The following is a 54,350-nucleotide window of genomic DNA, read 5'->3' as shown; positions in this document are numbered from 1 at the left end:
GGAGCGACTGAGGAGGAGGAAGAGGAGCAGGACACGCATCTCTGATGGATGAGGAGGAAGAGGAGGATACGGGTGAGGAAGGATCGGGCGTCGTTTGAAAGACGACAAGCGGAGTCTGGACAGGAGAAGATGAATAGGGGGTTGGATGGCAGCGAAGGAAATGGGAAGTCCTCCATGGAGAGATGATTCATTTTTAAAAAGGCAGGGAGACGAGGAAGAGAGTTGATGGGAAGGTTTGTCACTGAGTCACCGTGGAGGTTAGACACTGAGGTATATAACTGTACTGTCCTGTACGTCATGGAAAGACCAGGAACTCGCCAATCTCTTGAGATGTTGACCATTTGAAATGTTTTTTAAAAAACCCGACCTGTGTTTAGTTTCGTGTGCCTTCTGCTTTTAGTTCTGAGCCATGTGGACGCATGAGACCAAACTAGCGACAGATCACGAGCGTAAAGATCCAGTTTCCTCCCTTAACGCTCCAATGTAAAGAAGCGAAGTTTGGTTCTGATGCAGTGTCACGTGAAGCCGGATCCTTGGACAAAATGGTCCCGAATGCACGGAGGAATCCCAAAAAAATCGGACACATTTTAAACAATAATATTCGGGCTGTAACTAGCGATTATTTTCATTATTGATCAATCTGACGATTATTTTCTCAATTAATCGATTAGTTGTTTGGTTCATAAAATGTCACAAAATGGTGAAAGATGTCGATCGTGTTTCCCAAAATCTAAGATGATGTTTAGTTTTGTCCACATACCAAAGATATTCAGTTTACTGTCACAGAGGAGCAAAGAAACCAGAATATATTCACATGTAAGAAGCTGAAATCATAGAATTTTGACTTTTTCTTTTCATAAAAACGACTTGAACCGATTAAACGGTTATCAAAATAGTTGGTGATTAATTTGTTAGTCATTTACTAGTCGATTAACTGTTGCAGCTCAAATACAGCAGTGGACAGTGACGTAGTACTCAAGTACTGTACTTTTATGGATACTTTTCATTAGTATATATATATTTTCAGCTGCTTTATACTTCTACTGGAAAACATTTTTAAGGAGAAAATATCAGAATTCCTTGCTCTGACACGTTGTTCGGTAACGGGTTACAAATATGTATAAAATCATATTGTTGACACAAAACCAATGACAAGCCTTAAAAAATGCCCTATTTTTAATGAAACTACCCAACAGTTATATAATTCAAATCAGGCATAACCTATAAAATAATATATGACGGAGTATTGGCGCCATATTGTAAAAAAAAAAAAGGAGCAAAGTCGAAATTTTATGAGATTGAAGTCAAAATATTTGGAGAATAAAGTTGTAAAATTATGACTTTATTCTCAAAGTCTCACTTTTATTTTTTTTCCCTCACTGTGGCCCTTAAACTCCGTCGTAAATAATATACAATGAGCAGATTTTGTCTTTTCAGTTTTGAGAGTTTTAAGTCGATTCAACACTAAAATCCCTCGAGTATTACTTATTTTGAATGTAAGACTTGTAATGTAAAGGTGTTATCGTTATACTGTAACTCCCAACGCTCGTTTGCAAGAAAAAACCCACAGACGAGTTTTACCGACGTGTCATGAAGAACGTCCCGACGGCGATGGTCAGTGGTTTTTAACCCTCGACGTCTAATCTCCGGCGACGGCCGCGACTCCTTGTGGCTCCTCCTCCTTGTGGCTCCTCCTCCTCGTGGCTCCTCCTCCTCGAGTCCCCTAAAGGGGAAGTTGTAGCCTGTAGCGACTTTGAAAGTTTGGTTTCTGGCACTTTATTGATTCCTCTTGGAAAAAAAGAGAGTTGACTGTCATCGTGGAAAATGCTGCATCATGTTAAATGTGTTACATGAAGTGATTTTGAATATCTCTATTTTTGCTTATAGGAATGGTTGTAACCTGCCGAGGATGTTCACCCCTGTACAACAAGTCGTGTTCAATATACCTGCGTGCTGTTGCGAGCATAACTTTTATTTTATTCAACAAAAATAAGTGTTTGATTGGTTGCTCTGCGCTGCCGGCTCAATCTTGAGGCGATGACATACTGTATGTGGGCAAAGTTCAGAGGCCAAAAGGTGTCGCCCGTGGTTTAGCTGATCTCTTTCTCGTCGTTAACAATACTGTACATGGCTTCGCTATTAAACCAGCGCTGATGCAAATGAATTTCGACCGCTAAAGCAAGATTTATAGAGCATTCAGGAGCGAGCGGGGACTGAGGATCATCCATCCTGAATACTGTACCTTCAATGACTTCGCCTCACAGTGTATATGATCTGTTTCCGAGAGCACAAGAGAGACAGGCCGGACGCCGTCCCCTCGTCCTGTACACCTCGAGGCAGAACTTACAGTAAACGAGCATGAAGCTTTTACGACACTGCAGCGAGCGTCAATGTGACGAAAAACAGGCAGCTTGCAGTTTCTTTCCTTTTTTTAAAGTCGCCGAAAAATGCCAGAAGAGCAGCGTTCTGCAAGATGTGTGAGATGTTGTCGCTCTTTGTTGCTTATAAAATCAACTAAACACTGAGCAGCTCCTTAAAAGGAATCAGTTTAAAACCGATGTTCTTCTGTTCAGAGTCGGAGGGAATGAAGTCAACGGACATTCAGCTGTGAGTTTGTATGAAGAAAATCATTTTAATTTTCTTATAGTGAGATTTGCAACCATGCTTTCGTCCAACATTTTGTCACAATTTTTTTTAGATATTAACTCATCCAGTTTATTTTATTTCTGTTAATTTATTCTACAGATATTTTTTTTTCTTACGTTCATTGATATGCATTTTGATCACACGTTGTCTCACTCTTAGGGTCGTCAGTGTAATAAGTTAAATGTGATAAAAATAAAGTTTGGAGAAAATGTGATTTGTTGTCCTCTCTTTCCCCCTGCAACCCCCGACATGAATAATTGGGTCAAAATACATTTGATTAATTATTTTGTATCATTAGTTTGTTCTTTAAATTAAACGACTTTGAATGGTTTGTCCTAATGTATTCAGTTCTACTATAATTCATTATGTTGAATGTTGCAAACCACAACCAACTGAGCGACCGACAGGGGAAACTTTATGGCGGCGCACCACCGATTCCATTTCCGGTTTCCGGGCAGCGTCTGAAAATTCAACGTGAACCCGACGTATTCAGGAGCGTTTAGTTCAACAACCGTATTCAACGCGACGTAGAAACATGGAGACTCACACGGAGGTCGGGTCCAACTCATGGAACTATATCTAACTCATATGCCAACATAGTTATGGACAATGTATTCAATTTCTGTGAATAAGTTCTTATTGATATTACAGACTGAATCTTAAGAAACATTAGACATCTTAAACTTTTAAGATTAACATTCGTACAGTTCCAACCAACCTCTTCCCTTTTTCAAACGCAGGTGTGTGCAGCTCACAGCTGCAGTTTGCATCATCATTCTGTTGGACATTTGATTACTTTATAACATTTGATATAGATGGAAATCTGAAATCAATAGATCTGCAGTGTCTACTGTACAAAATGAGCAAAGACTGAGTATAGAAACGTAATGTAAATGTACGTATTTACAAATTCCCAGCATAAGTTCTATAAATGCATATCCAGCATCATTTAATGGACTATATTAATAGTAGAATATAGTCATAAACTATATAAATACACGCACATCCCCATATGCTATATACAAATATATACATACACGTATAAGTAATAATAATAAATACATTTGCAAAAAATAGATCAATAAATAAATAAAATAAAATAACATTTGTGATCAGGCTCACAAACCTGATCACAAACGTAACAGGGGTGCAAATGTTATTTATTTTCATTTTTGATTAATTGAAGGATTATTTTCTTGATTAAATGTACAAAAAAGAAGAAAAAAGACAATTCATCACAATTTTTATTGCTTGTTTCATTCAATCAACTGTACAAAACCCACACATACTGAAACTTTATGTTGGAGAAGTCTCGGAAAACAAGCAAATATTCAGATTTTGCAAAGCTGAGATAAGAGGAATATGACATTTTCCTCAAGTACCAAAACAATTGACTTGAATTTTCTGATGATCAAATTGATAAATTTGACTTATTATTTAAATTCTAAAAAGAAACGTATACCCTTCCTGTGTGGAAACAAAACTACATGCGGTATAGCTTATTCAGAATCAGAATTTCTAATGATGGTAAATACAGTGTCAGAGCTGCATATGCAAACATTCACTTCTTTCTTTGTTTCTTAATTTTTCTATGTATTCAATTGAAATTTGTATATACAAAACAAATATTGCGTAAATATCCATTCGTTTCCAAAAAACAAAATGTAAAACATTTGCCAGAGGGAACAGCGTAAGAGGTAATTGAGTTAGAAAAATTTTAATTTTAAAAATACATCAAAACATAAAACCAGATCAACAAAGAAAGATGGAAATCATAAATAAACAGAGAAATACACTGTCATTTGTACGAAATATGAGCATGATTACATTCAGGCGGATCGCGGCCCTCCGTAACCTCTTTGCACCAGGGGTCCTTCGGGGCTAACGCTTAACGCCTGTTAGCTAGCAGCTGGTCGGTAGTTAGCAGCTACGCAGTCACTTGTGGTAGAATGAGCCCGACAGACGTCAGGTTAGTGCACTTTTTATTTTAATTCACAGTCAAACGCAGACTCTTGCTTGTTTAACTGACACGTGTTGCTTGTTTAACTGAACTGCGTTTTTACCCCGGTTCGTGAAACACATTCACGTGAAAGCTTTTGTTGTGTTTTAAGCTAAGCTAAGCTAGCTAGCTAGCTAGCTCCCCGGTACGTGTTCTTTAGTCTTTACTAATAACAAAGCCTTGTCACAATCTGGTGGATTATTATAACTATTATTATTTTGTTGTTGCCTCGTGGAGTTTTGTTAAAACGTGACGTTTAAGTGAACGTTAAGACATTTAGGTCACAAAGCAACAATGACTCTGCTCCGAAATAATGTTCCACTTTTAGAACAAGCTCACCTCGCCGCGGCTGACGTCACCGCCCATTGCGATGAATCCAGACAGTTGGAAATTATTATTCATTTTTAAAAGTCTTATTTTTCTTTTATATATATATATATATATATATATATATATATATATATATATATATATATATATATATATATATATATATATATATTTGCTGTTTACCTAAGTACCGACTGGCTTCCTTTTGCTCCAAACTAATGTTTGTGTGTGTGTGTTTAAACGATGCTTCCGCTTCCAAACATGGAAACATTAAATCGGTTATATTTATATATTTTTTAACGGTTTATGAAATGTGGTTCCGCGTTTCACATCGCGGAAGTTCGAGGTCGACCAGTCACCGCAGCGTCGAGTTAACTTCTGCAACCAAACTGCGTATTTAACTCGATTTTTGAGAAAGTTAGCTTAGTTTGCATTAAGCTAGCTTGCAACCGAGCGTCGGTGCTAACTAGCTGCTATTAGCTAGCGTCCCGGGTGATAGCCTCAAAGCTAGTTAGTGACATCAACTTTATTAACAACAAAGTGAGGCGGTGATGTGTTGGACGTTAGCACGAGGGGAGGGGAGGGGGCTAAGAGCTCGCAGCTGTTCCCGACAGTTCCCGGTGCTGTTGTCCTTCAGCCACCCGGGACAGTTTGTCCGGTTGCAACCAGCCGCACACACGTCGACACCGGCTGGACGTCGGTTGCTCATTCGGTCGAAATCGGTGCAATTTTCCTGTTTTACCACCACAGGCTACATCCGTGCTCGGTGAGCAAGCTAGTTAGCGTTAGCTTAGCGGCTAACCTGTCCAGTGTCAGGCCCCCATACAAAGGAAGTTAGCACAACATGACAAAATAGTTGGTTAAGTGTTAACAATGGGGGCGGGGCACTGATTAGTCACAGCTGTGAATATGGGAGATGATGTTGTCAATTGTAGCTGCCACTCAACATTAAAGGGATAGTTCAGTGATTTTTGAAGTGGTGGTTGTAAGAGTTACTTATGCATAGTTCGTATGGGACCTTATGGAGATGTGATCAGCGATGTCAATTAACGGAGTTTGGAGGAGAAGTGGAAGTAGGGTAAGTCTGAGTCCCACTGTTGCAGAGGGGACCACAGGAAAACCTAGTTTTCGCCACATTTTTAAACGCTACCTTCAAAATATATATATATCGGTTCAATTGTACGTTGAGGGACGTATTTCTGCCGGTGCAGTATCACGCCGCAAATCAGCTGTTTGACTCAAAGCTACCACGGCGAGTTGGCGCAGTGATAACATTACCGAAGTATGCTTGAAAAAAGAAAGTGCAAACTTAAACGTCTGTCTGGCGGCAAACTGAAGCAGTGAAAAGGATACGTCCTTCAGCGTACAATGGAACGGATATATTCTTTATTAAGGTAAGCATTTAAAAATGTGGCGAAAGAGATGTTTTCCAGTGGTCCCCTCTGCAACGGTGGGACTCAGACTTACGCTACTTCCACTTCTCCTCCAAACTCCGTTAATTGACATCGCTGATCACCATCTCCATGAGGTCACATGTTAACTATACATAAGTAACTCATACAACCCCACTTCAAAATCACTGAACTATCCCTTTAATGTCTGTTAATTTACCAGTTTAGGGTTTAGCTGTGTCGTTCAAAGCTAATTCTAGAGGGATGTTTGGCTGAGAGTGAGTATAGTTCATATAACAGTAAAACGATTGTTTTGTCTTGTGTAGAGCTGAGGGAAGTGTTTCTTTAACAAGTGTGAGGGAAATGGAGCTGCAGCTTATTTAGTTTTATGGCATTATTGCTCAATTTGGAGATTATTTCCCTCCTCACAGAGATGGAAAAATTGATGCAGTGGTATCGGGAGGAATGACACCGTAGATGTCTTCAGCAGAAGTATTTATTACAGGAGGACCTCAAGATTGAGGGTTCGTACAAAGATCAAAAAGGTGTCAGTGCACGATGTCCCAGAAACCCTCCCGTTCCCGGTCAGCGTGGTGTAATTTAACTCTCAGAATCATGTCGTCATCAAACAGATGGAATGTCTCCTTAGAATCATGATGTTTAGACTATGATCTATAAGACCTTGACGTGCAGAGACAGTGACCTGACCTGCCAGAGATAAGACGACCTCGCTCAGTGTCTCTCACAGGAGACGAGAACATTCTATGACACTTGCTTCCCTTAAAAAATCAAACGAAAACGCACGTCACATTTTTCCCAAAGCCCGAGTTCAATTTCACAATTCTTGTTTTGCACATACAAATGAAAATGAGAAAATATTCACAATTACCTAACTGAAAGTAGAGAACGTTTTGGCAATTTTTATTTGAATCGATCATGATTCATGTTCCAAATATATTTATCCTTTTTTTTGCAGCAGTAGAATTAGACAATTTCACCGTCGACTATAGACTTGCCAAATTTAAAATGTAGCTTCGTCCACCTTCAGTATCTGGAGTTCAAAAAAAAATCTTAGATATTGTATATGATCTAATCATCACTTTATTTATGCATTAATACAGACTTTAATCCAGAGCTCACTAAGTAATTAGACAGTCAATGCATTTGAACAACATTTAATTTTTCTCGCCCCTTTTGAGCAAACTATTGATGCTGATAAAAAAAATATATATTTCCAGTCGTGATTTGAGACATTATTTGTCGTATTTCTCCTCTGCTGTCTCCAGGGACGACCTGACGACAGCGCCCTCTGACGTCTTCTTCCTGTTCCTGCGTCGTCCCAGCTCCGTCGGATAGGACGACTCTCCCGCATCTCACCATCTGCTGAGGGCTGCTGTGTCCCCGCCCCCCTCCTAAGCCCCTCACCCCCCACACAACCTGCGAGTGAACCCGTGTCAGAGCCTTTGCCGACGCCTCTTCACCAAACCAGACACCATGTATTGCCTCCAGTGGCTGCTGCCGGTGCTGCTCATACCTAAGCCGCTCAACCCGGCGCTGTGGTTCAACCACTCCATGTTCATGGGCTTCTACCTGCTCAGCTTCCTGCTGGAGAGGAAGCCCTGCACCATCTGCGCCTTGGTCTTCCTCGCTGCCCTATTCCTCATCTGCTACAGCTGCTGGGGCAACTGCTTCCTGTACCACTGCCAGGATGCCGCGCTACCGGACGCCGCCCACGACCCGGGGATTGTCGGGACCTAGGAAGGTGGCGAGACCGGCGGGGAGATCGGGGGGGGGGGGTAATGGAAATTACTGTAGAATGATACGGCCACACTTCTGGGGGTGGGAGCGCGTCGACAAGGTGGTGCTGAAAGACTGCTGGAGTGTTTAACTCACACAGGAGGCGGAGGAGAGCGAGCGCTGGAGGTCGGTTTGCCAACGCTGTAAAGAAAAACTGCATTAGATTTGAGGAGAGGAGCAGGAAGTGACATCACAGGGGACATTCTGAGAACTTTCATGTAAGAGGAAGGTAGGGATGGGGCGGCTTGAAACTCGACATGAGAGAAGAATTTTATTTTCTGCAACTTTCATTCCAGCATTTGAATGAAAAGTGGGCAATATGAATAATAGATAAATATATATATATAAATAAATAAATACAGTGACCTAAAGAGGCCGCTGTGTTTCAGGTCTCAGTATTCTGGTTCCTGTGTAGCCCCGCCCACCTCTTCTTCGTTCGCCACAATCCTGTCGGTTAGTTGTTATTTTTAAGAATGAAAATCCTCCCAGAATGCCTCACTTCACCCGACCCCCCACCCCAACTGAAATCTGCAGACAGGAGCTCGAGGGTCAAGTTGCATCCCTTGATGCCAAGTTGGTGGCATCAACCTGCCCGTTGGAGTCCGACCGCTCCCTAGGTCGTCATCGAGATCACACCACACACACTGGACAATCAGTAACTCTATTGTGAATAACTCCCTCTCTGCCCCATTGACACACACACACACACACACACACACACACACACACACACACACACTCACACTGTAATAATGCTGAGAAATGATCCCCTTGTTATTACCCACAATGCTCTGCAGCTGCTCCTCTCCTCATCTTCCTCCTCCTGACTGCGAGACGTTTACGTTTTTGATCGTATGTTTTCTTTTTGCCGTTTCTTTTTATCACGCATGGGTTGACTTTGTTATTATTAATTTTGTTTTCATGCATTAAGTTCGCACACACGTTTAAGTGAATTTAAACAAAATGCTGAAAGTTTTTCCAAAGGGTTTAGAAATCTGGATGTGTGTGTGTCGGGTGAATGAAAGGTGTGTGTGTGTGTGTGTGTGTGTGTGAGAGAGAGAGAGACGGGCGATGGAAGTGTTTTTTTTAGGGATTGTTGTGATGACAGGCGAGAGAACGAGCGGCGGTCAGGTCAGTATTTACTGCGACAATTAGCAATACAGAGCAACGCTGGAGGTACCGACTTGTGTCACGTTTGTGTGTGTGCGCACGCGTCACTCCTGTGAGTGTTATGTTAAGCTGTCAGACACAGGCTAAGGTGTTTATACTGTGTGTGTGTGTGTGTGTGTGTGTGTGTGTGTGTGTGTGTGTGTGTGTGTGTGTGTGTGTGTGTGTGTGTGTGTGTGTGTGTGTGTGTGTGTGTGTGTGTGTGTGTGTGTGTGTGTGTGTGTGTGTGCAGCGGTGCAGATCACGCTCACTGCTACATGATCGCTATGGTTTTAATTTAAATAAAGTTTTTTTTTTTCCTCAACGTGTTAAACTGTCAAATTCAGTTTCATATAAGGCATAACATTTATTTAAATGGTTCTTTGGGTGACTCTGATTTTACATCTGTAAATTATTATTTCAAATCCAGATGTAGTTTCAAGTCCTCTGCAGAATCAGCAGTTATGACACAAAGGCTAAATCTTAGTTTTTGTCCTACTTGCGTTCACGTCTCGCAGTTCCTTTTTAATTCAACGGTGCAGGATTCTCAAGTTAAACAAAGAAGATAAACTCTTGTTACAACCTGCATGGAAAATGTTACTGAATTATTTTTCTCCATTAATCTTGATTGATTGATTTGTAAAATGTCACCAAACAAATCGATGCCGTTGCAGAAGAAACAGAAGCGACACCTTGAAAACACTGGTTTCCTCCCAATCAACAATCTTTTGAGACAAAATAAATCGTCTTCGTAATCGTCAAAAAATTGGATTAATCTGTTATTTAAAGTCGTCATTCAATCAACCAACTAATCGTTTACACTAGTGTAGATCAATCAACAGGACATCATATTTCATAAGCTCCGCATAAGTTTTGTTTGCAAAATCTTTAGTAACCAGAAACGTAAGCTGTCAAATAAATGAAATTGAGTAAAGAAGTGAAAAAAAGTAGGTACTTTCCACCGTGTGATTAAATTTAAAACAATCTTGGCTTCCAATTTTTCCCCTCCAGTTGAAAAGTATGAAAAAAAACATAAAATGCAATTCCAAAGGCCTTAATATTAGTAAAAAGATATTTTTTTCTGCCGCAGCAGCTTTATTATCTCATAGCGTAAATGTTTACAAAAGCATTAATGTATAAAGTAGTAATGTTTTATTGATTTTTCCATTTTGTGCTGCATTTTTTCATTAAAAAAAAACTTGAGAAGCAGTGGAAATGAATTAAGTTATAGATAATTCAGGCCGTATATTCACTGTGATTGACGAACACGTATTAAAATATTTAAAAAAAAAAGTCTTATACCTGAACTTCATGGAGAAAGTGTGATGTCACGTTGCAGCAGCAACGTTAACACGATGGAAGACGAAGTGAAACGATACAAAACCATAAACTGGATTTCAGGTGATGATGCAACAGAAGAGCGAGCGGATGAAACACAAGCTGCTGCCGTTTCCCTGCAGACGTCGAAGTCCTCGTTCACCTGCTGATGTTTTCATCCTGCTGCTCTAGATTTCACCATCTCTTCTCTGAGCCGAGGTAACGTTTGTGCATCATCGTGAAATCAAATTCCTGATCATAATTTACAGTGTTTTTACTTTTTGGTGTAAAATATATTTTTGCTTCTAATACTGTTGTACTTCTACTCCGTGTTCCCTCTCTGTTGTATTTGTACTTTTACAGTCAGGAAGTATCCAGACGCCGTCACTGTTTTTTACTTTAGAAACAAGACAAGGTATAAAAAAACCCATTCATTTAAAATTTAAAAGCGGAACTATTTGGGTTTGACGGTGCACATTGGAGGTCAGCTGTTTCCTGTTTGCTCTAACTTAACCTCAACTCTTTTCCCACAATTCACACTTGTCTGTCCGGACACAAAAACAACAACACCCTGCGTTGACCTCTGTGATGAAATTGTGTTGTGAGGCGTGGAGCAGGGCAAGAGAATGAAGCTTTATTTAAAAAAATATGTTCCCAGTGCTCAGAGCATCAGTGATTGTGAAATGGAAGAAGTTTGGAGCCACAAGAAGAATCCTTCCAAGAGTTGGCAGAGATGGGAGAACCTGCCGGGAAGGACGACCACCATCATCATCATCAGCATCATCACACCGGGAGATGGTCAAATGGTCCAATGAAAACAGAACTCCAAAAGATGGAAAACACCAGGCTACGACCATCACTCTCATCATCTCTCATCAGCAGCAGCATCAGGAGACATCTTGTCTCTGATTGGCCGAGCAAAAGTCCAGGGATCGTCTGTGGAGACACCGGCAGGTGACAGACAGGTGACGCTTCCCATCTGATCTGACGGAGCTGGCGATCAGCTGACTAATCCAGGTATGTAAACATGTCGTGGCTTTCGCCTCTGAACTGATCTGAACGAGCGGTTCATTATATAAAAACATCTTTTCACTTTGACCACTATGTTTTTTTTGAGTTAAGACTGCGTTAATACCAAAAGTGTCAATTCTCGTTACGCAGTGAAGGTGCTACTCCTTTTTTTTTTAGTCACTTGTTGTGTTGCTGCTGTGGAGCTCAATCTATTGAAATGCGTCAGACGTCGTTCACCACATTTTTGATTTAATGTCAGATAAATGTAGTCGAGCACAAATAACTAATTTTTGTTCCGAAACGTTGACACTTGTGACGTGTTCTGACCAGGAGCAAAACAATCATACAAAAGAAAAATAATCACGTGTGCTCAGTCAATCTAGAAGTGGAATCTATTCCAGAAAAAAATATGTATAATCTGAATTATTTGTTCCTTGAAACCAATGTGAGAGAATCTTCAAACACAGTTAAGACCCAGCTCCTATTAATAAACACAGAAGCCCGTCGTGACAGTTCCATGTGGCTCAATTGATTTTCCATCTTCGGTAACGTTGAACATTTTGACCCCGGCGTCATTTTTCTACGACGAAAACCTTGACCTTTCGTCAAAAACACTTTCTTCCCACGACATTGTGTCGACCTCCCGCACAGTCTTTAAGTATCCCAGTGGAGGAGGAGGTCCCAGGTCAGTGTAACCACACAGCCTCAGTGAAAACGTCCTCAGGTCAGGACCTGATGAAAACCTCGTGCTAGACCCGAGCCGACAGCAGGGGGCAGCACCTGCCTCCATCTCAGCCATGGGACCAAGCTGAGCCCCTGACAGCAGCATGGGAAACGTGGAATAATATGTCGGCGGAAACTCAGTGACTCATAATTTAAATGTATTGATTTGTGAAAAATATTGTTATCTAGGTTTTTACCTGGACTAATTTTTTTTCTTTTCGGTTTTGTTTTTTGACCCCAAAACGTTGCTTTTACAAGGTGACGAGGGCAACATCGTCCATTTCGACGCGTGATGGGGAAAAGTCCCCCGGTATATATTGTCACATATGTACGGACGCGCTGAACTGCCAAAGTGGAATTGGACATATCTCAGGTGTTTCTCGACACGTTCTTCCAGTAGATTTTTGACCTCTCAAGGACGTGCGCACACAGTCCGTCCACCTGTCTCTCCATCCTCAGCCTCCCAGCTGAGACACAAACAGTGTGTCACAGATCTCGTTTTAACTAGAAAATGTATTACGTCTGAATGAGAAAATGATCTCTTTTTGACAAGAACGTCATCACGTTATAGCGAGAAAAATATGTCGTAATAATGAGAAACACCTGAGATATTCTTAATTCCACTGTGGCAGTTCAGAGCTTCCGTACATATGTATGTCTTTAACATGACAGCACATTAAAGTCAGGTCCAGCAGCTGCTCCCAGAAAACCACAGGTTTAGAAAAAGAGGCGTAAATACTGTTTGGCTCAAACGTTTCAGCTCCATTCGGAGGCCGTTTCAGCAGCCATTTTGTTTTTCACAGGTAGATTATCGCGCTTTGCAGATTGATTTGGTCCCTCAGGGTTTTTAACTTCCACATGACAGTATGGACTTTTTTTCTACATTATTTTCTCTTCACTACACACACACACACACACACACACACACACACACACACACCTGACATTATGTGAAATAATATTCATCCATTCATTTTTTTATAAAACAAACACATTGGCCGTTGAAAATATGTCCCAAAAAAACCCCAACTGGTTAAATATCTAAATGATACTGAAATAAAGAAAAAGAACCAAACTCCTCTTTTTTTTTTTCTTTCTTTCTTTCAAACAAAACGTATACATATTTGACCAGAAAAATAAATTCAAGCGCCATAATTCTCTGGTCACAGGCTCCAGGAAAAAAATTGAAGCTTTTGAGCAAAAAAAAAAAAAGATCGTAACGATTGAGAAAAAACCTGAAGTCGTCATCGTTGGATCTTCCTCAGGGTTTTCAAAAAGTAAGATGCTTCGTCCTGTCCTCGTTCCTCTTCAGTGCAGGCTCGTGAACTTTCGAGAGTTTTCACGTCGGGTCGTTTACAATTAAAACGTTTTAGTCCCACGCGTGTTTCCTATAGAATGGTGATCTCCGTCTCCTGGTTCTGATACGCCTCCTCCTGCATCTCGGTGTACAGCTGGTCCATCCTCTGGAAGGCCAGGAAACCCTTCTTACCTGCAGGGGGTACAATAAGAGAGTGATATAATGATAATAATATAAAATGATCTTAAAATAAAGTAGTTTTAAGTTCATGTTCGCACCAAAGGAGAGGACGGTCTCTCTGGCGGCGCTGCGAAGATCTTCGTCCGTCGATCTCCACAAATCTGCGATGTGGTCCACGCTCTCCGTCGCCTGGCACACACGCACACGCACACACACACACACACACACACACGGGATGATAAACGACGTCGGTGTCTGCGGACGGTGTTTGTGTGATGACGTGTGCGTCGCTCACCCTGAGGCGTTTCAGAGCCAGACAGGAGCCATGTTGGATCTGAACATCGCTGCTCTTTAAACTCTCGGTGTAGTAAACCACGGCCTGCGGAGGAAACACACACACACACACACACGATGGTTCTGATGAGAAGAGGAAGTGAAACCCAAGACAGAAGATATTCATACTTTTCTTCTACTTCGTCTTCTACTGAATCGTTGACGTTCGTGTGTTGGAGTGTGGGACATCCATATCTCCTTTCCTTTCACATAGGAAGCTCCAGTGTACCCTCTGCTAAAGGACATAGGAAAGGGAGCATTTAGAGAATCTGAACAGCTCTTATAATGGCTGCTGATGAAATACTTCCGGGTCAATTTGACAATTCGACCTCAACCCAGATTCTTTAAATGTTTAGGAAAGGCGATTCGATGCTTCCTTTGGAGATGTAGACGCCCCACAATTCATTGCGGCAGCAATATTTAACGTGACGCGCCGTGTGCGAACGTCAACCATTAAAGTTCAGGATTTTGAAAATGTCGCCCCCTGTATTCGTCGCCCGACGTCCAGGAAGTGGCCGGACGTACCCGGCTCCTGAAGGTCTTGCAGCCGGCGGCTCGGCACAGACAGTTGGCCGCGGCTCTGCAGACTTTGTGGTTGGGGTCGATCTGCAGGGCGGCCAGGGTCCGCAGCGTGCGGCCCAGTGGGAGGAGCTCTGCGACGCCCCGCCCCCTCAGCTTGTTCAAAGCTCGCCTCCGTTTGGGGCCCCCCAGGGCCGACAGGATGTGCTCTGAAACACAAGAGTGACCAGGAGGAAACTGATTCATATGGGGACGTTGACCCCTGGATGGAGGGTTTAGGATCTGGAAATTTGGGATGCAATTCATACACAACATATTCAAACAGTACAGTTTTAAAATGTGCAATGGCAGCTATCACATCTCAGTTTGATCTCATTTCCCCTGGCGCTCTTTGGGCTGCAAGCTCCGCCCCCCGCCCGGTGTCCGACGTGCTTTTAAAACGAATGCCAAACATTTATTTCAGACTCGATTCGTCTGCTGACTGAATTTTGGAGCAGAAACTAGTTGTTTTAGCAGTTTTTAATAAGGCCAACGTAGTTCATCAGTTTAATAAATCGCAGACTGGAGACACGTAGGGGGGAAGTGGAGGGAGGGAAGGAATAAAGGGAGGATGGAAGTGTTTCTGTGTCTTCATATCTAAACATGTTTTGGTAATAAGATGAATCATGTGGCTGTTGAAAAGATCCTTTAAGGAAAACTGTGACCCCCCTCGACACACACACGCACACACACACACACACACACACACACACACACACACACACACACACACACACACACACACACACACACACACACACACACACACACACACACACACACACACTGTTTGTTTGGCGTGGCCGTTCTTGGCAGCGACGTTGACAGATGGTCCGGATTCCTTTTAATATGCTGGAATTTCTGGAACGTTCTCAGATTCTGAAGCTCTCGAGGAGAAACCGCAGCGGCGACATAACATTCCTCAAGTATACAACTGATACCAGCACGCACAAGCGGACACACACACACACACACACACACACACAAGAATATACAAACACTTGCACATATCTCCATACACAAACTGTTTGCACCTGTCAAATTTAGTTTTCAAAAATATGTTCCCTCACCCCTTTACAAATGAATGTAAAAATGAATGTAACATCTGCATGGTGGGATTCCAACTCATGAACAAGCAAAAGATGATGTATTAACACGTTCTCTTCGAGTACAGACTATGGCTCGTCGTCGGAAGTCTTAGTACCTTCTCTGGAGAGGCGCAAGATGTGCTCTCCCAGCTCCCGGAGGCTCCAGCGCTTCAGATACGCCGACAGCTGGAAGACGGTGACTCTGTCCGGGCTGCAGACGGGCCGCGGGCCGGGCGCCGCCCGACAGGTCGTCTGCACCTGCTGCAGGAGCTGAGCAAACACTGGAGGAGACACAGAGGTTTGTTCAGCTGCTGGTGCGTCGCTGCAGAGTTCGACCGATCAGGACGAGGTTTCTGTTCTTTATCTGTACCTTTCTCTGATTGGCCGGGCTGCTTGGCCTTCAGCTTGTGCGTGTAGCGTCTCCTCAGCGTCCTGGTGAAGCTGTTGGCGTCGCAACAGAAGAGGGAGCCGCCGTCGCTCGCGCACTCCTCCCAGAACAACAGGACGTCCCTGGTCCTCTGGGCCTTGGGGAGGACTGGACAAGGGAGACCAGGGTTCATCAAAGATTCAGCGGGTCTCTTACGACCGCGTTCTCTGATAAGAAGCAGATCCTCAACTGACCGTCACGAGCGGAGACGTCGTCGCTCTTCTCGAGCAGCAGGGAGCTGATTCTGTCCAGGACGTCGGCTTGAAGGGACGTCTCCTCCAGCAGGTCCGTCCTCGACGGGCCGAAGTCGGTCGCTCTGGTCATCTAGAGGAGACGTGAGTGTGAGAGACGATGGGAATGAATGAGCTTCCCAGCAGCCTCCTTATCACTTCCTGTGTTGTTGAAAGATTAAAATAACACTTCCAGGCCCCTAAACCACTAAACATCTCTCGCACGACCAAAGTTCTGTCAACGCATTGGTCCACCTCGACCTCCTTTCCCTCTCTCCGCGGACTTTGCGGTTCTACAACTCGATCGCCCGGACTTCCTCCTCTGCTCCTGATGTTTGTACATCGACAGTTACCGAGCTGCTCCAGGGCTTTGTATTGTTTCCTGGCGTTCGCCGAGACGACTCATTCTCTTGTTTTTTTTCTTTCTCACCTCGTCTCCTCCAAGTTTAAGCACTAAAACTCTTTACAGCCGCTGCTGAGTGCACATCGGGATACGTGGCTGCTTAACGATTTTTCTTTGGAAACCAATAACTTGGGCTCAGTAAATTCCTTTTTCACTTCAACGGGCAGCTTCTCCTCTCACGTTCTGAGGCAGCAGCTCTGACAGAGAAGATGTAAAGAGTCCACAGGAAGTAGAAGCGCGTTGGAGACGATCTGGAGATTTACTGACGGAACAAAAGGTCTAATGTGTCAAACGATAATCCAAAAACTGCCCTCTAACGTGGACACGGCTCTTCGGAAATACGTTACCGATCCTCAGGGGGGAACTTGAACATCTCCTACCTGAAGCAGGATGAAGCAAATGTCCAGGTGAGTCTCCAGAGCTTGGTCAAGGCCCCAGTTCCCAGAAGTCAGCGGGGCGATGATCAACTCTTCCTCGGAGGCCGATTGGCTGTCGTGCGAGAGGAGGCCGAGGCTCCTCGTGGTGCTCTGCTGGAACGAGCTGATGCTGTCGGACGGGAAAAAACCCCCACAAAGCAGAGACGAAGTTGTTTGACGGGGAATCGGGAGCCGACTGATTTTCGTTCTGTCTGCGTGGAAACTCACCCGCTGTCCTTCAGTCGCACGCTGCCCAAACAGGAAGTGTCGTCGTCCGCGTTGAAGTCGTGCGACAGGAAGTCAAAGCTGCCCAGCACTTCCTCTACGGCCAGCGTCTCCTCCGAGGACGAGCTCCTGAACAGCGAGAGGTCGTTCTGAAGGGAGAAGACGAGGATGAAGACAAGAGATAAACAATGACTCAGACGTGTCTGCGATATGATTAAGACACGCCGGTACCTTCAGGATGGTCGCCAGGTGCAGGACCTGGTGGTCCAGGGCTCTCAGCTCCTTCTCGGACAGACTCTGGTCCCGCAGCGTCTTCTCCAGCTCGGCCATCAGGGCCCCGAGCCTGAGGGCCTGGGCCCCGCGCTGGGCGCCGCTCACGCCCGACCTCCCCGGCGTCGGAGCGGCCGAGGTCGGGGCTGCGGCCGGGGGCCGGGCAGCAGGAGGTGTGGGCGAGGTGGGGAAAGAGTACGAGCGACGGTGGAGGTCGGCGGAGTCCTGGAGGAAAACGTGGGGGGGGGGGACGAGGTCATAATGAGAGGAGATGAAACCAGGGGACACCCGATGAGACGAGAGAAGACGACGACAACGAGACGTCGGAGGAAAAGATGAGATTGAAGAAATTAGAACCTCTTTTAAAAGCAAACCACTACGGCAGGTTATTAAGTACAGATTGAAGAGAAAAAAAATCGGTGATCTGCACAATCTGTGTCGTTCTTTCTTTGGAATAAACAGTCTCTCCAATCTTTTCAAAGTCCTGATACTTATGATCATGTGATGCTGATGTGCCAACAGTTTATTATTACTTTCTTATGAAGTTATTCATGAAACTGTGAACTATACCATACTAAAGTATAACTTTAGTTTATCTCCTGATACCGCTCCGCCCTCTAAAATGACACAAATCTCAAAATTACGACTTCACACTCATAATACGACGACTTTATTCTCCGATTTTTTTCTTTCTTTCTAAAATAAATACACCTGTTTTTACCTTCCCTCTAATCAGTGACACTTTATTAATGGGACACATAATCGTTCAGACATCGGGGCCTCAACCACCTGAACCTGTGGTGGAAGGACCAGGTCTCTAGACACTTGGGACAAAGTTCACCCCCCAGCCCCCCGGCTGACCTGCGTCTCAGCATCCGGTTCTCCAGCTGGGTTCTTCCTGAGGATGTCCGGAGTGCTGGACCTGTGTCGGGAACAAGTTCGTCAGCGGAAGTCCAAGTGTTTGACCACTTTGCTGCCTCGCACGGAGTTGTTTTTTGGATTTCATATCGGGTAAATACCAGAACTTTATGGAGGAAAACTGATCGGTCAGTTAAATGAAAACATCCAGACCAACATGCCGGAGGAGCAGAGGTCACAGCGTCAGACTAATCGACGTGTAGCACAAACCATCAAACCACAACTTATTTTAAATTTAAATTTAAAATGCAAAACAAGTGGTTGGGGAGTTCTTCCTCACCTCTGCAGGACCAGCAGGGATCCTGTCTTACTCTCCGCTGGTGTAGAGGGAGTGGTGTCACACACTCCTCCCCACTCCTCCTCCTCCTCCTCCTCCTCGTCCATCCTCATCCCCCTCTCCCCCTCCTCCAGGGATCCCTCCTCCCCGAGGGACAGGCGAGTCTGGCTTCCCCCCAGACTGGGGCCCTGACTGGGGCTGGAGGGGAAGCTGTGCGCCCGCGTGAGGCTGCGCAGGAATCGATTTCCACGTGAGGAATACAAACATATATTTTATATTTTGTTTACTTTTTTGTTTTTAACTGTACCGACTGTACCTACTGTACCTACCTGGGGGTGTAGGGGCCCCTGGCGCTGTGGACGGGGTTGGACAGGTAGCTGAGCAGAGACATGTCTCCCCGGTTGGGGTGACTTTTGGACACGAGCGACGGGAGGGAACCGTCCCGATCCTGCAGCTCGCGCACCATCGACTGCAGAGGAGGAGGAGGGAGACGATGGACGTACAGTAAAATATCATAGTGTCAAGTCAGTGTGACGGACAGCCGAGACTAGATTCAACTGATTCAGGGAGGTTTGAGGAAATTTGGCTGTTTTTAACGTATCAATTTCAATAAAATTCGAGGATGCAGCTCACGAACACTTCTTGTTTATAGTCGTGACAGAAAACTATATTGAGAATATATAGAATATTATCATATTCGAAAGAAATATGGGAAATATTTTTACATGATAATTATATTGATGCAAAGTTTTCTAGTGTTTTTTCTATTAAAAAAAACATGGTCAATTCCAAATTCAAAACACATCACTTGTATTTTGTTCCTTGATTATTAGACATTTCACTAACTCTGAGTAATTATACTATATAGTTTTTAATTATATATGAACATTTATTCATTTGTGTGTGCATGTGTGTGTGTGTGTGTGTCCTCACTATGAAGTATTTCTCGGTGAAGGACGGAGTGCTCGGCGCCGTCCAGCTGTACACGGAACTCTTCCTGCTGGAGACCGACTGTCTGCTGACGGACAGCGGACGCATCTTCTCGGCGCTGTCGAATGGACTGTCAGTGCAAACACACACACACACACACACACACACACACACACAGAGACATAGATAGTGTGTGTGAGGCAGAGAACAAACAGAAAAACAACAGATTTTCTGGAGATTCAATACGAATGTGAATCTAAAATAATCCCACACATCATTTCCTCGTTGTTTGTTTCTTTTCTAGTTTGACCATGTGGTGAAGTCACGAGTGGAACGCTTCAGAAGAGAATGGAATCATATAAGGATGATTGGCGGAGACAAGAAAAACAGTTTTGTCCCGTGTTCTCAGCCTCCTCAGTTTTAAATCACTCCCTCTGTCGCCGCCTGTCACTCGGATCTTGTGTGGAACAGCTGCTCGTGTCGGTCATCGTCGTGCACCACTCGATATGATGAATCTGCTCAGGCCGAGGGGACAAGACAGAACGAGGTGCCGCACTTCTGAGGTCAGGAAGACAAAACGCTCCCGTGTTTAGTCCCACATCTTGTTTCCTGACAGAGCTGCTCACACGCCTCCCCCGTCACGTCATTCAATCACTGCCCCTCTCTCCTCACGAAGGCCTTTGACCCCACGACCTCGCCGGCCACGTTCGCATCGTAACACGCGTTCAGAGGAACGTTCACGTCTTTTGTGTGTGTGTGTGTGTGTGCGTGTGTGTGCGTGCGTGCGCGCGTCCGTACTTCCAGGTGACCTCCAGCTGCAGCTTGATGGTCCCCAGCTCCGTGACGTCCACCAGCATCAGCTGCGACCTCGCCACGAAGAAGTCGGCGCTCGCACACGTCACCATGCCGACCAGCAGCCAACCCAAACCCTTCGCCTCCGTCACCTGACGACCAAGCATTCGGTTGGGTGAGAGCGAAAAACCCGCAGCGACAACATTTCAAACACAAATGAAATCAGTCACTAATACTGTAAAATTACTTCTTTTTTAAAACCCAAGAGAAATGTTTTTACATATATCAACAATGCCGTTCACAAAAGTAATAGTAGACGTATTTAAATACTTTATGTAAGTAAGGAAGTTGTTGTTGAAATACTTCAAAATAAAACATACTCAAAATTCAATCTTCTCAGAATCTTATCCTATCGTATTGATGATATTATTGTGATGTATGTATTTTATTCTTTTATCATTTTTCAAATGAAAAAACACTTATGACTATACTCACAAACAGTAAATACACAAACATTTATACCCAGTGACAAAGTGTTTTATTGCTGTCATTAGCCAGATTAGAGTTATATATACTCTTGTATAAATAATTTATGAATCAAATCATATTTTTGAGCGGATCATATGTTTTTGATATCAAAATCTTAATTTATGAAGTAACTAGTAAAGACAGTATGTAGCATGAAGTAGTGCTGCGACAGATTCACCATTTATAAAAAAATGTCAGATTTAACTTCCACAGCTGAAGGTGATACATACATAAGGATATGTATTTTGAGAAAAAAATTATGATTATGAATTTTTGTGTGTGTGTGTGCGTCAGCGTGTCGTCTGCACCTTGATCTCGAAGTTGTGGTGTATGTGCGGGAGGAAGACCATCTCCTCCTCGTCCCAGGACTGCGTGTCGTCCGACTCGATCCGGCCTCGGATCCTCCAGCGCTGGCGTCCCAGCCGCACGACCACCTGGTCACGTGACACGATCGAGACAATGACATCATCACCGAGCAGGTCGCACGTCAGCAGGTACGTTACAGTTCTTCAGTGCGTTCAGGGTTAGTTGATATTTATGGTTTGTGCAGATGATGTAAACATTTGTTTGCAGAATTTTTTTTAACAATTTAGTCTTTAATGTCGCCCTCCACTCAAAAAAGTGTTCTTCTTCTGTCTCTGTCCTCTCACATGTCTGACATTAACTACAGCAACTTGTATCTGGTGTTTTCACATTCCTCTCCTGGAGGAGGAGATTTCTGTTTCACTTCTCTGCAATTTGAAATTCAAACGGATCCTGTTCAAGCTAGATTTGGTTCGTCACAAATTCAGAAAACCAATCGTTGTCGAATATGCAAATGTGAGGCAAAGAAACTGGAAACGTCCAGAGCAGGAGAGGCAGCGAATCATGGGAGGACGACAGGTGTGTCAGCAGACAGTTAGCGTTAGCATTAGCAGGTAGCCTCCACGAGAGGACGGCAGGTGTGTCAGCAGACAGTTAGCGTTAGCATTAGCAGTTAGCATCCACGATGAACGGCAGGTGTGTCAGCAGACAGTTAGCGTTTGCATTAGCAGTTAGCATCCACGATGAACGGCAGGTGTGTCAGCAGACAGTTAGCGTCGGCATTAGCAGTTAGCATCCACGAGAGGATGCCAGGTGTGTCAGCAGACAGTTAGCGTCAGCATTAGCAGGTAGCCTCCACGAGAGGACGGCAGGTGTGTCAGCAGACAGTTAGCATTAGCATTAGCAGTTAGCATCCACGATGAACGGCAGGTGTGTCAGCAGACAACCTAGCTCGTGCAGCTGTGGTGGGCGGGGCCTGTGTTATTTGCATAACATGAATATTCATAGTCTCAGAATTCCTCAGTGAGGGAGAGAGTGGATAGTTTCCAGACACATTTCAGAGGTTTTTTTAAAACTTTTTTTGGAGTAGTCAAAAACAAAATATTAGGTATAGTAGATATACTTTAAAATGTGACTGGAGGGGTTCTTTAAATAAAACATCGATAGCACGCTAGATGTTTTTCGTCATGTTACATAAACGCGGGTAAATGTGTTTCTGGTGAATCTGCATGTTTCTTTGTTGTAATTCTCCGTCACGGTGACAAAGTGTCGGTGAAACAAACAGCTCACCTCGTACTGGTCTCCGGGGCAGAGGCGAGCGAAGCCGATCAGACCTGCGAGTGAAAACACATCTCGTCAGATATCAACGAGTTACAGATTACTGCTGTGGGAGCGTGTGTGTGTGTGCGTGCGTGCGTGTGCGTACCTTTCATTTTGATGTGCAGCTCTCCGAGGAGGATTTCCAACTCTCCCTCCATCACTGACATGTCCTGCGGAGAAGACAGACACTTTTTAGACAGACTAGATCAACCTTCGCCGGGGTCAAAGGTCAGGATCCTCCGTGGAACACTGACGCTGGAGATTTTGGGGGAATTTCACTGGGACGTGTTTTTTTTAGAACATGTAGCAAAAGAAAACAGGTTTGGTTTTTTTTACTTTCACATTTGGGGGAATTGCTCATTAAAAGCGGTTCAGTCTTTAGGGGAGGAATGGATTTACATGTACGACATCACCCCATATTTTGATGTTGACGTATAAACCACAGATTGTATATTTATATATATTTATATATATAGTCCATTTATTTATAGATGCTGTATATAAATAATTTATAAATGGAGCTTGAAGTTCTCCCTATATCCATCACACACACACACACACACACACACACACACACACACACACACACACACACAAGCAGGCCAACAAGCCGAGTGACGTGAGATCATTTTCCTGCTGGAAATATGGACGTTATGTCGCCCTGCCGAGTTACGTTGTGTGAGGACTTTTGTCTAAATGACGATCGGTGATTCTAATCTCCTCAGGCACCTGGTGAACGTCTGAGAAACTCTTTTCATTTTAATTTCACTCCGTCGGGACAGTTGTGCCGACTCGGTGCTCGATTTGAAATCCCGTCGAGGATCAGGTCAGTTGTGTTTCATTGCTCCAATATGTGACAGTTGTCTCGTCCCAGTGAAATAATACAGCTCTGTTTTCTTTAATGAGACATTGAAAAGTCTCCTTTCCTTGTAACTAATTTCCTTCATCATGTAGTAACTGGTCCAGACCTACAGACGTCTGTGCCGGGTCAGTACCTGCAGGCTGTGTCTGTGGTTGCGGCCGAGTTCCAGCAGACTCTCCCTGGACGCCCTGGTGGACGGCGACAGGGCGAAGGCTCTCTTCATGTTCACCGCCCCCTCACACAACCGCCACTGGACGCAGTACGTCTCGTACAGCTCCTCCACCTGCAGCGACCAGACAAACACACAGACAAAACCACTGGTCCACCAATCCACTCGCTCTCCTCCACTTCACCACCTGGGGATGTTTGTGGATTTTTATTTCTGGGTTATTACTTGAAGAGGTTCCCCTCGCTCTAATGTTCAGTGAACACATCAGTTTTCCTGCAGCTCTGAAACACTTCCTGTCTCTTTAAGGCCCCTCCCCTCCCCATTTTCCCATAAAACATTCAGAGGGAAAGTCGTGTCCACTCGTCGTCGTCTTCTTCATCATCTGAACACAGAACTCAGATCTACACCGACAGGACGAAAGTCTAAAGAAGCAACAGTCTCTGTACCTTGCTGATTTGAAATTCTAATCGTCGTATGTATCTCTCCAGCGCTCGGAGCTCCTGTGAAAGGAAAAAAAAATATGATTGGTTTATTATGTAAATAAATAAAAACATAAAATAGGATTTCTTTTTTAAAATGGCTCTGGGGGAAAGATTTACCTTTTCCAGATCATAGAGGAAGGCCTGGAAACAGAGAAAGGGTGTCATCATCATCATCATCATCATCATCATCGTCATGTAATTGACTGTATGTCGTGAAGACTTTGACGGAATTTGATAAAAGATATCAAGGGATATTCTACGTGTCTCCTGTATCGGAGAGATCCTCAACATCTGACCGAAATGTTAAAATATCTCCACGATCTCCTCCGTTTCGTTTCAGAGCGATGACGTCGAATTTGTCGGAACATTGCGTCGTCACAGTGAAGTTGACCTTTGACTTGTGGGTATAAAAATGTCATCGCTTCAAGATTTTTTTTTATCCAGTTCGACATTTGTGTGAAAATGTATGATAATTATGCAGCGTTACATTAAACATCGGAACAATAAACCCGAGTTCTGAGGTTTGATGGAACGCAGCGCCTGAAATTCAGGGGGTCACAGTGATCTTGACCTTTGACCCTCTCACCACATGAGTCAAATCCGTTCAATCCTTGAATCCAAGCGAACGTCGATCCCAAATCTGAAGAGATTCCCCGATTTCCCTTTCCTGAGAAACTAACAAACATCTTCATAGAAACATAAACACATATTTTGAACACGCTCCTTCCCCCCCTCTCCTCACCAGTCGGGAGTTCCTCTTGGTCTCCCTCTGCTGCGACGACAGGAAGTCCATCTCCGCCTGGTGACCGTCCAGAAACTCCCTGTGACAACAGACACATCGCCGACAACGTGTCAGATTCACGTTTCACGAGAGAGATGTTTCTGTACCTTTGAGTCCGCTTCGTTTACTCGACAGCTCCAGTTCCTGATGAGATCCTAGTCAATATAACACATGTAACCGACTCTATAAAGATTAAAGACTAAATCAGTGGTTCCCAACACTCTTAAGTTGTCAAACTAATATCTTGCCAAAAAAAAACCACTCCCAGCAAAGATCAGAAAAGAAGCAAAAATATGAATATAAAATCCAGTGAAGCTGAACTTGGTAATAATGATCCCTCAGATTAATCTTGTGATCCTACGGACAAAACTCTACAGTAACTGTACACGAGACGGTTGCAACCAGTGAAATGCTGCTCACAGGTTGAAGCTTTCACGTCATATTCATGCGTCACATTCATGCGTCATATTCAAAACAGTCCTCTTGATATTCTCACTGAAGTAGGCTATAAAGGGCAGGTTTGTACTGGTGCTCGTGTGGCCCTGGTATTTAACTGAGGGATCTTCTTCCACCTCTTTGTGGTAAACTGTCATGTGACTTGTTTGGATTATGTTTATGAAGTGAAATTTGAGCGTTGAGTTGGTGACAGACGAAGCAGGAGTTGCAGAAGTACGTGGTGATGATGATGATGATGATGATGATGGCGGCGAAGGTTTACGTACTTGAGTCCTTTGCGTAGCGCCTGGAAGACGGAGTCCACCTGCTCCGGCTGCAGGGAGCAGACGGCCCCGCCCCCTCTGCTGGGGGACAGGTGCGTCCTGGACTTCCCCCCCGACGAGGCTTTGGAGCGAAGAGAGTTCCGCCCGGACGACGGCCTGAAAAGCAGAGATCCAGTTACGTCAAGAGGATTCTCTGGATTTGTAACTTCACAACCTCCACAACCACACACTGCAGGAGAACTGTGTCTGTTACAAAACAGTGTTGGCGGGAAAAAGAAATGAGTTTCATGGTGTGACGTCACTGTGGTCGAGGTTTGGTTTGGTTTCAGGTGAAGGTGACTTCTTTGTCGGGGTCGGGGATCCATCGTTGATTCCTGCGCCCTGGACGTCGACGCTTGTGGCGGCTGGGGAAGCGGCACCTTTTTCGGCCATTTTGTTTTTTCCCTCAAAAATGCTGAACTGGAGCGAGGCCTTTTTTCAAAGCGGCAGCTCACCGTACGTTTGCATCGGCGTCAATGTTAACGTGTATTCAACCTGCAGGTCACTCACCGCCGTCGGCCGCTCAGAGAGCTGAACCCCGTGAAGGAGCGGCTCCTGTGGAGCAAACCTCCGTCTGACGGGGAGTCGAATCGCAGCTTCACCGACATCCTGCGGAGAGTCAGAGAGATGGTTAGTCACCGTGTGAGCGGTGCCACCGCTTAAACTCTCCCCAATTCCCATGTCCTCATCATTTCGTCAGAGCTTGTGCCATCGACTTTGTTGCCAATCTTCACCTTTTGTTGTTGACGTTCTACTCAACACACACACACACACACTCAGACACACACACACACACACACACACACACACAGACACAGGCACACACACAGACACACACACACACACACACACACACACACACACACACACAGACACACACACACACTCAGACACACAGACACACACACACACAAACTCAGACACACAGACACACAGACACAAACACACACACACACAGACACACACACACACACACACACAAACTCAGACACACAGACACACACACACACACACACACACCACACACACCACACACACACACACACACACACACTTCCGTTCCTCTCTGGGACACATTAACCAGAGGAGCATCCTCAAACATCAGACACACAAACGTGGACGTGTTGGTACAGTGCACAGACGGAGGGCACGCAGATGTTTACAGTTTCATTTTGGAGCAAGACAGTTTGAATCGGAAGGTTTTTCGAGGAGCAGGACAGCAGCTGGTTTTCATATTTGTCCCAACAATCTCAAGCGGAAGAATCCACGAGGAGAAAATATGACGCGTCCACTGTAAAACTACGACAACGTATCTGCTCTATTCGGTCTCGTCCACGTCTGAGACCAGGCCGCGTCCTCTCTGACCTCAGCCGCTGCTCTGTTCGCCTTCGACATCCAGTCAAACCGCAGCTGATGATGTGATCGTAATGTTGAAGAACTGTTATGATGAAACTTTGTCAGAATAACTGCATTCGTTCTGGAGTTCCGGCGGAATATTTGAGGTCGCAGTGACCTTGACCTTAGAACTGTAATCACCAAAATCATATCAGTTCATCCTTCAGTGGAAAAAATAAGAAATAATGAACAGCAGGACAGGACGTTTCGACAAATCCCCAAAAATGTCCAACGTTTTTTATTTCAGTTTTTGTTTTCAACAACTTCACTATTGTTTTCTTACATCCTCATCAGCTGTTCTCTTTTTGATCTAATAGAAAAGAAAAATACCGATGATTCGACGTCATGAACGTGCAGCTTTTTTTGTGTGAACTTCCTTGTGTGCGTTTCCTTTCATTCAGAATTCTTTTGTTCTTTTTTCCCGCCGATCTTCACGTGGAAACGTTGGATTCGTCGTCTCGCCGCATCAAAGAATCAACCCTCACTCAGGTTCTGTCGATCCAGCCCCGGCGACTGGGGCTTTGAACCGACGCCGTGGTCCCGACAAGCTGCCAGACGTGAAGCGGTTCAGAGTCCCGACCCAGAATGTAAAAACACACCGTGGTCCTGATGCCAAGACCAACACTGTTGCCGAGCAACCACGCATAACACACGGAGGGGGGATGGAGAAACCAGGTCTGATGAACCGGAACGAGCCAAGTGAGCACTTCTACACACACACACACACACACACACACACACACACACACACACACACACACACACACACACACACACACACACTTATAACAACAACCTACAACCGTTCAAGTTGAAAAGTTAAGTTTTTTCTCGACGGTGTGCTTTGGACGAGGAGATGTGACCAGAGTCCGGTGGAGTGATGCGTCCGTCCGTCTGTCAGTCTCTGTCAGTCTCTGTCAGTCTCTCTCAGTCTCTGTCAGTCTCTGTCAGTCTCTCAGTCTCTCAGTCTCTCTCAGTCTCTGTCAGTCTCTCAGTCTCTGTCAGTCTCTGTCAGTCTCTCAGTCTCTCTCAGTCTCTGTCAGTCTCTGTCAGTCTCTGTCAGTCTCTGTCAGTCTCTGTCAGTCTCTGTCAGTCTCTCTCAGTCTCTGTCAGTCTCTGTCAGTCTCTCAGTCTCTCTCAGTCTCTGTCAGTCTCTGTCAGTCTCTCAGTCTCTCAGTCTGTCAGTCTCTGTCAGTCTCTCTCAGTCTCTGTCAGTCTCTGTCAGTCTCTGTCAGTCTCTGTCAGTCTCTCTCAGTCTCTCTCAGTCTCTCTCAGTCTCTGTCAGTCTCTGTCAGTCTCTCTCAGTCTCTGTCAGTCTCTGTCAGTCTCTCAGTCTCTGTCAGTCTCTGTCAGTCTCTGTCAGTCTCTGTCAGTCTCTCAGTCTCTGTCAGTCTCTGTCAGTCTCTGTCAGTCTCTGTCAGTCTCTCAGTCTCTGTCAGTCTCTCTCAGTCTCTGTCAGTCTCTCTCAGTCTCTGTCAGTCTCTGTCAGTCTCTCAGTCTCTCTCAGTCTCTGTCAGTCTCTGTCAGTCTCTGTCAGTCTCTGTCAGTCTCTGTCAGTCTCTGTCAGTCTCTGTCAGTCTCTGTCAGTCTCTCAGTCTCTGTCAGTCTCTGTCAGTCTCTCTCAGTCTCTCTCAGTCTCTCTCAGTCTCTCTCAGTCTCTGTCAGTCTCTGTCAGTCTCTCAGTCTCTCAGTCTCTGTCAGTCTCTCTCAGTCTCTGTCAGTCTCTGTCAGTCTCTGTCAGTCTCTGTCAGTCTCTCAGTCTCTGTCAGTCTCTGTCAGTCTCTGTCAGTCTCTGTCAGTCTCTCTCAGTCTCTCTCAGTCTCTGTCAGTCTCTGTCAGTCTCTGTCAGTCTCTCAGTCTCTGTCAGTCTCTCTCAGTCTGTCAGTCTCTGTCAGTCTCTCTCAGTCTCTGTCAGTCTCTGTCAGTCTCTCTCAGTCTCTGTCAGTCTCTCTCAGTCTCTGTCAGTCTCTCTCAGTCTCTATCAGTCTCTGTCAGTCTCTGTCAGTCTCTCTCCGTCTCTGTCAGTCTCTGTCAGTCTCTCTCAGTCTCTGTCAGTCTCTGTCAGTCTCTCTCAGTCTCTGTCAGTCTCTGTCAGTCTCTCTCAGTCTCTGTCAGTCTCTCTCAGTCTCTCTCAGTCTCTGTCAGTCTCTCTCCGTCTCTGTCAGTCTCTGTCAGTCTCTCTCAGTCTCTGTCAGTCTCTCTCAGTCTCTCTCAGTCTCTGTCAGTCTCTGTCAGTCTCTCTCAGTCTCTGTCAGTCTCTGTCAGTCTCTCTCAGTCTCTCTCAGTCTCTGTCAGTCTCTGTCAGTCTCTCTCAGTCTCTGTCAGTCTCTCTCAGTCTCTCTCAGTCTCTCTCAGTCTCTGTCAGTCTCTGTCAGTCTCTCTCAGTCTCTGTCAGTCTCTCTCAGTCTCTCTCAGTCTCTCTCAGTCTCTGTCAGTCTCTGTCAGTCTCTCTCAGTCTCTGTCAGTCTCTCTCAGTCTCTCTCAGTCTCTCTCAGTCTCTGTCAGTCTCTCTCAGTCTCTCTCAGTCTCTGTCAGTCTCTCTCAGTCTCTCTCAGTCTCTCTCCGTCTCTGTCAGTCTCTGTCAGTCTCTGTCAGTCTCTCTCAGTCTCTGTCAGTCTCTCTCAGTCTCTCTCAGTCTCTGTCAGTCTCTGTCAGTCTCTGTCAGTCTCTCTCAGTCTCTCTCAGTCTCTGTCAGTCTCTCTCAGTCTCTCTCAGTCTCTGTCAGTCTCTCTCAGTCTCTGTCAGTCTCTCTCAGTCTCTCTCAGTCTCTGTCAGTCTCTGTCAGTCTCTCTCAGTCTCTGTCAGTCTCTCTCAGTCTCTGTCAGTCTCTCTCAGTCTCTCTCAGTCTCTGTCAGTCTCTCAGTCTCTGTCAGTCTCTCTCAGTCTCTCTCAGTCTCTCTCAGTCTCTCTCAGTCTCTCTCAGTCTCTCTCAGTCTCTCTCAGTCTCTCTCAGTCTCTGTCAGTCTCTCTCAGTCTCTGTCAGTCTCTCTCAGTCTCTCAGTCTCTCTCAGTCTCTGTCAGTCTCTCTCAGTCTCTGTCAGTCTCTCAGTCTCTCTCAGTCTCTGTCAGTCTCTCTCAGTCTCTGTCAGTCTCTGTCAGTCTCTGTCAGTCTCTCAGTCTCTGTCAGTCTCTCTCAGTCTCTGTCAGTCTCTGTCAGTCTCTGTCAGTCTCTCTCAGTCTCTCTCAGTCTCTGTCAGTCTCTGTCAGTCTCTCAGTCTCTCTCAGTCTCTCTCAGTCTCTGTCAGTCTCTCTCAGTCTCTCTCAGTCTCTCTCAGTCTCTCTCAGTCTCTGTCAGTCTCTCTCAGTCTCTGTCAGTCTCTGTCAGTCTCTCTCAGTCTCTCAGTCTCTCTCAGTCTCTGTCAGTCTCTCTCAGTCTCTGTCAGTCTCTGTCAGTCTCTCTCAGTCTCTCAGTCTCTCTCAGTCTCTCTCAGTCTCTCTCAGTCTCTCTCAGTCTCTCTCAGTCTCTCTCAGTCTCTGTCAGTCTCTGTCAGTCTCTCTCAGTCTCTCTCAGTCTCTCTCAGTCTCTGTCAGTCTCTCAGTCTCTCAGTCTCTCTCAGTCTCTGTCAGTCTCTCTCAGTCTCTGTCAGTCTCTGTCAGTCTCTCTCAGTCTCTCAGTCTCTCTCAGTCTCTCTCAGTCTCTCTCAGTCTCTCTCAGTCTCTCTCAGTCTCTCTCAGTCTCTGTCAGTCTCTGTCAGTCTCTCTCAGTCTCTCTCAGTCTCTCTCAGTCTCTGTCAGTCTCTGTCAGTCTCTGTCAGTCTCTCAGTCTCTCTCAGTCTCTGTCAGTCTCTCAGTCTCTCTCAGTCTCTGTCAGTCTCTCAGTCTCTCTCAGTCTCTCTCAGTCTCTCTCAGTCTCTCTCAGTCTCTGTCAGTCTCTGTCAGTCTCTGTCAGTCTCTCTCAGTCTCTGTCAGTCTCTGTCAGTCTCTCTCAGTCTCTCTCAGTCTCTCTCAGTCTCTCTCAGTCTCTGTCAGTCTCTGTCAGTCTCTCTCAGTCTCTCTCAGTCTCTGTCAGTCTCTGTCAGTCTCTCTCAGTCTCTCTCAGTCTCTCTCAGTCTCTCTCAGTCTCTCAGTCTCTCTCAGTCTCTCTCAGTCTCTGTCAGTCTCTCTCAGTCTCTGTCAGTCTCTCTCAGTCTCTGTCAGTCTCTGTCAGTCTCTCTCAGTCTCTGTCAGTCTCTCTCAGTCTCTCTCAGTCTCTGTCAGTCTCTGTCAGTCTCTGTCAGTCTCTGTCAGTCTCTCTCAGTCTCTGTCAGTCTCTCTCAGTCTCTGTCAGTCTCTCTCAGTCTCTCTCAGTCTCTGTCAGTCTCTCAGTCTCTGTCAGTCTCTCTCAGTCTCTCTCAGTCTCTCTCAGTCTCTCTCAGTCTCTCTCAGTCTCTCTCAGTCTCTCTCAGTCTCTCTCAGTCTCTGTCAGTCTCTCTCAGTCTCTGTCAGTCTCTCTCAGTCTCTCAGTCTCTCTCAGTCTCTGTCAGTCTCTCTCAGTCTCTGTCAGTCTCTCAGTCTCTCTCAGTCTCTGTCAGTCTCTCTCAGTCTCTGTCAGTCTCTGTCAGTCTCTGTCAGTCTCTCAGTCTCTGTCAGTCTCTCTCAGTCTCTGTCAGTCTCTGTCAGTCTCTGTCAGTCTCTCTCAGTCTCTCTCAGTCTCTGTCAGTCTCTGTCAGTCTCTCAGTCTCTCTCAGTCTCTCTCAGTCTCTGTCAGTCTCTCTCAGTCTCTCTCAGTCTCTCTCAGTCTCTCTCAGTCTCTGTCAGTCTCTCTCAGTCTCTGTCAGTCTCTGTCAGTCTCTCTCAGTCTCTCAGTCTCTCTCAGTCTCTGTCAGTCTCTCTCAGTCTCTGTCAGTCTCTGTCAGTCTCTCTCAGTCTCTCAGTCTCTCTCAGTCTCTCTCAGTCTCTCTCAGTCTCTCTCAGTCTCTCTCAGTCTCTGTCAGTCTCTGTCAGTCTCTCTCAGTCTCTCTCAGTCTCTCTCAGTCTCTGTCAGTCTCTCAGTCTCTCAGTCTCTCTCAGTCTCTGTCAGTCTCTCTCAGTCTCTGTCAGTCTCTGTCAGTCTCTCTCAGTCTCTCAGTCTCTCTCAGTCTCTCTCAGTCTCTCTCAGTCTCTCTCAGTCTCTCTCAGTCTCTCTCAGTCTCTCTCAGTCTCTGTCAGTCTCTGTCAGTCTCTCTCAGTCTCTCTCAGTCTCTCTCAGTCTCTGTCAGTCTCTGTCAGTCTCTGTCAGTCTCTCAGTCTCTCTCAGTCTCTGTCAGTCTCTCAGTCTCTCTCAGTCTCTGTCAGTCTCTCAGTCTCTCTCAGTCTCTCTCAGTCTCTCTCAGTCTCTCTCAGTCTCTGTCAGTCTCTGTCAGTCTCTCTCAGTCTCTGTCAGTCTCTGTCAGTCTCTCTCAGTCTCTCTCAGTCTCTCTCAGTCTCTCTCAGTCTCTGTCAGTCTCTGTCAGTCTCTCTCAGTCTCTGTCAGTCTCTGTCAGTCTCTCTCAGTCTCTCTCAGTCTCTCTCAGTCTCTCTCAGTCTCTGTCAGTCTCTGTCAGTCTCTCTCAGTCTCTCTCAGTCTCTGTCAGTCTCTGTCAGTCTCTCTCAGTCTCTCTCAGTCTCTCTCAGTCTCTCTCAGTCTCTCAGTCTCTCTCAGTCTCTCTCAGTCTCTGTCAGTCTCTCTCAGTCTCTGTCAGTCTCTCTCAGTCTCTGTCAGTCTCTGTCAGTCTCTCTCAGTCTCTGTCAGTCTCTGTCAGTCTCTCTCAGTCTCTGTCAGTCTCTGTCAGTCTCTGTCAGTCTCTCTCAGTCTCTGTCAGTCTCTGTCAGTCTCTCTCAGTCTCTCTCAGTCTCTCTCAGTCTCTGTCAGTCTCTGTCAGTCTCTCTCAGTCTCTCTCAGTCTCTCTCAGTCTCTGTCAGTCTCTCTCAGTCTCTCTCAGTCTCTGTCAGTCTCTCTCAGTCTCTCAGTCTCTCTCTGTCAGTCTCTGTCAGTCTCTGTCAGTCTCTCTCAGTCTCTGTCAGTCTCTCAGTCTCTCAGTCTCTCAGTCTCTGTCAGTCTCTCTCAGTCTCTGTCAGTCTCTGTCAGTCTCTGTCAGTCTCTCTCAGTCTCTCTCAGTCTCTGTCAGTCTCTCTCAGTCTCTCTCAGTCTCTGTCAGTCTCTGTCAGTCTCTCAGTCTCTCTCAGTCTCTCTCAGTCTCTGTCAGTCTCTCTCAGTCTCTGTCAGTCTCTGTCAGTCTCGTTCAGTCTTTGACTACAGTGCTAAAGTAAAGCATCTCAAATATATCATATGTTTATTTCCCCACAGACCGGTTGTCTGTTAGAATCTCATCGTTTCATTTTCCTCTTCAAATGTCAAACTGTTGAGTTACAACACTTGTTTGTTCTTTTTAATCTACCTTTTAATTTGATTTTCCGTCTGCGCTGAAGATGCACGTGTTGTTGTTGTTGTTGTTGTTGTTGTTGTTGTGTCTGTTCTGATGCGTGCCACAACAGGAAGTTCTTTTGCCCAGAGAGTTGCCTTCATGTGGCTTCGGTGGAAACTGATGGAAGGAGTCGGACGCAGCGTCTCTGAAGTGAGTTATGTTTTCTTTCTTTTTTTTAATTGTATTGTTTGATTATGTGAACTGTCGTCCGAATGTAAACACATGGCAGCTGTGCAGCTCGCTCAGCAAACGCTGGCTGGGAAAAGAAGCCAAATGCCAAACACATGAGGGTGACCAGCTGAGAGGCTCGGTGCTGGATGGATGGAGCGATGTGGAGACGGGTCTGTCTCTGATCTGGCAGATGACACCCGCCTGCTGATTAATGAAGTAAGAACACAAGGAAATTACAAGAAGAGGCATCAGTATTTCAATTTCAAACAAAGGCCCCGGATGGATCCTGAACCTCTGCGAGAGGAGGAGGGAAAAGAATCAGAGCAACGTTCACAGGGAAATGTCCCAGATCCATTTCAACAATGTTTAATATCCTGACACACCCTGCGCTCCTGTATACGAGCCGGTTACACACACACACACACACACACACACACACACACACACAGTTTACACTAAGACGGAGACAGTGGGAAAAAGAGAAGTAGAGCGGATCACAGTGAGCGTAGAGGAGAGAGAACAGAGGGAATATGTGCAAAAAGAAAAGAAGTCGGCAATCGTCGAAAGAGGAGACCGTCGTCTCCATGGTTACCATTATTGCACAAAACTTTTTGAAGGCCTGAGAGATGTTTCCGGAATATGAACTTAACCCTTAGAAACGACACGAGATCCACCGCCCCAAACTTCTCACTGAGGCCGTCAGGGACCCAATGAGTTCCTGGCGCTGACTCACCGAACACAGCTTCTCATCAGCATCGCGATAAATACGTCGCAAAAAAGAAAACGATGCCATGAAACGGTTCCGTCAGGAGACTGTGGTGGAGAGTGAGTAGCTCGAGTTGATTACGATGAAGCGTCCGAATTCCTCTTCAGCGCGAGGAGAAAAAGGATCTTGCTCCGAAATTCTCCCATGATTCATTAGCTGCCGCTTCAGGCGTCCAGGTCAGCTAGTGCAGCCGCCGCAGCTCTCTGAGTCGGAGGGAAAATCTTTCGAATGTAGCCGCTGGTCGAGAAACGACTCGAGTCAACGTGACTGAGGACACGTGGGAAAAGACACGAAGGACGGAGGAGAGTCGGTGTTCTGAAATACTGATGTTTCACTGATGTGCAGAAGAAACAATAAACAGTGATTCTGTTGGGAGGTGGAGGAGGAATGTGTGTGTGTGTGTGTGTGTGTGTGTGTGTGTGTGTGTGTGTGTGTGTGTGTGTGTGTGTGTGTGTGTGTGTGTGTGTGTGTGTGTCTGTGTGTGTCTGTGTGTGTGTGTGTGTGTGTGTCTGTGTGTGTCTGTGTGTGTGTGTGTGTGTGTGTCTGTGTGTGTGTGTGTGTCTGTGTGTGTGTGTGTCTGTGTGTGTGTGTGTCTGTGTGTGTGTGTGTGTGTGTGTGTGTGTGTCTGTGTGTGTGTGTGTGTGTGTCTGTGTGTGTGTGTGTGTGTGTGTGTGTGTGTGTGTGTCTGTGTGTGTGTGTGTGTGTGTGTGTGTTGAGGGGCGTCTGGAGGAAAAGCTGGGGTGAGATCTGGTCTTAAAAAAAATTAGCCTTGACCTGTGGGTGAGTTATGGGGTCCCATGTGGTGGGGAGGTGTGTGTGTGTGTGTGTGTGTGTGTGTGTGTGTGTGTGTGTGTGTGTGTGTGTGTGTGTGTGTGTGTGTGTGTGTGTGTGTGTGTGTGTGTGTGTGTGTGTGTGTGTGTGTGTGTGTGTGTGTGTGTGTGTGTGTGTGTGTGTGTGTGTGTAACGAGGGGCCTGTTCATCATCTGTAGTGGTAAACGTGTGCACACACACACACACACACACGCACACACATGCAGAAACAGACACACACACTGTTCAAACCACGTGCAACACAAACAGAAGGAACCCGACAAAACATGAGCATCACATCTGTACTAGTCGAGTTGATGAACTCAGATACCTAATGACTAGACTTGTTGAGCGTTTTTAAAGAAACATCAGTGTATCACACACACACACACACACACACACTCGCGATATGTGTGTGTGTGGAGGGAGTTGACAGTCGGTTGAGTTCTGAGGGTAAATGCATTTTTCTTCTGGCACTGAACCACAAGTGAGTCAGCGACGATCTGACGCAGAAGAAACAAACGATTTAAAACAACATTTCGTATTAACTCACATGAAGATAATTGAAGAACTCCCTCTTGGGCACAGAGTTCTCTGGAACTCGCTGCGGAATCTCTTTAATACAACAATTCACGGCCAAAAATTAGAACCCCAAAGTTCCCCTGGCGCGACACTCTGAAGAGAGAAGGATTTGTTTCGTTTGTTGCTCTTAATACGAGAAAAGATCTTTTGAGGATTCGTGTTTACTTGGAAGTTGGACAAAGTCCCGGAGGAGCGTTTTAAAAGTAATTTAAAGACGTCTCCCGGAGATCGCAGAGAGGGAAGGACGTGGGGAGGGGGAGAGAGGGAGTAGGAGGAGGGGAGGAGGAGGAGGAGGAGGAGGAGGGGAGGAGGAGGAGGAGGGAGAGAGGGAGGAGGGAGAGGAGGAGAGAGGGAGGAGGGAGAGAGAGGAGGGGAGGAGGAGAGGGAGAGAGGGAGGAGGAGAGGGAGAGAGGGAGGAAGAGGAGGGGAGGAGGAGGGGAGGAGGGGAGGAGGAGGAGGAGGGAGAGGAGGAGGAGGAGGAGGAGGGAGAGGAGGGGAGAGAGAGGAGGGGAGGAGGAGAGAGGGAGGAGGAGGAGGGAGAGAGGGAGGAGGGGAGGGAGAGGAGGAGGAGGAGGAGGGAGGAGGGGAGGAGGAGGGGAGGAGGAGGAGGAGGGGAGAAGGGAGGAGGAGAGAGAGAGAGAGGAGGAGGGAGAGGAGGGAGAGGAGGGAGGACGGGAGGAGGAGAGAGGGAGGAGGGGAGGAGGAGGGGAGAAAGAGGAGGAGAGAGAGGAGGAGGAGAGGAGGAGAGAGAGGAGGAGGAGAGGAGGAGAGGAGGGGAAGGAGACTTGTGACTTTGTGATGTCACACACGACCTGAATGTGATTGGCTCCGTGCGGAAGGGTCAGAGTTCAAAGATGACTGATGTCCTCCAGGGTGAAGAGCTATGTTGTTGTGGACACACACACACACACACACACACACACACACACACACACACACACACACACACACACACACACAGTCTGCTCACAGCGTTCTTAAAATAGAAGCGTAAGTTCTTCAGTTTATATGTGATGTGTTTTTTTGTTCGTCATGTTACGTCAGCGGTTGAAAAAGAGACTGACTACATTCTCCTCTGATTCCTCTTCCTGTCCGCCCCTCGTCCACCGTCCGTCTCAATCTCTTCTCTCTTTGTTCCTCTGGGTCTTTTTCTTTCTTTCTCCCCCTCAGCTCTCGGATTTAACTCATTCTGCAGAACGCCCTCCTCTACCCCCTCTCTCCCTGCTGTGTGTGTGTGTGTGTGTGTGTGTGTGTGTGTGTGTGTGTGTGTGTGTGTGTTTAGGCCCGAGCCAGAGCGAAGATTAAAAGACTCTAAAGAAACATAATCTCTTAAATCTATTGACATGAACTCTTTCGCACACAGCGCGCTTCTCTGTCTTCCTGAGGAGATACAAACATCTGGGCCACGCACACACACACACACACACACACGCACGCACGCGCGCGCACACAACCCTGCACAAAAGCTCAGATGTCTGTGTACATTTTCTTTTCTTTTTTTCAAACAAAAGATGAAAAACATCTGGCTCCTCCAACACACTCGGAGAGACCGTCCACATCTGTGTGTACTGGGAGGCTGATGAACCTTAATCCTCGCCTGATGTTGAACTATGCGAACAATGTCCACGACGACGTCGGGCGTCCACATGTGGATCACATGTATAAAGAAACAGAAACAATAATAATAATCTGACCCGGGCGTCTTGTTTGTGTTTGTCTCTCGTCTCACATCACACGCCGGGGAATCAACAGGAGGAAGTCGACCTACGTTGCTTTTGTGTTTTCGACGTGGTGGAAACATCCAACGCCGCGGCGACGCCTGCGCTCAGACTCTGGTCGGAGTTAGTTCATCGTCACGCTGCGCCTGAAACACAAGAGGAGGAAAGACGACGTTGGTTCCTGCAGACGAAATGAGATGACGATGGCACGAATGAAATGAACAAACGTCAAAGGCAAACCGCACAAAAATCAAGAATTAATCTTCATCCTCTTATCCATAACCACCACAACTCTGCAATTTTTTTCAACCATCATCTACTTCAAAATCCAAACCACCTGCAAATCTGCTGGTGCGTTCGCGCAAAATAGTTTTTTTCGTCTATTCATTATTGTACATTTTGCTATATTCTATGATATTTCTTCCTCTGTTCCTGATGTCCTGACTCTTGCTGCTGCGTCTGACAAGAACATTTCCTCCAGTGTTGCACGTTAGTCTTATCTTATCTTGTGCAATGTTCCCCCCAAAAAACAGATCATTTGTTCAAAGAACATTTAAAGATGATGATGATGATGCTCTTCGTCTTCGTCTTCGTGTGATTTGTCCAACAGCAAACAGGCGGTAGGAATCTGTGAGAGTACACTTGGGGAATCGAACGCACGGCTGCGTCTCGTCCTGGACGTCAATTGAATCGTACAGTGAGAACCACTGAGGAACCCTTCATTCACAATCTATCCCTCTCGTCCTGGTTTTTTCATATTTTATTTTAGCAGCTGAGAGGAAACAAATAAAAGAGTCGATCTCCTTTTCTTTCTCTCCTCGTCCATCTCGTCCTCTGTTGCTTCTGTCTCGGAGACAGATGAAGAGACGTCAGTGTCTCGGCCTGTACGGCCTCTCTTCATCTCTTCATCACTTCATTTCAGTCTGTCTCCTGTTCTCTTTTCTCGGTCTTTTTCTCGTAGTTCCCTGTGGTGAGAGTGACACGACGAGGAGGAAGAGGAGGAGGAAGAGGAGAGCGGCTCTGGGTTTGTAATCACTCGTTCTCTCCATGGTCTTCCCCTCGATTAGCCCTGCTGTCAACACCACTTCAACTGAGCCTGCACACACACACACACACACACACACACACACACACACACACACACACACACACACACACACACACACACACACACACCTCTTCCTCTTTCAAAACACAGATGCATCTTTTTTGCACCGCCGCCATCTTTCACTCCCAGTATATCTGCAGTGTGCTTGTGTGTGTGTGTGTGTGTGTGTGTGTGTGTGTGTGTGTGCGTGCGTGCGTGCGTGCGTGCGTGCGTGCGTGCGTGCGTGTGTGTGTTCTTTAAAACAAACTGTCTTTGTAGAGCGGAATCTACACAATCACTTCCATGTCCTCCTCCAGCGTATTCCACAGGACTTCTGCGTTGCAAGTAAACGCTTCATTTTTTACAGTGTAAGTCACTTTGGAAGCTGCACAACAACTTGAATGTAAATGTCAGCAAAGCACAAACGAACCCAACAGTCCTTGGATCCAGTCGAGCCGCCCCGAATTGCACACACACTCATAGTTCTGCCGAATTTTTGTTCACCAAAAACGAGGAACTATATTACCAAGACAATTGGTGAAAAAGAAAAAAAAATTCAGTTAATTAACTAACTAACTAACTGACTATCTAACTAAGTGACTGACTGACTAACTAGTTAATTAACTGTCAAACTGACTGACTCACTAATTAAGGAGCTAACTAACTAACAATAGGTTTAAAATGCACGACTTGGTGGAGGTAATGAAGTAAGGTCAGGAAGGTGAAGAAGGTAAAGTCGAGCTGCTGTCAATCATGACGTCTCAGAAACTTGAACGTTCATCATCATTATCTAAGTGGACCAAAACATTTCTTTCTTTTGTACTTGTGCATTTTTTTGTTTGTTTAGTCCACGTCCCATCCGCTAACATGGAGGGGGCGGGGTGTATGACTTATACTGCAGCCAGCCACCAGGGGGCAAACCAGATGTTTTGGCCCCATTGGCCGTCATGTTGTCATTAAAATCTCAGATGCTCCTGTAGAATACTTTACAGTGTTGCTGGAAGATAATTTAAAATAATATATATATATATATATATATTTTTTAAATATCCAGGAAGTAAACATGACACTTTTGATATAAGAACCTTGGGCTCCTGACAGACGGACGACCGTCTGCAGGTTTTATCCGTCGTGTGCTGCAGGTTGTTGATCTAAAGATTCTAATAGTTTCAGCAGAACCAGGGAAGAGAAGCGACGCTCGCAGCCGACGACGCGGTGATACCTGCGGGTCGCGTTACAGCAGGACGGGGATTCATCTGAACCCCTGGGTGGGAGCCTTCTTCGAATTAACAGCTGTGACAGATTGAAATGAGATTAGCAGAAGTTGAACATTGACCTCCACCAACACAGAGAAAAACAGATTCACTCTTCAAAGTCAACATTTTTACGTACAGTTCACGAGACTGATTAAAGTCACAGTGGGTCACGTCTCTGAAACGCCATCTTGGTTGTTTTTTGCAAGCTCGTCCGCCCGCAGCTGCAACCATGCTCCGATTGGACGGCACCAGCTGTCCATCACGCTGTATCCACGCTACACTGCTTTATCGTCTATGTGACTGCAAATGAACCACAATGTTACAAAACGAACATCATGCTGTTATTGAAGAAGACTTGAAACTAGAGAATGAACCATAAACTCCTCAGGAAAATGCCTTACTGACGTTATATATCGAGTGAGAAGTAGAGTCACGTTCTCATAAAGTCGCCCTCTGCTGGTCAGTGCACAGAAGACAGGACGGGTGACTTTGCTCGCCAAAAAAACCCCCCGCCACAAATCGCGGTGCCTGAAACACAAGCCCACCTCGGACTGTGTAGCTTCAGGCAGTTTGTCGTCTTGGTGACTCACGTCGCTACTCGCTCACTGTTGCTAACGCTACCAGAGCCGTGTAGAGAGTGTGTTGCCACCACAGTTAAAGGGGCAGTAAGCGATTTTGGAGAAAAGCTTTTTCTCTCTTTGTTGTTGTTGTATGCGATTTTTATCAGTTTTTAGTGTAAAGTGTCTTTAAGTACCTTGTAAGGCTCTTTATAAATAAAAGGGTTGCGATCTCAGCTCTAGAATCGCTCACTGCCCCTTGAAGTGTGCTGTCAGCTCGGCTCATGCCGCGACGTTTGCGTTGGCCGTTTACGCAGCGCAACTTTTTTCAGTAGACAGCTGTCGGCCCCGAAATGAGGCACCGAAGTCTGTGTTTTGATTCGGTCCGCGTAGGAACCGGTACCTGACTGGCACAAGATTTCAGTACCCGAGCCCGGGTCCAGGATGTCAAAGTGAGTTCCGACACGAGCAACAGCGACGATGCTGAAGCGACAGACCCGTCAGCAGCCAAACGACTCGCCGTCCGTCTGTACAACGTCGCCTCGCTTTCTGCATTTCTGTCCAATGGCCCGTCTTTGTCTTTCTCTGAGCGCAGCTGTCGCTCTCATGAAGCAGAAACCTGATCCGTGAAATATGAGGAGAAAGCACATATACATCTGCGTAGGCTTCTCTCGTCTCTCACATATGTTAACTGCCGCATGTTGCAACTTGTCGACAGGCCACTCGGACGATTTATTCTCACGTTGAGTTTTGGTTTTTACACTTTTCATAACTCACTCTGATGGGACGAACGCCCGAGACATAAAAGTGAAGCCACTACACATTCACGCCGTGTTTCTTTTTCCCTTCCACATGATTCACTTTGCCGGGCCTGACGTGGGCCACTGAACGGGCCCCGTGGCGCGGCGAGCTCCGCCAATCTGGAATTCCACCCGAGTGTGAAATGGAAATTCTCGTTCTACCTCCTGAGGCCGCGGAGGTTGTTTTTTTTTCGCTCAGCCAAAATGACACTTGCGGGCGAGATGGAGGGGGGAGGGGCGGAGGAGGGGGTCGCCCTGTCCCGGCTCAGCGACAGCTCATTAAAAATCCAACCCACAATGCAGCACTTGTCAAGCGTTTAAACTTATGTAGCGCAGATCAGTTGTGATTTGTGGTGAAGCTTGTTCACCAACTTTCTTTTCTCCAGAGCAAAAGAACAACTCCATCTGGCTTCAGAGAAGCCGAAGGTTAAGACCAGAACTCTGCTGGTGACCGACACATTGACAAGCTGCTGAAATAATAATCGACTTGTTGCACTGAAGCAAACGCGGCAGTGATCCAGCGACATCGTGACAAACTCCCTGATGGATCAGTGAACTGTCTCTTTATCAATTCTTCATTTAAACCCGACGATTTTTATCCAGATCACATTTACTCCAAAGATGGACGTAACGCATTAGTGCCTGAAGCCTGTATTCTCTGTACTGACCAACAGAGGGCGACTCCACTGGTTGTCAGAAGGAAAATAATTCTACATCTCACACGTTTCTTGACGTCAATAAACATTTGTAAATGTCAAAGGGAAGATAAAGCACCGTGTGGATCGGAGTGTGGATGCAGCGTGATTGACAGCTGGTTCCGTCCAATCGGTGCATGGTTGTAGCTGTAGGTGGACGTGCAGGCCACACCCACTGCTCCTCCAAATATGGTCATTTCCGGTTTCAAGAAACCAACATGGCGCTGGACAAAATACTAAACTCGACGCTGCAAAACCGCAGCTCACAAATCCTCTCGTTCCAAAACAAGCGCCGAAACAATATAGACGAAGAAGAACTTCCCATCGGTCTCGTCCTCACTCCGTCCACGGGCGTCTTGAACGACGTGACGACCGAGGAGACGACTACTTCCTGGTTCGTAACAGTCAAGCGCGGTTACTCAACGGCCGACCATCACATGCGTCTGCATAGCGAGATTGTGTCTGCTGTGTGTGTGTGTGTGTGTGTGTGTTCATTTAACGCACGCTGCTGACATGTCAGGGGTCAGAAGACGCGTTTGACCTTCGACCCCTGGGCGGTCGCCGGTGTTGAAGGCGGCGGAGTGTCGCGTTGGACTCGTGGGGCTCGTAGATCACTGTGGATCCTGGATGAACCCTCCAGAGTTTGACCGTACAGTGTGCGTGTGTGTGTGTGTGTGTGTGTGTGTGATTATTGTTGATTTAGGGTCTGAATCTGCCTGTTTTTCTGTCTTGTCCTCGGAGGCGTATGAGGAAACGTTTAAACCATCGGTAGAAAACTTCATTTAAATACTTATATATTCATATATACTTGTATTCAATATGACGCACTGGTAAGATCCAGAACGAGTGGTTCTCCACATTTTTGTCTCGTGACCGTACAAACATTTGTGAAAAATGTAGTGAAGCGAACGACGCGAACATCTGACTCTTAATTCTTGCACCCCCCGTTGTGTGCAAGAATTCTTTTTCTTTTTTTCTTTCAGAAACCTGCCTGAGACTATAAATAGAGAGCTCATGTCTGTAGGACTTTTCACGGCATTCTCGCTTTACGAGGCGGCGCGGTGCAGCAGCGGGTCGCCACAGGAAATCTGTCGGGAGCTCTCAGTGGTCGTGAAAGAAAGAGAAAATCAACAATGTCCCGGGTGTGTGTGTGTGTGTGTGTGTGTGTGTGTGTGTGTGTGAGAGAGTGAGAAAGCTCGGGAGGCCCTGAACATTAAAAACTATTTTCACGTCATTTTCATAGACTCTTAATTTGAAGGTCCTGAAAGAAACGTCTGTGTTCGGGGCAAACGAGCGGCGACTGTGGACGAGGTCACGGTTGAAAAAAAACAAAACCTTGGGAGGAATTTACATTCTGGATCGCGTCCTTCTCGTTCTTCGTCCCTGGGATCTTGTTTTGTTTTGGCTCTAGAGCTGACATTGGGCGAGAGGCGGGGTTCACCCTGGACAGGTCTCCAGCCTATCACAGGGCCACATACAGAGACAGACAACCATTCACTCTCACATTCACACCTACGGTCACTTTAGAGTCTCAATGAACCTGACCCCATTCTGCATGTCTCTGGACTGTGGGAGGAAGACGGAGAACCTGGAGAGAACCCACGCACACACGGGGAGAACATGGGACTCGAACCCATGTTCTCCCCGTGAACGACGTGAACCACTACGCCACCGCGCAGCCCATAATCAAGCACATACAGACCAAACACAGTCAGACTGCACCAGATACACGAAGCGTCTGCCCGAAGGGGATTTATCAGATTGTGGGTTCGGTCGAATTGTCAAATTTGTTTAGGAAGTTTCCTAGTTGGAAGTGACCCGGAAGCATCTCCTCAGAAACAAGATAAGAGCCGTTCGGATTCTCTAAATGTTTAGGAAAGGAGCTTCAGTGCTTCCTTTCCTATCTCCTTTACCATAGGGAACGCTGGAGCTTCCTCTGTGAAAGGAAAGGAGACAGAGACGACCCACAATTCATTGCGGCGGCGATATTTAGCGTGACGTAACGATTAAATCCGAAGAAGAAGAAGAAGAGGAGTATGAATATGATCCAGATGTAAGTGACAGTTACATATGAATCATAACATGTGATGATGTCACACGGTGGTGACTCACTGCGCGGAGGGTTATTTAAGTTCATCTTCCACTTTTTAAAACCTCGGCTTGATTTTTCGCTCGATGTCTATTTTTGATGTTCCAGCCGCCACTGGAATGACGACATGATTACCAACGGGTGTATATGAATGTGTCACCCGATGGTCTTGTTGAGACACGTACAGACCAGGACCAGGACCAGTGGACGGACCAGTCGAGCTGAATGGACCAGTAAGGGAGTGGGCAGCTTCATTATATTCCCTGAGAGACCTGAAACAAACGTTTCCCTTCGTGCTTTCGGATCTGACTTAACTCCCACTTTCAAAAACTCTTGGAACCATGGGAACGTTTCCATCCAAACGGAATCTCATACAAACGACATTTGCTCCCGAATGTATTGTCCTATTGTAAAGGACATCGTGCGCTGACACCGCCTCATCAAACGCAGATGTTAGAGAGGAGAATCGTCCGCTTTTTCCAATGAAAAGAATGGACCCACGAGTCGTTTCTGTGGAAGTGAACCTCCTGCAAGCTGCGGTCCGTCTCTTTCAAAACGCTCGGGTTCAGATGATGACGAACGCAGTTTGACCCGGATGGATCGGTCGCGAGAGCCGACGGTTCACGAACGCTTGGATTGAACGGTCGAACAAAAGTTTTGCAGTTTAGGAGTTTGACAAGAATGATCTGGGTCGTTTTCTTTTACAGTGAGCGGATTCAAGAGGGGGGATTTGTTGCAGTGGGTCTGGAGTTCTCTTCCAGTCCATCATTTTCTCCAGAGGCGTCGCGGACCAGGAGGTCACACACCAACGTCGGCTCAGTGTCTCTGCATGTGATGATGTCATGTGACTAATTGAAAGCAGCATAGGTGTGTGTGTGTGTGTGTGTGTGTGTGTGTGTGTGTGTGTGTGGAAGGATAATAAATGCAGGGGAAGGCATCAGGGATCGGAGCTGCTTTTGTTGACGGGACGAGCTCGTAGCTATGAATCACTGAGGCTGCAATTCTGCACACACACACACACACACACACACACACACACACACACACACACACACACACACACACACGTAGCACACCTTTTCAAGAAAGGATGATTCACCAAGCGGCTGATTCGCCGACGCAAACACACACACACACACACACCGGCTCACACAGTGACACAGCAAACAGGTCAAACAGACAAAATATGCATAAACATATAGATTAACACATGTTGGTATGTTGAAAACAAACAGGCATTCAACCTGCAGTAATCTGGACTTTATCTATACACACACACACACACACACACACACACAATGACCGACAATAACCCTGTGAAATGCTACACGACTGTTCGCTTCATCAGAGCACAAAGACGAACGCTAATAATCCGGAAACAGCCACAGACGTTTTTAACGTGTCGACATCTCCATCGCCAACAGAAGTCTGAACGGATTACTGGGAAACTGGGAAACGACGCAACAGACTCACAACAAAGGATCCACACACACACACACACACACACACACACACACACACACACACAGTTTCCCGTGTTGGCATTCACTGCAAAACACGACTGACCCCGTGACCTCCCGCCGGGTCCTTAATGACCCGTGTCGCAGCAGACGGAGAGAGACTGACGAGATGTGGAGGAGAGAGAGAGGGAGAGAGAGAGGAGGGGGAGGTGGACTGAGATGGAGGGGGGAGGGGGGGGAGCGATCAGCCGACCCTGACCCGGGGGCCTGTTGTGTTGATGTTTCCTCTGGCAGCGCGTCGAGTTTGGGCTGCACTCGCTCGGGGGGTTCATGAGAAACTGACGCTCACGTGCATCTGAGAGCCAGAGACCGAGAGGAAGAGGAGGAGGAAGAGGAAGAGGAGGAGGAAGAGGAGAGGAGAGGATGAAACGGAAGAGGAGGAGGAAGAGGAAGAGGAGAGGATGGGGAGGATGAGGATGAGGAGAGGATGGGGAGGATGAGGAAGAGGAGAGGAGGAGGAAGAGGAAGAGGAGAGGATGGGGAGGATGAGGATGAGGGGAGAGACACGACGGGACAGCAGAGAAGAGATTATGTTGAAAAATCCGATGTCTTGAATTTGTTGTAAACAGGAAACAGATATAGACCGCGGCCCAGTGGGATGACATGAAAGTCCCGCTGAATCTGAAAGTCTTTTTGTTTTGTTCCCAGGCTGAAACACTGAGGAGACTCCAGCCTCATGGTGCAGAACAAGAAAGGGGCCAGAAGTTGGTGGACTGAGGAGGGTCAACGTGCGAAATCCAGGACGCGGTTGCAAGACTTGGGCAACTTGTTGTTTTCAATGGAAAGTGGCCACATGATTCGATTCCGTCGTATATTTGCAGTCGACGCAGTTCATCTGCTCGTCGGATTCATCGTCTAATCCCGACCCCATTACGACGACGCGTTGACCGGCGCTCCCTTCGCCGCGGACAGACTGACCTCCGACCTGCAACGTCCTGCTCCTCACACCACCAACGACGAACCAGCGTTTTGAGTTATTATACTTTAAACTCCATCAGGAACGTATTTTGATTCTAGCGGACACCTGGAGGCTGCAGCAGCGGTTTCTATGCAGGTCATGTACCGCTGCTCCATCCATCGTCTGCCGCTTTATCCATTCGCAGGGGGGCCAATCCCAGCTGCCATTGGGCGAGAGGCGGGGTTCACCCTGGACAGGTCTCCAGCCTATCACAGGGCCACATACAGAGACAAACAACCATTCACTCTCACATTCACACCTCCGGTCAATCTAGAGTCTCAATGAACCTGACCCCATTCTGCATGTCTCTGGACTGTGGGAGGAAGCTGGAGAACCTGGAGAGAACCCACGCACACACGGGGAGAACATCCACACAGAAAGGACCTGGTTGGTTTGAACCGGGACTCGAACCCAGAACCTTCTTGCTGTGAGGTGACAGCGCCACCGTGCAGCCCACATCTGCAGGACCAGCTATGTGAAATATGTCAGCCACACATGGTTTCCTCCACCACATGACCTGGCCCCCCCCCCCCTCAGGTGGAACCTCCGACACCCTGAGAGAAGCTACCGGACCAATCAGCAGACGATACCCCAAACGTCTGGTTCAACTCCTGCATCGTGTGTTCAGTACCCGCAGCTGCAGGTGTTTGACAGGTTGACATTGGCTGCAAGTCTCCTTGTTATGATATTTAAAAAAGCAGTTATGCTGTAAAAGATATTGAAGATTTATCTCCTTCGAAAACGACGAGAACCAGAAACTCTGCAGCTTTTTAAACCGACGACATCAACCTCACAGTCAGTTCGCTCCGGAATGCAGCAGCAGCCGCCACTCAAACCATCTAACCATGAGTTTTATTCTATAATCAGCTGAAACAAGACATGAATGTTTCTTCCCTCTGGGAGAAAAGCATCTTAAAAAACATCTTCCAAGAAACAATCTGAACCAACAGGAGACAGAAATACAAAGGTGTTCAAACCCAACGAGCCATTAAGATCCTCAATGAAATGATTCATATTAATAATAATCCATCATCCAGACGATCCATCACAGCCACCGAAAAGCAGATTCAACAGTTACCTGACTGGAGGAGGACGAACCGGTTTATTCCCAACTGTCAGTGCAGGTCCTCCACCGCGACCGGACGAGTCATGTCCAACAAACGGCAGGGAGTGTGTGTGTGTGTGTGTGTGTGTGTGTGTGTGTGTGTGTGTGTGTGTGTGTGTGTGTGTGTGTCAGTGGGTTTGGCAGCCGCCTGCTCCGTCCTGATAGCGTCCGTTCTTGCAGCAGCAGCTCCAGGGAGTTTTCTGCTCTCTGCCTCTGTCACACACTTCACTCTCCGAGCTCTGCCTCCTCCTCTTCCTCCTCCTCCTCCTCTGCCTCCTCCTCTTCCTCCTCCTCCTCCTCTGCCTCCTCCTCTTCCTCCACCTCCTCCTCTGCCTCCTGCTCCTCCTCTTCCTCCTCCTCTTCCTCCTCCTCCTCTGCCTCCTCCTCTTCCTCCTCCTCTGCCTCCTGCTCCTCCTCTTCCTCCTCCTCCTCCTCTGCCTCCTGCTCCTCCTCTTCCTCCTCCTCCTCTGCCTCCTCCTCTTCCTCCTCCTCTGCCTCCTGCTCCTCCTCCTCTTCCTCCTCCTCCTCTGCCTCCTCCTCTTCTCCTCTTCCTCCTCCTCTTCCTCCTCCTCCTCCTCTGCCTCCTCCTCTTCCTCCTCCTCTTCTCCTCTACTTCTGTTTCTCTCCTCTTCCTCCTCCTGCTCCTCTTCCTCCTCCTCCTCCTCTGCCTCCTCCTCTTCCTCCTCCTCCTCCTCTGCCTCCTCCTCTTCCTCCTCCTCCTCCTCTGCCTCCTGCTCCTCCTCTTCCTCCTCCTCCTCTGCCTCCTCCTCTTCCTCCTCCTCTGCCTCCTGCTCCTCCTCTTCCTCCTCCTCCTCTGCCTCCTCCTCTTCTCCTCTTCCTCCTCCTCTTCCTCCTCCTCCTCCTCTGCCTCCTCCTCTTCCTCCTCCTCTTCTCCTCTACTTCTGTTTCTCTCCTCTTCCTCCTCCTGCTCCTCCTCTTCCTCCTCCTCCTCCTCTTCTCCTCTACTTCTGTTTCTCTCCTCTTCCTCCTCCTCTTCTCCTCTACTTCTGTTTCTCTCCTCCTCCTCCTCTTCTCCTCTACTTCTGTTTCTCTCCTCCTCCTCTTCTCCTCTACTTCTGTTTCTCTCCTCCTCCTCTTCTCCTCTACTTCTGTTTCTCTCCTCCTCCTCCTCTTCTCCTCTACTTCTGTTTCTCTCCTCCTCCTCTTCTCCTCTACTTCTGTTTCTCTCCTCCTCCTCTTCCTCCTCCTCTTCTCCTCTACTTCTGTTTCTCTCCTCCTCCTCTTCCTCCTCCTCTTCTCCTCTACTTCTGTTTCTCTCCTCCTCCTCTTCCTCCTCCTCTTCTCCTCTACTTCTGTTTCTCTCCTCCTCCTCCTCCTCCTCTTCTCTTCTACTTCTGTTTCTCTCCTCCTCCTCTTCTCTTCTACTTCTGTTTCTCTCCTCCTCCTCTTCTCCTCCTCCTCCTCCTCTTCTCCTCTACTTCTGTTTCTCTCCTCCTCCTCTTCTCCTCCTCCTCCTCCTCTTCTCCTCTACTTCTGTTTCTCTCCTCCTCCTCCTCTTCTCCTCTACTTCTGTTTCTCTCCTCCTCCTCCTCCTCTTCTCCTCTACTTCTGTTTCTCTCCTCCTCCTCTTCTCCTCTACTTCTGTTTCTCTCCTCCTCCTCTTCTCCTCTACTTCTGTTTCTCTCCTCCTCCTCTTCTCCTCTACTTCTGTTTCTCTCCTCCTCCTCCTCCTCCTCTTCTCCTCTACTTCTGTTTCTCTCCTCCTCCTCCTCTTCTCCTCTACTTCTGTTTCTCTCCTCCTCCTTCAGCTCTTCCCACTCTGACAATCGGCTCCTTCTCCCTTTGTCATATTCAATTAACGCTCTTCAGCCTTTTTCTTTCCTTCTCACCGTCTCCTCTTTCTCACATTTACCTTCTCTTTCTTTCTTTCATCGCTTGTCTTCCTCACTTTCTTGTCTGTCAGTCTTTGCTCTTCCTCTTCCTCTTCATCGTCCTTCCTTCGGTCCTCAAGATGCTTCGTAGCTTCTCTCTGTCAGTGTCCGTCTTCTCTTTCCATCTGATTCTCTCTCGTTTGTCTTCCCTCTCTCCCTTTGGGGGATTCTCTCTCCCCCACTTTTTCTCTCTTTGCCAACAACTGTCCTTCCACTTCTCTTGGCTCATACCATTTCTCTCTATGCTGTAACTTTTTACTTTTTCTTTTCGTGCTGTTCAATTGCAAAATGAAAAAAATCTTTCAGACCCCCTCCCCCTCCTCCTCCCCCTCCTCCTCCACCCGTCCTTCCATCCCCCTCCCCCTCCTCCTCCTCCTCCCCCTCATCCCCCTCCTCCTCCTCCCCCTCCTCCTCCCCCTCATCCCCCTCCCCTCCTCTCTCTCCCCCTCCCCCCCTCTCTCTCCCCCTCCTCCTCCTCCTCCCCCCCTCCCCCCTCTCTCTCCTCCTCCCCCTCATCCCCCTCCCCTCCTCTCTCCCCCCCCTCTCTCTCCCCCTCCCCCTCCTCCTCCTCCTCCCCCCTCCCTCCTCTCTCTCCTCCTCCCCCTCATCCCCCTCCCCTCCTCTCTCCCCCCCCTCTCTCTCCCCCTCCCCCTCCTCCTCCTCCTCCCCCCTCCCTCCTCTCTCTCCTCCTCCCCCTCATCCCCCTCCCCTCCTCTCTCTCCCCCTCCCCCTCCTCCTCCTCCTCCCCCCTCCCCCCTCTCTCTCCTCCTCCCCCTCATCCCCCTCCCCTCCTCTCTCTCCCCCTCCCCCCCTCTCTCTCCCCCTCCTCCTCCTCCTCCCCCCCTCCCCCCTCTCTCTCCTCCTCCTCCTCCTCCCCCCCTCCCCCCTCTCTCTCCTCCTCCCCCTCATCCCCCTCCCCTCCTCTCTCTCCCCCTCCCCCCCCTCTCTCTCCCCCTCCTCCTCCTCCTCCCCCCTCCCCCCTCTCTCTCCTCCTCCCCCTCATCCCCCTCCCCCCCTCTCTCCCCCCCCCCCCCCCCTCTCTCTCTCTCGGTGAGTATCATGTTTGGCTTCAGACTTTAAGGAACTTGGCTGCAGCACAGAACCACGTGCATCAGGAACATCGCTGCTGCACGTGTGGAAACAAACATCGAGCGCTGAAGCGCAGACTCATCGCACTCGGACCGTTGAGTTTGGAAACGTTTCTGAAAAAGCAAAGAAGAGGAGAGGAGGCGAATCTCGTAAATCACGTCCATGTAAAGCAGGAAAAGAGTTGGAAAAAATGGTTTCCTGGGAAAGACGAAGGTTTACATACAGTGTGGGTCCGTTCTGTAAAGCAACAAGGTGATTTGTCATTATTACTTTTTGTTGCGCAGAAGGAAACGAGATTTAGTTCTGCAGGAGAAACTAATCAAGTCTGATAGAAAAGATCCTTTTGTCAATCAGCTGCTGAGACGCACACACACACACGCACACACACACACAGACACACACAAGTGTCAGAGATTAGAAACCTTTTTATATCTCTTTAGTAACACACACTTACACAAATGCACATACCACACACACCCACACACAAGATTAGTTGGCCACTAACACAGAAATATATCCCCAGATATTTACTTCAGCTGGCACATTCATTTCACACACACACACACACACACACACACACATGGCAGGCAGCGATAAGCAAGAGACGTGTGCATCCTGTGTATCTGGAGGCCTCCGCACCTCCACTCCCTCATCACACACACACACACACACACACACATTCACCATAACAGCTGACTATGACATTGTGTGTGGGTGTGTGTGTGTGTCTGTGGCCTTCTATCTTTGCGAGGACCACTTTGAGTCTCGCTCCAATAACAGACTAATAAACGGGAAAAAAACCACAAGCGATCTGATAAACGGCACTGAGTTCTACGAACTGGCAGACGTCAACGTCATAACTGGTTTATTACATGAAGATTCATACAATCGTTTCCGTCGCTTTGACCCGACGCGCACAAACATTGGACAGGTCCTGTCCCACGTCCCGTCCTCCGAGGCCGGCGCAACGATTACTTTCATCGTCGATGAATCTGTCGATGAATTTTTGTCGATTAAGCGATTCGTTGTTTGGTTCATAAAATGATGAAAAATGTGTTTCCGAAAACGCTCAAGAAGATGTTTCGTTTTGTCGTCACACCAGAGACCTTCAGTTCACTGCCACAGAGGAGCAAAGAAACCGGAACGTATTCACATTGAAGAAGCTGAAATCTTTTATTTATCATTGAAAACTACTTGAACCGAATAATCGATGATCAAAATAGTTGATGATTAATTTACTGGTCGATTACTGATCCATTAACTGTTGCAGCTCTACAAACAAACAGACCGTCACAGGTGAAAACCATCTCTCTGAGCAGAGGTGAGAATAACGTGATGACATATCTAGAATATTGAGACAAGCGTTAGTTTAAAGTGGTTTATGTTAAAAAAAAAAAAAAACAGGAACAAAACTCAAATTGAAAAAAAATTGACATTGATATTTCACCTTGTGCAACTGGAGACTGACATCTTGGACGTGATTTGGGATCTGAGTCAGTTTTCACACCACGTCGTCGGTTCCTTTGTTCCTGCCTCGGCACCACGTGGCCCCAGCACCGACGACGACGTCGTTCTGCTCCGCGACATGTTGGAATCTGTGATGCGTCTCTGAGACGAGCTGAGGCGAGAGCCGGGTTCTCTCCTGCGGCAGCACGATGCCCTCTGCTGTCACGGAGAAGCTACTCAGCGAAGAATGTTTCCCCCACGTTCATATTCTCCGAGAGTCTTTCCAGGTCCGAGTCCTGCAGGTGGACACACGCGACGAATCACAGACTCCATTTTGTAGATCGTCGCCTGCACACTGTCACTACTCAATCAATGATAGTCAATCAATCAATCAATCAATCAATCAATCAATCAATCAATCAATCAATCAGACTTCATCTGTGCAGCACTATTCATTCAAACAATATAAAACACAATGATTTACAGAATAAAAACTATAACAACAATACACATATGAACAAGAAACTGAGGAAGTGACGTCGAATGTGTCAGAAATCTGAAATGAGGAAACATCAGAGGCAGGTAAAAGAAAAAGATAAAGATAAAATGAAGATTGGAATTGTAAAAGGCTAAAAGACAGGAGCAAGTAAAAGCAGAGTGGGTTAATAAGTGTGTTAATGATTAAAGGAATAAATACATAAATAAAATAGAATGGAATTAAGAAAGGTATTCACTTTAATTCTATTTTGTTTATATAACATGAATTAATAAGTAGACAAATGAATAAATACAATTCAATAATAATAATAATAATGACAATAATAATGATAATAATAATAATAATGATTGGTATGTGACTGTTGGAGTTCTACTGTAAACCGACAGATCTGATATTGGTTCAATGTGAACGGAGCAACAATAAAAACAAACTGCAATTTATGTTTTATCATCGATGTAGATTTTGTCCATCATCAGACCTCACAGAAACATTTCACAGACTGGATCAGAGTAAAAAGCAACACAACATATGTCATCTTGTATCATAGTCCATGTGTTCCGTCTGTGCAGGTGAAGCGTTCGGGAGGTGACATCACTTCCTGCTCTCACAGACAAAAGCAGCTGCTCCTTCGTCATCGCTCTCTGCTGCTTCTGCGGCGGCGGCATCGTCGTCACGGTCTTCGTCTTCCCGCAGCGTGATGCCAGGAGGAGATCAGCATCTGTTACCATGGCAACAACCACGGAACCAGACAGTGGAGGAGCCAACATGGCTGCCAGCGGGGGGGGGGGGGGGGGGGGGGGGGGGCACAGCAGCAGTCTGTCTGTGGCTTCACACATGAGCGACGAACTCAACATGGTCACGCAGCCGTTCGTAATCTTCATGTCCTCCGGGGGGAAAACATTTTTTCACTTCTCACGGAAAAAAAGAAAGAGATTGTTGCTCCTCTGTAAATGATTACAGCAGGATTTCAACAGTAGGAACCTGTTTTTTGTAAATAATTTACTGTTAATACAAAATACAATCTGATATATGCTGATATATTGGTAGTTTATTTTATCTATCACTAACATACAGCGCTTTACTTCAGAGTTTACTAAATTACAGCCTCATGCAGTTTTTTGAATTATTTTAATGATTATATTGTTGTTGCAACTGTATTTAATCCATCAATTGGTATTTTCGTGAGGTTTGCAGTTTGTTTGCATGACTGAATATGTGCATGTCATAACATATGGTTGGACCCTGCTATAGCTCAAATTTAATAAGTAGCTTAATACCGTCAGTATTCTTCCATGAGGAGTAATAAGAGTCTTGATGGCGTCAACCTGTGGACGTCACTACATCAGTTAACGTGAAGACACAGAGAATTTCAAAATAATAATTGGATCAGAAATTAAACGCTTGACTTTCAGTGTCTACAAGAAAAACTATAATTTTTCCGGCACTTCGTTGGAATAAATCCTGATCCATATTTTGGTATTTTTCTGCTCAACCCCCGAATAATGTAAATACGAACAGCTGTAAAAAAAATTGAATAAATCAAAAATAAAACAGATCAGAGAGCACGACAATGAATACACAGTTCTCCAAACGAGATACAAATTATTTCATAAGAACCACGATCAGGAGGCTCAGGTACAGGAAAA

The 54,350-nt window shown here is 46.6% G+C and overlaps 3 protein-coding genes across 13 annotated transcripts in view; 2 read left to right on the top strand and 1 right to left on the bottom strand.

Moving 5' to 3' along the window:
* Nucleotides 1–2,860, top strand: part of podxl2 (podocalyxin-like 2) — an 11,540-nt gene extending 8,680 nt beyond the window's left edge. The window contains exons 13-14 of the mRNA XM_035631984.2: nt 1–72; nt 1,888–2,860. The exon at nt 1–72 is cut by the window's left edge and continues 15 nt beyond it. Of these exons, the coding sequence (XP_035487877.2) occupies nt 1–45 (45 nt within the window). The 3' untranslated portion in view covers nt 46–72; nt 1,888–2,860. The remainder of the gene's footprint in view (nt 73–1,887) is intronic.
* Nucleotides 2,861–4,487: 1,627 nt separating this feature from the next.
* LOC118309630 (bladder cancer associated protein) lies at nt 4,488–9,634 on the top strand. Of its 4 annotated transcripts, none has more exons than XM_035631986.2 (2): nt 4,488–4,615; nt 7,653–9,634. In XM_035631986.2, the coding sequence occupies exon 2, from the start codon at nt 7,861–7,863 to the stop codon at nt 8,122–8,124; it is 264 nt and encodes an 87-aa protein (XP_035487879.1). In that variant the 5' UTR covers nt 4,488–4,615; nt 7,653–7,860; the 3' UTR covers nt 8,125–9,634. The 4 variants fall into 4 exon arrangements, 3 of the variants coding, with proteins under 3 accessions (XP_035487879.1, XP_035487881.1, XP_035487880.1); XR_007030874.1 differs by lacking the exon at nt 4,488–4,615 and adding an exon at nt 5,117–5,741 and having other exon boundaries at nt 7,653–7,858; XM_035631988.2 differs by lacking the exon at nt 4,488–4,615 and adding an exon at nt 6,073–6,369.
* Nucleotides 9,635–13,436: 3,802 nt separating this feature from the next.
* On the bottom strand, nt 13,437–52,331 carry ripor3 (RIPOR family member 3). Of its 8 annotated transcripts, none has more exons than XM_035631976.2 (27): nt 52,207–52,331; nt 37,762–37,857; nt 33,638–34,036; nt 26,418–26,516; nt 25,872–26,024; nt 25,111–25,189; nt 24,486–24,509; nt 24,333–24,386; nt 23,851–24,000; nt 22,962–23,025; nt 22,826–22,869; nt 21,541–21,666; nt 20,711–20,856; nt 19,916–20,042; nt 19,312–19,451; nt 18,986–19,210; nt 18,649–18,709; nt 17,749–18,012; nt 17,521–17,666; nt 17,257–17,422; nt 16,438–16,567; nt 16,187–16,351; nt 15,933–16,097; nt 14,696–14,898; nt 14,133–14,216; nt 13,936–14,026; nt 13,437–13,849 (listed from the first exon to the last, which is right to left on the bottom strand). In XM_035631976.2, exons 3-27 carry the CDS (start codon nt 33,763–33,765, stop codon nt 13,749–13,751), a joined length of 3,135 nt encoding a protein of 1,044 aa, XP_035487869.2. In that variant the 5' UTR covers nt 33,766–34,036; nt 37,762–37,857; nt 52,207–52,331; the 3' UTR covers nt 13,437–13,748. The 8 variants fall into 8 exon arrangements, with proteins under 8 accessions (XP_035487869.2, XP_035487868.2, XP_035487875.2 ...); XM_035631975.2 differs by having other exon boundaries at nt 33,638–34,039; nt 52,207–52,229; XM_035631982.2 differs by lacking the exon at nt 33,638–34,036 and having other exon boundaries at nt 52,207–52,229.
* Between the last annotated feature and the right edge of the window lie 2,019 nt (nt 52,332–54,350).

This window comes from Scophthalmus maximus, chromosome 6 (assembly GCF_022379125.1).
Source record: "Scophthalmus maximus strain ysfricsl-2021 chromosome 6, ASM2237912v1, whole genome shotgun sequence".
In the NCBI taxonomy this organism is placed as follows: Eukaryota; Metazoa; Chordata; class Actinopteri; order Pleuronectiformes; family Scophthalmidae; genus Scophthalmus; species Scophthalmus maximus.
The sequence above is the reverse complement of the archived record's forward strand: the minus strand, read 5'-3'. Positions and strand labels throughout refer to the sequence as shown.

What these genes read in the sequence shown, in the direction of transcription:
- ripor3 (XM_035631976.2), bottom strand. Translation starts at nt 33,765, where the DNA reads ATGAAGGCAACTCTCTGGGCAAAAGAACTTCCTGTTGTGGCACGCATC. An exon ending in GCGCTACGCAAAGGACTCAA is followed by an intron (nt 25,190 to 25,871) that starts GTACGTAAACCT and finishes CTGTTGTCACAG; the next exon opens with GGAGTTTCTGGACGGTCACC. An exon ending in GCCCCGGAGACCAGTACGAG is followed by an intron (nt 21,667 to 22,825) that starts GTGAGCTGTTTG and finishes TCACGTGACCAG; the next exon opens with GTGGTCGTGCGGCTGGGACG.
- LOC118309630 (XM_035631986.2), top strand. Translation starts at nt 7,861, where the DNA reads ATGTATTGCCTCCAGTGGCTGCTGCCGGTGCTGCTCATACCTAAGCCG.